This window comes from Amblyomma americanum, chromosome 11 (assembly GCF_052857255.1).
Source record: "Amblyomma americanum isolate KBUSLIRL-KWMA chromosome 11, ASM5285725v1, whole genome shotgun sequence".
NCBI classification, from domain to species: Eukaryota; Metazoa; Arthropoda; class Arachnida; order Ixodida; family Ixodidae; genus Amblyomma; species Amblyomma americanum.
Window position 1 is genome coordinate 93,983,104 of NC_135507.1, and position 62,654 is coordinate 94,045,757.

Below are 62,654 nucleotides of genomic sequence, written 5' to 3' on the forward strand. Positions count from 1 at the left end.
CAACGCCAGCGACGCGTCGCAGTTGATCAACCCGCGTCCGCCGTGCATACAAGGCATCCCCGCTTCACCTGGGACGCACAATATCTGGTGAACTCTTTCCTTTAAACTGTAGTGTTGTACGCGTGTTGAGTGTGTGTATTTCTTTGTGTTTTCGTTTCTTATTGGCTCTTTCACTTTAAATTACAAATACGGCTTCGTTTGTTTTGTTTGATCTCTTTGCCCTCTTGTTCTCTTGTTCGAACATGCACGCGATAGCGTTCCCCTTCGGCAGTTGGGGACGCGTTACCAATTCGCGACAAGGTCTATAGTGCAAGCAGCGCTCTCGGCAAGTGGGAGACGTATGGGTCTAGAATTTTCATTTCTCAGTTGAAGCATGACGTCCTGCGTGGACAGGTGTTGCCGAAAGCCGAGCATGGTGGGCGGATACAGTTGCTTGTCGTCCGTGTACCGGCTCATATTGTTCAGCTCATGTTCCATGATTTTACCGGCACAGGAGGTGAGGGATATAGATCGGAGATTCTTCAGTCGGAGGGGTTTGCCAGGTTTTGGTATAAAAAAAAATGTTGGCGTGTTTTCACTGTTGCGGAATGCGACCCTCTTTCCAGTAGCTGTTTTAATAGATTTCGCATCGAAGTTACGGACTGCTTCATTGGTTATGCCATCTGTCCCTGGGCCTGAGGTGATACATAGCTGCTGCAGGGCTGCCCAGACGTCTGCCTCGGAGATTTCCTCGTCTAGCTGGGGGTTCGTACTCCCTTGTTATTCAGGAGCGGGGGCGGGGAGAGCTTTAGCGATATATTTGTTTTTGAGAAAAGAAATGAGGTAGTCGTCAGTACCCTCGAAGTGGTGTAACAATCTGGTGACTTCCTTCGAGGTGGCAGTTTTTGAGGAGTCCGTCGAAGAAAGGGCCATGTGTTTTTCGACCCGAGATTACCATCAATAGAGTAACAAATTCGCGTCCACTTCGGATAGGCTACAACCTGAGTATGTTGTTCGATATCCTTCGCCAGTTGGGTCATGCGTTGTTTGAGCCTGCGATTATGTTTTTGCTTGCGCCAGCGGTTTTCCAAACTTCGGTGTGGCTGCCGAAGGTGGGGAATACGGCTATCTGTTTGCGGCATGACTTGCACTGCACCTGTTTGCTTCATGGCCGCTTGTAGTTCGTCTTGGTTTCGAGTGAGGGCCCATTGGAATTGAATTTTTTTTTTTTGGGGGGGGGGGGGGAGGAAACGGCGCAGTATCTGTCTCATGTAGGGATGTAAAATTTCCGGAAATTTCGGATGCCAAAAAAAACGTGGAAAAAACAGATTTTTCGTGGACGGACGGACGAACGGACGACGACGAGCCATTAAAGGCTTTCGCCTTAAAAAAGCGCGTGCTTCCCTTAAGACCGGCCATGGAAAGGTGCTCGGGTCCTTTTATGGCACCACCGCCGCCCTTATGCGGCAACCTTGGGACAGGCGGCTTTCAGTTCGTCGATGGGCGCAGCATATTTAGAAACTCTATGGGGCTGCAGGGTCTATCTTGTGCGTCTGAACCAAGTACGTGCCGCTGTCAAACTTGCTACGACTCAAAAGTTATCACAATGCGCAAGCTCTGTGCGCAGTTTTGTCACGAGCCAGCCGTTGAGACAGGAAAATTTTTAGAAGTGTTCATGACAAAAATGCATAATACTGTATGGATTAGCAGAGAAGGTGCATGAAATTTTCTACCCCTACCCAGAAGGCTAGCTGCAGGCCATCTCATAATTCCGAAGGATGTTGTCAAAAATATGGTAGCTGCTTCGTGAATTGCTACAAGCTGCATAAGCAGCTGTTGAAAACTGCAGCCTCTGTCACCAACATTGAGAGAATTCTGATGGAAGTATAGGTGGTTTAAATACCTGTGCAGGTGCAGATGCAAATCTTGATGAACAGGCGGCGAAAAAGTCGAAAAATGCTCATCACAGACAGCTTCCGCGAGGTACAAGAAAGTGAAAGGTCCTGGCACTCAAGGCAGCATTCTGAGAAGTTAGACCAAGGAACTCAAAGAGCACTGGTTGATCTCCTGCCTTTGCAGCGCCTGACAGTTCATGTCATCAGCATGCGGCGTAGCAGTGCACAGCTCGATGCTGGTAGGCTGAAACAGTTTTGTGGTTACAACATATGGTGTTCAGTGCTATAACCGACGAAGAAACGCACTGAGTAACTAAAGTGCTTGGATGGCACGAGGCACACACAAAACGTCAGAGGAGAAGCGCGCCTCGTTTATTATCGCGTCGTTCTTCTCAACATGAATGTGTGTACCTTTGTGCCTTGCAAGTATCGTGTTATTTTCGTCATGTACCAACCCGAGCTAGACCACATTCTCGTTTGTTCACGCCGGAAAAAATGAATCTACTTGCAGGTATGGGCGCGCCCCAGCCTGTCCTTACGGGAGGTGTAGCAGACGACGCGCGACATGCGTTGAAAAGTGCGACTGCAGCGCCTTTAGTTCCAGCGACGTCCATGATAGCTGCGAAACTGAAACAGAAAGCGAACAGTTCGGCCTCTGCCCCGTCGTAGCTGTTTGCCGAGGACAAGATAAACAACGCCGTTTTATTTCTGGTACGAAATTCCTCGACAGGGCGTTCGAGTCGAACTCGACAAGGGTAAGGGCGTGCGCACACCCAACTCGGCCCGAGCATATTGTAGCCTGAGGCTGTTTTTGAAAGTGTTTGTGCCTTTGATTGTGCTAGTGACAACGGTTTTTTACATGTGGCCATTTGTAGCGGACCAAACAAAATGTTGCTGATGACTAATGTATTACTGCACGAAGAAAACATTATAATGCTGCCAAAGTAGCGCTCTCGATGAGAACGTAAACACGTTAACATGACTGTTTCATGGACATGTCTGCTTGAGGCAAACAGGAGTGAGATTTGTTTTCATTATGTTCTTCACTTTCTTTTTGGAAGAAATAGCAACGCAGTTTGACTTTGTATATTGCAATTATTTTACTATGCGGCAACCTTTTGTATTTTTATGGACAAGTGTTGACGGCTGCTTGCTCAGGAGCGGCGCCACCGTCGGCAGCTCGCAGCTGGTGTCATGGCAGCAGCTGAGATGAACTTTCGGGCACACTACTACGACAAAGTCGGATTCCGCGGAATAAACGAGAACAGGTCGCTCGAAATCTTGCTCAGCGAGAAGCCCATAGACCTCAAGAAGCTCTCCAACTTCTGCCGAAAGTTTTGCCTCCCCACCGTACACCGACTGACCGTCTGGAAAGTGTTGCTAGGTGAGCCCTCGCGCAAGAAAAAGAAGACGCATCCATCTTGCTTTGTCGTCTGCTCGCTGTCGCATGCGCTGGTGTCGCGTTGCCCCATTGTCTTCGTCGCTGCGACCGTTCTTGCCGCGTCGCTGGGAGTTAGGTGTGCGCACGCCCTGACCCCTTGCCGAGTTCCTCTCGAACGCCCTGTCGAGGAATTTCGTACCAGAAATAAAACGGCGTTGTTTATCTTGTCCTCGGCAAACAGCTACGACGGGGCAGAGGCCCAGCTGTTCAAGCTTTCTGTCTTCCGGCAGGTCGTTAGTCATGACGTTATTGGTTCTCTCCGACCGGCACGTCCCATGACCCCCGTATGCTGTTTTCAATTAATTTTTTTTTTGCGTCCCTATTTCTGTTTCTCATTTTCGTGTTTTGTTGATCCGGTATACTGTATACATTGCCCATACGCTACCTATGCGGTCTCAGGGGTCGGACAAGCGCAGCTTTAATCGGCACCCCGAAGCAGAATGGTTTGCTTGTTTAGTGATTCTCTCCCGCGAAGAACGTGATACGAGACGCTCTTCCTAGAACTACATCAAGTTGCCGTGCGGCTGAATTTCCAGAACGCATGCGTTTCTATCGCGATAGCGCTGTTTACTTATCGTTCCTTTTCTCGGGATGAATCTTGCGCAACATCGAAATTGTTTCTCGGAAGCTATTGTAGGGTTGCCCGATTTATGTTTTTCAGTGTTTGACACCTGATATTAAGGCCCTGGTCCTGCAAGGCCATAGGAATGCGACCGTTAGGTTTGCAGCAGTCGTCTGCATAACATTCGGCCAACAACTGGACTGGAGCAAACTGATTGTAGATTTTTTTTTTAATGTGAATTCAGATTTGTTTCATTCTTTTAAAGCTGATAGTTCGTGGCTCTAGATACTTGCCGGGGCTGTTTGTAAATAAATCGAAAATTAAAATATCGCTCGACACCAGAGACTGACATAACGAAGTAAGAAGTTACAGCAATTTTTTAAAAGAAAAGCTGGATTTATTCGTAATGACTGATTAAAGTGCACATGGCTATAAAATAATGCCAGTAGCCCTTGCTGAAGATACTCGCAGAATAAGATGCTCATTCTTTGCAGTTTTTTTTTTTTCGATTTCAAGTAGCGTACAGGTTGCAGAAAGCTGTTTCATAACATTTTTTTCTTGGCCTCTCGCAGGTATCCTACCCACGTTTGAAGAGAACATTACAAGTTTCGAGAAGGATGAGGAGGACCAGTACAACGACCTGAGACGTGCTCTGGAAGTTATGCGAGTGGTTGGAAATAACACGCCGCAACCCGATGCAATTGTCCTGATGTATCTTGTTGGAGAAGGAATGCTGAACCTCGACATTGAGCTACAGGTAATGGCACGTTCTTAATTGGTGAACGGCACATGTTATTGCAGTGAATGCACCATGATGTTATTATATGAGAGGAATGTTCATTGTATGTAGGTAGTCTATGTACATAACTGCATATCATGATGGTGTAAGATATATTTTGCAGTGGTCAAAGAAGCTCCTTTCAGGCATAGGAAGCTCATTCTCACTTTAAAAAACTGTATCTTAAAAAAATAGGTCTGTTCATTGCAGACAGCTGTTTACTGCGTTAGAATCATCTTTGAATGAAGACATGAATGTGGTGTGATGAAAACAGTAGTAAATAGAAGTAAGTGTTTAATGTATAATAAGAACAAAAAGGAAGGTAAAAGATTTTTGCTAACCCTGGCATCTACCATCACTACAGCAGCACCTGAGCTGGGGCAGCGAAAATAAAGGATAGCAGGCAGTTCGAAGAAGTGAAATGAAAGAGGTGAGAGGACGGTAAGAAAGGATAGAGGTAGAGGTGATAAATACACTATTTACATAACAATGCATTTGTCCAAGTTGTGTGCGTGCAGAGTTAATAAAAGAAACGGTAAAACACGCGTACAACATTTTGCACACAACAGCTGGGTTGGGGCGCACAGCTGTTAATCGTCCAAGGTAGCACACGCGGAGCGTTTGGTCACTGCGCGACACTACCTGGCGCTAAACTGACGGGACATCAATGAGAACAACGCAAATCGAATAATGAGTATAGAATGCCTAGTCCAGTAGGTTTTCTTCAGTTTGGAATTATGGTACCAACGATGTCAGTTTTTGGGTGGTATGTTTTTTCTAATGGAGTCTACAGGCATGCGCAAAAATCCTAGATATACAAAGCTAATTCATTGTCGTCATCATTATCATGTCCAGTACAGGATGAATCAGTCCCACTGGTCACCAGTTAACCCGGTCCTTTGCCATTTATGATCACTTTGCCCAACAAATTTTTTATATGTCATCTTCCCACATGGCACAATCATTGTAGCCCTACGTTTTTTGCTACCCCTTAAATGGAATCTACTCTGCTACCCCTACAGGTGATTGATTGTCTGTTCTCCTAACTACATATACTGATCCAAGTCCATTTCCTTCTCTTCATTTCAGCAAGCATTTCATTAGCTGACATTTGTGTTTTAATTCACACATCTTTCATTTGGTCTCTTAGCATTACCCGTGCCATTTTCCTTTCCATAGCTTGTTGCATTGTCCTTAGGTTCAATGGCATTGGAGGTCCTGTTCATGAGAAAAACCGGCCTCCATCCATCTGTGTTGCAAAAGAGAGGTGCCCCACCTGCCATGGGGGCAGGTGGCAACCCTGCCCAACATGGCAGGTGGCAGTGAAATTAATTCCAATAAATTCAGTGCAGTTGCCACCTTCCCACCGTGGCACTGCGCATCAGCTCACTGGTCAAGAGATGGACAGCCCCCCGAAGAACTGTTCAAAAATGAGTCCTGGGCCTGCACCTACTCGGGAAGAGCGACCTGGGTCTCACAAGCAACACTGGTGGCTGTGTATGAAACAGCCACCTGCCGGGATAGTGGCGCATTGCTTAACTGCTGCACCACTATGCCAGAAGTTGTATGGGGACTCTTCGCGATCTATGAATCTGTGAAAGAGAAGGAGTACTTGCACGGGAGGGATCTGTAATGCTATTGCAATGTACTCTTAAGGGTAGGTAGTGTCGTCCAGGTTTTTGTTCAACCTCTGAGTTTTGATTGCATAATCCAGAATCATAAGCTTGCTTTTGTTGGTGTCTTTAATAAGAGATGGAATCAGGGTTGCTATCGTGGTGTCCGAAGTCCGTCCACTGATCTGAGCCACTGCGGTGGCTCTGTGCTTATAGTGGTTGGCTATAGGGGTGCTTATAGTGGAGGACGTGGGTTCGATCCCCGCCACAGCGGTCACACTTCGATGGTGGCAAAATTCTAGAGGCCCATGTACTACGCAATGTCAGTGTACGTTAAAGAACCTCAAGTGGTCAAAATTTCCGGAGCCATCCACTACAGCGTCCCTCATAGCCTGAGTCGCTTTAGGACGTTAAACCCCAATAAACCCAACCTTAGTCAGACGAAATGCCGAACATGCATGGTAGCGCTTGACTGGTGCACGTAGTGTTGTCACAGTACGTCATTACCTTCTGTGTTCTAGAACAGATTAGTTGTGCATGCATATTCTAGTTTAAGTGTCTGCTGTTTTTTAAATATGTGGCCTCACAGTGCTACTACACAGCTTGCTCTAGGATTAGGTCCTCCCTCCCATCCCCTGCTGCACAGCTCTCCTTTGTAGTGTATAGCTGCGCTTAAATTACGCTAATGAGTTGTCACTCGTTTATTACAAATTTACTATATACCTTGAGGGATTTCCCCTAAGCACATTAAACTAAATTAACTTTGCTGCAACGTGGCATCCTGCACGCAAGTGTCACCTTGCAAGCACTTGTCATGCTGAACCAAAGGGAAGTGCTGTACGTATTATCATTGTCATTGTTGTTATTGGATGCCTCTAACATATACACTTCTGGCCTGCTAGTGTTATGTGGAATTGTATATGTTTTTTTAGAAGCCCAGCAAGTTGTGCTTTGGTATAGCCTGTGGGCAGCAAGTTGGTGTCTCCTGAGCTTCTCCCGAGTTCAGCTGTGTGTGCTTTTTCATGCCAGATGTGCGACGAGGAGGTGCAGCACATCAGGAGCATTGCGTCTGTGTTCAGCAAGATTTGCAGCCGGGAGGAGGAGGCGTACTGGTTGACGCGCAACTTCTGGCAGCACCTCCAGAAGCTCGCCATTGATGCCACGGCCATGGTCAGCAGGCGGGGCCTTTTCACTTCCTCTCTGCAGACCATATCATTGTACAAATTGTGGGGCCCGTACCCTTGGCCACAATGGGTGCAGCTCAGTAAACTGATGACCATTAAGGGAGGACAAGACTAGTAGAAAAGCCGAATTTACTAAAAAAATGTTTAGTTTGTTTATTAGTGGGTATACCAACACAGCTCAGTACACACACAGTGTAATACTTCATCGGTACACGGAGTTTAACGGTGGCATTGTAGCATCACTTTTCTGAGGCTTCGTGTTTTGTTCACTCAATGCCCCTCATCTCTGTGGTATCCTAGTATGAATAGTGATGAAGTGCCTCCATTGTTTTAAATAGGTCTTGAAACATTGAGGAGTGTAGTAAATCTGCTAAATTTTTCTTTTATTGCTTCAGTATTTTCATACTTCAGTTTCTTCCTTTATTGCAAATAACTATTCAGGGCTCGAAGATAAACTAACAGCTTTATTGCTTACAACAGACCTTTTTGAGTGCACTGACTTCAAAATTCATTGTTTTGTCTAATCTAGTTAAATTTGGGATGACATTGTGAACGTGTTAATTGTTTTTAACTGAGAGAGTATAATACCACTGTCAAGCATGCCAAATGAAGTGCACTTGCGAAGAGTGTCACTTCCTAAAAGTGCACTCTTGCACAACTAAATGGCGTAACATAAGTGTACTTGCTGAAATGTGCACTCAGGTCACAGTGCGTCCACAGAACACACTTTTAGGGCGGAATGCGTGGCCTTGCCAGCAGCGACTTCGAAAGCACAGTGTGTATCTAGTGCATAAAAAGTACTTGCAAGTTTAGTTCACTTTGCTATAGCACTGTTTTCAAAAAATATGTATTTGTTGTCGCTACAAGCGAAGCAACACAACAAAGAAACGAGATCAGATGCAACTCCACTGCACGCACCCATCTTGTTTGTTGTCAGAATTTTGAGTAGTCTTTTACTTGTGCCATGAAGTCAAACAATCAATATATAAGAGTCCGTTTTGTTTTTCATCGACCTCATCAACAATTCCGCTCATTGTCTGTCACCATTTTTTTCACTACGAGTGCACTTTGCTTTCCCATTTAGCACCGCGTAGCCTGAAGTGTCACTCGAGATGGCGAAGAGCATTCCCCATAAGTGCACGTAACTTTCGTGCTTGGCGTGCATACAAAAGGCACTTTCGTATAAAAGTTCATGGAAACATATGCAGAAATAGGCAAGATGTTTCTGCTTGCCACGTCATCAATCCACAGAAAAGTTAGTTGTCTTCTCTATACGGCATGCATGTGAGCATAAGCTGCCAGCATGCTGCAGTAACAGTATAAACATCTGCAGGAATGTAACCAAATAAAATAAATACAGAACCTTGTGAACAGAAATCTGCAGCCAGAGGATGCCTCCAGCAAAGCGTGTTTGCTCATTGGAACTGGATATGAACGAAAGAGCATTCAGAAAGACTAAAGTGCAGAACAAGACGGACACGCTATGGGTCACAAAGTAAACGGCATGAAAACGGCCACTTCCGCCATTTCACGAAAGCGGTGCAAGGCCTCGGCGTCCCCTGCGCGTAGGCAGAAGCAAGTGTAGGCTTTTGACGCAGTCACGCTTGCTGCGTTGTGTTTTGCGGGTGCTGCGCTGTGTGAGACAACATGTTCAAGAAACGCCGGATAAGCATACGCTAGGAATGCGGTCTGTGTTGCTGTTGCATGACAACAGCGATTCCAGCAGCAGCTCAGACGAGGACGACAGTGCTATCCACTAGGCGATGTTCGGAAAATGAGCATCCCGTGGGACGGAAAGCCGGGGTAGCGATCGATACAGGCTAAGCGGCGACCGCGATGCAAACTGTGTGCGGCTAAAGGTAATCAAGGGACATTACATGCGGCTACTGTTGACATCAGCAGTGGTGCCTCGTAGTGGTGGCGGAAGTTACATCCCCCTTCTGCCTCCTGCGCTTCCGATCTAAAAACACGCTGACCATTCGGCTTGACTAGTCTCGCTATGCACTCAGAGCGAGAGCAGCTCCCACTCTGCCAGATCTTAATCGGATAGCGGGAGCGACCAGTCAAAGACACCATTTGTTTCTCTTTTGTCCCCATATTTCATGCCGTTTTCTTTGTGAATCATGAACCAACTAGCCCAAACTAGAGATCTCCTTGAATATATGCTATGGGTGCTCAGCTTTGCTGGGGAGACAGGTAAACAGGCCGCAGGTCAAGCAATGGATTCTGAATCGCATGTGTGGACATTCATTCACATTAGTCATGCAGAACGTGCTCATATACATGATAGCGCAAGACAACAGGGATGACAGACAAGAAGGCAGGACCATGTATATGCGAAACCAACTTGCTCAACTTTCTTTTGTTTTAAGAATGTGCTCTGAGGGACATGCATATGCTGATGCATACGCTGGGAAGCATTTTTGATGAACATGTGAGAATACATTAGCCCAACAACTTCTGGTGCCACGGTGGCTCAGTGGTAATGGGGCTCAGCTGCCGCCCCGAAAGGCACGGGTTCGATCCTGGCCTTGGCGGTCGAATTTCGATGGAGGCGAAATTCTAGAGGCCTGTGTACTGTGCGATGTCGGTGCACATTAAAGAACCCCGGGTGGTCAAAATTTCTGGAGCCCTTCGCTGTGGCGTTCCTTATAGGCTGAGTCGCCATGGGACGTTAAGCCCCAATGAACTATAAACCACATTAGCCCAACTGTCGCCAACATATTCATTGGCAAGCTCATTGCACTGTCGTGGTGGTGGAGGAGAGAAGCAGTTGCAAGATAACTGGTGCTTTCATTTCTTCATTCCAAAACAGGCCTAAAGGCCTGAAAGTTTTTTTTTGTTAGTTATCCTAGTGTACTGGTAACGCCTTGGCTGCTGTTTTCCTGCCAGAATCCTTTCCTTCCTAATCCCCTGCTCTGCCTGCCTTATCTCCTTTTCCATAGAGGTGCCTCAGACTGCTTGGTGCAGGCATAATGCTTCATTGCAGCTGGCTCACGCTCCCGGGTTAACTGGGCAGCTCATTTTTTCATTTTCTTTCTTTATTTTCTCAGAATTATCCTTGAAGGGTCCCTCAGCTAAAGAGGGTTAGAACAGCTTGACATGCTTCAGGAACCCAATCACTGCCAGGCGGCAGTACAGTTTAGTCGGATGTGTGACAGCAAAGAAATAAGCACATGACATCAACTGCAGTTTAACAGTTTGTACAATACAAGCATTAGTACAGAAGAGAGAGGAATATAACACTTCGCTTGCGACTAGGTAGAAAGATTATACAGTTCCAAAGCAAAAAAATATAGTTTACAGTTTTGCGTGGCTCGGTCAAATGCAATTTAGGTGCGCTAGCACTTCGGTTTTCATTTGAGGCTCAGTTTTCAAGGTCACTAAGGCTTCAGACAAAGGTAGGCGAAATCAGACTTGAGCTTGGCCTTAAGAGCATGATGCAGCCGCCACGATGGCTCAGTGTTTATGGCACTCGGCTGCTGGCCCGAAAGACGCGGGTTCGATTCTGGCCGAGGCGGTCGAATTTCGATGGAGGCGAAATTCCAGAAGCCCGTGTGCTGTGCGATGTCAGTGCACGTTAAAGAACCCCAGGTGGTCGAAATTTCCGGAGCCCTTCACTACGGTGTCCCTCATAGCCTGAGTCCCTTTGGGACCTTAGACCCCCATAAACCATGAACCGTATGACGCAGTAGTATTAGTGGGTTACTTCCATACATGTGGAATTGGTCATTCTGTACTTTACATTCATAGATCCCTCGGATCCTCCATAGCATTCCTGCCGCATTGGTGCTGCGGTTAAGGGGTGCACCGCTGCCGTGCGATGACAGGTGCTGCCACCGATGGGGCTAGTGAGACCCAGGTTGCTCTTCCTGAGCAACCTCAGGGTGATGGAGAGAAGCTTTGGATATACGAGAATCAGAGAAATCTGAGATTGGAGGTTTTAGTACGCTCACACTAAGATAAACATTTGTGAAATGTGGCTAAAATGTACAACCTAAAAGGCAAAAAGAAACATGGGCTAGACTATCTAAAACACAATTACCTTAACACACAAAGGGTATTTGTGGAATCTAGTTGCAGCTGTAGATGCAATCTTCTCATCTTACTCTGTATTTGGGAAAAGTAATCAAACATCTTCAGACATCAAACGGGATATCCTGTAAATTATACTACCATGTCTGAGTTTTGCAATTCTTGTGGAACCTTGGAATGATCCATGCGTCGATGGTTTGAGTATGCTTGGTGTTTGGTTCATTCATTTGTTCTGTCAACCCTTATGTTGATTCTCAAAAAATCTTGAGAAGGAAGGGCGACTCAGTGTGTGTTCCAAAAGCTGTTGCATTTTTTAACTTTTTCACTTAGAAGTGGCCTGCGATACAAACTTGATGTGGAGTTGGGGAAATAGATTGGTGTTAGGATGCTAGAAAAGGCCTGTCTTGAGTCTTGTGGGGGTACGACATAATTCTGTTAGGAAGCAATTTCTCAGCAACCACCTGAGTACAGCCTTCTGGTAGTCATACGGCTTCCTTTGTAGCCATATGACTGCACTCTGGTGGATGCTGATGAGTAATTACTCTCTAATTGAAATCTTCTCTACCTTGGGGATTTCCCCTAAATACATTAGACCATATAACACCATCTCACAGGCCTAATTCAGACCACGAGTATTAGCGACAACGCTCTGAAATCACAGCACAAAGTCATGGAGGTCATTTGTGATGGACATCTGCATGAGTTGTTTGTGCCTTCAACACTGCTGAGTGCTTTGTCCTTACTTAAGTTTTCAACTAGGTACCACGCTTGCTTTGCATAAGAACTCTTGCAGTGGTATTGCATTTTTGCTGAGGCCATTGTTGGTGAATTTCCTTTACAGGAAGCCACTTTTGCAACTAGTACAAGAATATAGCGAGCTTACCTATTTTTTATGGTAACGTGTTGGAAAACCGTAATGCGCTCTCAATCTAAACATGGCACACGCCTTTATAAGACAACTGGTGCCTGAATAATCCATGGTGGCTCTCTGGTCTCTGCCTGCAGGGCAGGCAAGTGGAGGACACGCTGGAGAAAGAAGACCATGAGCTGTTCCAGCAGCTGCTCAGAGTGAAGGCATTTCCAGTGCTGCCCCTGGAAACGTGGTTCCAACGTTGCTTTGCCGAGGTCCTCGACGAGGATGCCTTGGTCAGGTGAGGACTACTGGATAGTGACGCCGTTTAACCACCTGGCAATGGGCCTGTAACAGTCACGTGGTTATAGCTAGTCCAGTTTGGCAGGGAGTGATATGAACACATTTTGCTAACCCTTCGAAAGTCAATTTTTTTTTTAAACTTTCCCAGTGCGTCAAACTATTTTGTTGCAGATTTTGAATGTAAAAATGTGTAAAGTCTGGAAGAAATAGTAAAAAAAAAAAAATCGGGAACAGTATTTTGGTGTCAGCATGACTCGGAACTGCAAAATGTTCAATAGTATATCAGAGTGTGGTATTCCTTGAAAGACTGTCTACGCACAGCGCCTTATCGCAGTCTGCACTCATAAAACACGGAAAGGTCATTGCTGATGGTGTCAAGGGAACGAGAAGTGCATTCGACCATATCGCCGCTTTGCCGTGCATCTGAGGAACTCGAAGGAAACTCAGTAAACAAGAAGAGCGAGAATACTTCGTGAGCATCAGCGATAAACAAGCTAAGAGCAGCGGCAATAAAGATGGAAATCAACTTCCAGGGCCCTGCAAGGGAGTGCCAATAAAGATAAAAATTAAGTTTCGCGCACCTCCGTTGCGATCACGCCGCGGAATCGAAACCACGAAAGGACGTTGTCGCAGATCGCGCGACACGCTGAAGCCAGAAGTCAGTTCTGTTTATCTCCGCAAAAAGGTAGCGCAATCAAATTTCAAATGCCTAACATAAATCTTAGAAGGTAGCAGTACCTCCCAGTGAACATGCATCTACATAATGGTTCAAAATTTCAAACGGAGGGTTGAAACCGTTCCCATTTTCCATCCCTTGCAGGATGGGAAACCGCCTCCGTACATATACGGTAAAAACCCTCAAGGGGTAACACACCATGTTATCTTCTTGCGCACCGGGAACCCTACCTCAGTTGTCAGACATGTTTCCTGTGTCACCTAAAAAACGTAAAGAGTATGCATGTGCCAAGCTCCATGGCTCTCTGTGAAACAGTGAAAGAATGAAGTGGTGAATTTCAGCAGGCTCATAAGGTACATAGCCCCAACCCAAATGTTAACATCATGCTCCATATGTAAAAGTGAGTGGGTAATTAAGACTGAATACATATGAGGCCCCTCCGCAATACTGTCCCTGTGAAGTGAACATATGCCCTTTCTTAACAGAGGAAAGATATAGTAGTTTACAGCTGCAGAATGTCGACATAAATGTTGCAGACTTTTGAATACTCATCTTAACTTCCGAAGCATGCTAGCCTGAGTGGGACCCGAACTCCCAGTGCTTCACAGAAATGCCTGGGTATTGTGTGCCAGTGATTCTGTTCTGGTTCCATTCTGCTTCCATACCTTTTTTTTTTCCTTGTCATTCACTCAAGCTTAGTGATAATGAACCCATGGAATCAGTTAAATAAAGCAGGGGTAAAGGACCGAAAACATAACGTGAAAATTTAAAGGGATCGAGTTATTTTGTCATTCCAGCAATTGTTTGCAGCAAGTTCAAGTTCAAGTTCGTCTTTATTTACATCAGGAAGATGTAGGTAGGCCCGGACAGAAAGGTGAAAAAAAATTCACTTGAAGGAGTCCGGGCCCCCTTCTACATGGCAAATTACAACGAAGACAACAGAGCGTGGTTAACAATGACAAGGTAGAAACAAAAAATTAAGAGGCACTGTGAGCATATATTGTTAAAAGACAAAGAAAAGAACAAATACGCCCAAAACATGAACACTAAAGCTTTTGTACACTTTTTATAATAAGACAAACTGATTGATAGAATGAAGTACACATAATTGGAAAAAAAAATGCTTGCGTATGTTAGCACATTTATCAACAGGACTGAAAGTCACCGCTCCAAAGCGACAAGAATGTCGCATGGGCTACTTTTTTCCACAGATATGCCTCTACTCAGCAGCTTATTTAATACATGTGGAACTGCAAAGCGTAACATAGAACGTCCGTATTCTGTACGACAGAAGGGAACGCACCAGAATGACTGATTTCGAAATGCATGTGTTGGAATAGTGGCTTTCAGGCAGGATAGTTCTAGAAACTTATTCTGGTGGTAGCGTATACACTTTTTACATCTCAGTGTTAAATGATATTCATATAGGTCATGAGCTGGTGTAATGTGAAAGCGCATGAAAAATTCTTCTGTGTACGCACGGTAATCCACGTTTGCTATGTGCCGGACTGCTTTCTTTTGGAGCATGAATATTTTATTTATGTTGGCCTGTGTTGTATTGCCCCATACTAGGAAACAGTAATTTAAGTGAGGGTGGAACAGCGTGTTGTAAATTAGTATTTTTATAGACGTCGGAAGAAAATACCGAAATTTTGCTAGCATTCCTACACATTTCGCGAGGCGACATAGAACTATACTAACGTGAGCGTCCCAGACCATGCTCTTGCTGAAACATGCTCCAAGTGTTTTGGCCGTCTCTACAATTTCTATAATAGAATTCCCAATGTTAAACTGAGGCTCTGCCATGATCGCCCTATTTCTCGCGTGGAAAATAACTGCTTTTGTCTTTTTCGCGTTTAGTACCAGGGAGTTTGCTTCGCTCCAGTGTTTGAGGGCATCCAGCACGCTGTTAATGGTTGGGACTAGAAATTCGAGACTATTACCTTTAAAAAACATGCTAGTGTCATCTGCGTAAATTACATATTGAGGCTTATTACTTATATTAACAATGTCATTAATGTAAAGGATAAAAAGTAAAGGTTCCAATATACTACCCTGTGGGACGCCGGTAAAAATTTTCCGAAGAGAGGGGAGCTCATTTCCTATTTGCACACACTGAAAACGATGTTGAAGATATGATTCGATGAGGAGGAGTGGTGTGCCACGTATGCCGTAGAGGTCAAGTTTCTGTAGTAGTTTGTGGTGATTAAGGCGGTCAAAAGCCTTTGAAAAGTCAACAAAAATTCCTATGCATATTTCTTTATCTTCAAATGCTTCGAGAATTATTTCCTTTTGTGTTAGTAAAGCTGTTTCAGTGGATCTGCCTTGAACAAATCCGTATTGGGACGTAGACAGTATGTTGAATTTGCTGCTGAATTTGTATAGTCTCTTACAGATTATTTTTTCCAAACCTTTGGAGAAAACAGGCAATATAGAGATTGGTCTATAATTCGACATGTCATTCTTATCTCCGGTTTTAAAGATTACAATAACTTTTGATACCTGCATCTGTTTGGAGAAGCATCCTGTTGATAACGAGAGGTTATAGATGCAAGTAAGTACTGGAGCTACAATATCTAAAACATATTTAACAGGTGCAACTTGAATGCAATCTATATCAACCGCTTTACTATTAATAAGTGAGGAGAAAATGCTGCTAACTTCCTGTTCACTAGTTGCTTCAAGAAATATACTGTTATAATGTTTTCTAATCCCTTGCGTCTGCACCAGAGTACATGGCGCACTGCTCACAACATCCCTGAAAAATTTGTTGAACCTTTCAGCTAGTTTCAACTAAGTACTACTACCTCAAAGATTCGGCATTCTGGTAGCGAACTGGAATAGAGCACTGGGTGTTTACAGTATGTGGTATGTTAGCAACACAAATTTTATCATTCCTGGCCTTCAGGTACAAAAGTGGATCTCATGCACTTGTAATGTTCTGTTGTCATTCCACACCAGACTGTGTGCCTGTGTTTCTTCTTTGAGTGTTTTGTGCAGAGCTGCTGGTTTGCTCACTCATATTGAGAAAAAAACGAGCTAGACTATAGAACCAACAAATTCGATTCTCTCCAAAGGTCATCATTGCCAAGTGATATAGATCACTGCCAAGTTCTTGTAGGTTCTTTTTGGTTTTGACGATTGCATGTCTCCCTTGTGCAAGAAAGTTGATAACAATAATATAATTTGTTCTGAGGAAAACGAAAGGAACAATAACTGTCTCAGTCATGGTAAACACCTGAACAACGCCTTGAGGTAAGGAATTAGGTGAGAATGAAAGAAGAAAGAAAGAGGTGCCGTAGTGGAGGGCTCCAGAATAATTTCGACGACCTGGGTATCATAGTACACTAACATCTTTTACGTTTGCCTCCATCAATTGTGGCTGCCACAGCCGGGATTTCATCACACATCCTCATGGTTAGCTGCCAAATGCCATAACCACTGTACCACTGTGGCGAGTTAAGAAAGTTCTCTGTTGTGCAGAGCTGCACAACAAGGAATATCATGCACATATGGACTAGTAGGTCAGTACTGTTTCACTGAGCATGAGCTTAGAGCAGGCGCCTTCTCACAAAGTTTAGTTGATACCTCCTGGGCTGTTCGTTTCAGCCAACCTACCATGTAAACTCGTGTATGGGCCACACCTTTTTTTTTTTTTAATTCGGGTGTGAATTTCGAAGGTGAGGCCGATACACGAATGAAAAAAAAAAAGTATACCTATTTTTTTCTCAACTATCGAGTCCAAAACATGGGGTGCAGTCCATACACTGGTTAAGCCCTTACACAAGACTATACGGTAATCCCTGGTCCCTGTCGTTATCTCTCCACATTGTTGCCCAGTAGAGACAAGCAATAGCCTTAGCCCTTCAATGCCCAGTACGTGTGATGAATTCATAACACACTGCCTTCACTCTGTGTGCTCATTGCTGCATGAAGCTTGCACACAAAGTTTGTTATCAGGATGTTCTCAATAGCCAGTGCTTTCCAGTCAGAATGTTTGACATCGCTGTGAGAAAGCCATGTGAAAAGAAGAGGGGGGGGAATGCGGGAATTGCAGCCAGCATCCAACAGTCCCTCATCTCTCATTTTGTGACATTCGCAGAAAAAATAGGGAAGCATTTGTTGGATAAAAATTCATGGGACGATCTGACGTCTGATGCGAGTGCTCTGCAAAAGCAGTTGGGTTTACCCTCAATGATCACTCTGATGCTTTTATACTCTACAGAATGCTCTTACTCTGAGCACAGGTTTCACACACGAGACACAATTTTTGTGGAGGGTTAAGGTGGGTGGAGGTGGGTCAGAGGTAGTGGTGGGTAAGTGGGCAGCCCCCTAGCTGAAGGGGGGGGGGGGGGGGGGGGGGGGTTGATGGGTGGTGCTTCTGGAGATTGGAGGCTTCACATCAGCAGACGTCTTATTTTCAGGGATGTGACTATTAACGCTGCGTTCGCAGTTAAAGTTGTTTGATGTCCCTGGGCCTTCGAGTTGATTCAAGGGTTTAAATTTCGGCTTTCACACAGTCCAGACCAGCTGCAAAAAATGGACCAAATGCTAATTGTTGCTAACTGGTGCATACCAATTCATCAAATTTTAGCATCACTAGCAGAATTTTGTTATTGACTTTTTCATACTATTATCAAGTGATCACACAAATACCATATTTACTCGCATGTAACCCGTCCCTACGTATAACCTAAACCCATAACTTTGAACACCACGAAAAAAAAAAGCTCGCATATAACCCGCACGTTTAGCTGAAAAAAAAAAATGAGCACTAGAAAGATACAACTGCATACGCAGTGTTCATTTCATTTTCAGCACATTTATTCAAACTACCACCACTATTCTATTCTCAATCGTCGCCGCTCTCACTGCTGCCATCCGAGGCTTCATCGCCACTCTCAAAGATGTAGTCTTCCTCGGAACCATCCAAGCTGTTACTGATGTCACATTTTTTAAAGCTTTTACGCACCAAGTCAGCCGGTATCGCTTTCCATGCATCGATGATCCACTGGCACAGCAATGGAATATGGGGCCTTCGCAAGCGTCCCATCGGTGTGAGGGCGTAACTCATGACACCTAAACAAAGCAGGCAAACAGTGCAAACTGGGGTGTAGTACACGAAACAGCACCTGACACTGGGCTCAACAACGCTGACTGGAGAAGGCATGGGCAATTTCGTGGGGAAGTATAAACAGACTATGAATTTGGATTTGGCTATGCCTTTCGTTAGTCCCTCATCAGCTTGACAAGCGTCGATGACGATGGGGATGGCGGACTACACGGGGGAGGCTGCCACGCATTGCCGTGAAGCCGACCCTTCCCCCAAAGAAAAAAATTCGCAGATAACCCGCACCCCCACTTTTTAAACGCGTTTTTTTTTTTTCAAATTTTGGTGCAGGTTATACACGAGTAAATACGGTACTTGATTGGGTTGATTCACTATTTGATGCGTATTCAATTCGGTTGTTCCACTATTTGATTCGTGTTCAATCCAGTTTCGAAGAGGTTCTATTCGCATGCTCTACAAACTGTCAGTTCTCGAGTGCCAGGCTTTTGAGTCAACTGCACTCTAAGCATCAGATATATGAGCAACTTAAACACGCGTAGCCTCCTCACGGGTCTCTAGCCATAATGGGATTAGTGAAAATGTACAGGCCAGTAGTGCAGTAAGCAAAACCACGAAGTTCACACTCTGAGTAGTGTAAGTGCCTCTTCAGAGTTAAATACTAATCTGTATTAAGAAAGCGACTGGGACAACGTCGGCGACAAAAAGCAAGCTGACAGCGATGACAATCCGACTGCCACCTCGAAGTGTCAGAGATCGCAGGGACCTCTACTCATAGCACAGAGTTTCTTACTATTAACTAGAGGGAAAGCTGGCGGTGCTGGACTCGAGCCACCATAGGCGCTCAAAGCATCATGACTACATGGTGCGGGACAGTCGATTTTTTTCAAGAACAGAGAGTGGCGTTACTGAGATGTTCCGTTCTGTCTACTGCGCAGATGACTTTGGCGCAAACATAGTGCCAAAAGCCATAGTAGCGAAAATGCAACAGCACACGACGCCAATTAAATGGTTTTTGGTTTCCGAAGTGCCATTAACAAACCTCTCAAAATGTTGAAGGGACAATTTTTTCCAACAACATGTTTCTTTTTAAAAAAGCGCGTGTTAAGCACAAAATATTGGCTTTTGTTGTCTGCATTACTTGGCCAATAGGAGAGCAAGCCATCGCTTATTTTAGGCAAACTTTATATTTACATGCTTTTCTGCTCGTTTGTTGTAATTTATACACAGGATATTGAATGCTAGGACATTTTTGATCATTGTACAACGTTTGTTCCTTCATTATTTTTTGGCCAAAAGTTGTGGTTCTGCAGTCGGTAGCTCTCCGCCCCATCATGCTTAGAGCGCCCATGGTGGCTCAGGTGGTCCCGAGGAAGCTCCATGCAAACTCCAATAGGCGGACGCCAGCTTTCCCTCTAGTTAATAGTCAGAAATTCTATGTCTCTACTAGCAAAAATGAGGACCGAGAGTATGTCAAGCCAATCCAACTGCAGTGTAGATCCACCTCAATCCAAGATGGCCAATTTTGGCCCGCAGGCGACTGAAATTAGTCGGAGAAACCAAACTTCAGGACTTTTGAAGTCCGAAATATGCGGCGCGAATGTGTATGCGCTTCTATGGGGTGACTGACGGTGCCTCATGGAGGTCCGAAATATCCTACAGGTCCGAATTATCGGAGTCCGAATTACCCGTCGGCTACTGTAAATGGCAGCTACTTTAGAACAGTAAAGAAAATGGTGAACTACACCTTGTACACACCGGTACTCTAAGGGTAAACAACGCCTCGTAAAGTATTCAAACAGGTGCAAATCTGCAGACACAGGGAGCACCCAATGCGATTTGCACAAAATCGCCGCCATGCTGTGGCAGCACCGGGATATACTCCAAGAAGGATTAGCAAGCATGGAACCATACTGTTTGCTCCATGGCTTGAGTTGTCAGCTTGCACATGCAGACATTATCATCAGAGTTTGTCGTTAAAATATGTCCTACGAGCACTATTACACGGATGCTTGCACACTAAGGCGGCAACTCGATGAACACTTCCTTGACGTACGTGCGGAGCATCTGTGCACCCAGCACTGCGCTGTGATGGGTGGCACAGAGGGGCGTGCATCTCCATGCTCCTGGCGCTGGCTCCCTCCCCCTCTAGAGCCGACTGAAAGAATGTCAAGCCGTGAACAAAAGATGGTTAGGGATTCCAAGAAAAGTTGGGGGAACCTGGAAGAGCACCCAGCCATGGAGAAAAGTCCTGCGATTGTTGTAAACCGGACCCTGCTTCCAATGCGCGCAAGCGCCCGTGTGCAGGCGCCGGTGTCTGACGTGCACAGATATCTGTGCCTCGTTTGCGCCTGATCACGCATTGCGCCTCACACATGCGCAAACAGGCTACAGTGTACGCCCATGCACATAGGCCCTCGGCCCGTACACCTAGGATGTATCCGTCGAGTTATAGCTTAGTGACGTAGACGAGCTGCCATGTGTAACTGTGCGAATTTTGCGATACCATTGATACAGAGAGAGCATGAGAAGTGGAAGTTTCCATGCTGGGGTGAAACGCTTGCAGTACCTTGACAGCGCAGCTCTGTCGGGCACGAAGCAGATGATTTGTGTGAACTAGAAGGGCATATGTGAATACAAGGCACTGTTTGTTGAGAAACATCGCTGAGCACACATGGCTAAGGGGCACATTTCAAGCATGAAGAGTTTTGTACGTGTTTGTTTCTGTAATTGCAGCCCTCATTATGGCATGCATTTTTTGTGGTGTGGCACTTTGTTATCAGCGGAGAAGAGGGGAGGTTTGTCCCTGGAATCAGGCAGACAGGTGGGCAAATGGCAAGAGTCAAATGGAATCTGTCGAAAAGAATTCTGTCATAGCGGCCTTACATTGATTACATGCCTTCCGTCCAATGCTTATGAACAAACTGAGAGCATAAGGCGTGGTTAATTTTTAGAGAAGAGTGTGCGTGAAAAAGGCGACCTCGTTGTTCTCGCTTTCCGCCTTGGCACACAATTATAAATCTATATTCATATTTAAAGTAGCATATGGCTATTAAAATTATGAGCACCAAAAAATGCAAATATGCACAGCTTCATAGCTTGTTTTCTGCAATGTACCTTGACGTATTGACAATCACTGGGCCTTGCCTACCTATAATGTTAAAAGCTAAAAATTTTCACTCCTAGTTCTGTCATTCACCTGTGTCATTCAGTGACATTGAATTACACAATGTCATTGATCTTAAATTCGCTCCAAAGATCATGTCAACCATCTGTACCTGACTGCTTTCAGATGCCATACTGTGATTTCTTCCGTGTCTCTCTTTTATTTCTTTCTACTCTTGAGAAAAGTAGGAGTGCTTGGCTCACATGATGTTGCCACCATCAGTGAATAAGTGCAAGTTTACTGTGAAATTTTAAACAAGCACAGTTCTCTCTTGGCTGATCCTGGAAACAGTCCTCTGTAATGATCTCATATTGGATCAGTTGAGCTGCCCCTGTAGGTCATGAGAATCGCTAATACAAGGTCACGCTTAAAGGACTTAGAATTCGCCGTCGGCATCTAATACATGGCCTCTTCCAGAGCACAGACCCATCTGTGTGCAACCAATGGGCAGATGTATTCTTCGTTTCACATATGCTAATTTAATGCCCGTCTCACAACTAGAGACATCACTAACAAGGTTTGCAAAGGCTTACCAACAAGGTTAATAAAGCTTACCTAGTACACATCTTGTTCACTCAACATTTTTACAAGGCCGCCGTGGTGGCTCAGTGGTTATGGCTCTCGGCTGCTCACCCGAAAGACGTGGGTTCGATCCCGGCCGCTGCGGTTGAATTTCGGTGGAGGCAAAGTTCTAGACTCCCGTGTACTGCGTGATGTCAGTGCACATTAAAGAACCCCAGGTAGTCGAAATTTCCAGAGCCCTTCGTTATGGTGTCCCTCATAGCCTGAGTTGCTTTGGGACGTTAAACCCCCATAAATCAATCATTCACAGGAATCAATAGTAGCTGTTAAGTTAAAGTGCCATGAATTGGCCCATTTCAAAAGGCATTAAATCAAAATTTTGAGCTATCCCCCTTTTCAAGGAAGTTTTAAGAGTACAGAATGTGAACGTGGACAGAGGTGGTGTGCTTGTCACGTGTGCCACAATGTCGGAGGTGCTGCTCGTGAGGGTGTTGCTGACACCGCACTCTTTTGTGGCACCCTTGCCTGGTTTCCAGGATATGGGACAAGGTGATTGGTGGCTCGGCCAAGATCCTGCCCCACGTGGCAGCCCTGCTGCTCATGTCCCTGCGTTCCACGCTGCTCAGTGTCACCGCATTGGCCGACGTCCTCACATTGCTCGACAGGGTAAGCCTCTTTTGATCTCTTTCGCAAAGTGCATTGTCACGTATGGAGACCCAGAATGCCAAGTTATGCGCTGAGGGTCTTGGGCATTGTTTTCACATTGAAGTCATAGGAGAGGAGTGTTGGGGGCTGTGCTCATGCTTCGTACCTGGGGATAAAACCCGGGCACGAGATTAGGCTGTTGTTTATAAGCAAAGGCTTATGAAAGCACGCTTAGCCTGGCAAGATAACTCTTCTTTTTCCAAAGGATTCTTCTCCTCTTTGTGTCCTCTTCATGGCCCAATATTTGCAGTAGTGAATGATTTCTCTCTGAAACTAAATGGAATTCTATTCGTATAAATATGTATACATAAATACATGTGTGTAATAATTTTGGCCTCTTCAGTTCGTCAAACAGTTCTTTTCTTGTTATATACACTAAAATATGTTTTCCTTTTTCTTTTAGTGTGAAATCATTATTGGCTACCTAATCTGGAATATTCCGGCATGTGTGAAGCCTTTGAAGTTAGTCACATGATGCGGGAAATGATGGGAAATAAGCGAGACTGAATGTTTGGCAATGGCTATGTTGGTTTGGAGTGGGGTCATTAGTGACAGTGGAAAAGATAAAGGCCTTTAGGTGAACTGCCTTTAGGGTGAGTGCCTTCAGGACAAGTGCCTTCCTGGAAAAGGCCTTTAGGTCAGTGTCCTTTATAGTAAAGGACAATAGGTCAAATGTCTTCAGGCCAAAGGCCTTTAGTTTAAAGGTCTTTAAATCAAAGGATGCTTTCACATTCACAGCATGTAAGGACGTTGAGTGACCACCTTAACTTTTTTTTTTCTCTTACCTGTGTTTACTCAATATAAAAATTTTGTCAGCGTTGTACAATTTAGTTTGTTTTTTTTGTGCCTGTGCACTGATGAAACTCAAGTCCTTGTATTATTATGTATCTGTTATTACACTGCACAACTCTGTTTTAAAACTTGCTCTCGAGCTGCTGCCATGTGAAAGAAGGCTGCGGCTTTGTCAAGCTGTAGCTGACAGCTTTCTGTGCACCCCCTCTTCTGTATCTCTACAGGACAGAAGTAGATGAATTGGAATTTTAATTATCACAATAGCTGTTGACATCACCACAGAGCATTCATGATATGAATCAGTGACACATCATAATGGGATCTAGTCTATGGAAGTAGTATTCAAGATAGGTCTTGAGAGAAACCGTTGACAGTTGCTTGTACAGCTCAGTTGCAGGGCTTGACTGTGAGGTTTTCAAGATATGTTTTGTTATTTTAGTGTTTCTTGAGGTCAATTGTGGCTCTTCACACTTATTTCATCATGTTCAAAATGCAAAACAGCCATGAAAAATAAAAACATGGTCAGTTGTGGAAGGAGATCTTTCATTTACACTCGTAGACTGTTCTCAACAATGTTTGTAATCGGTGAAGTCCTGTAATTCATGGTACCTTCCTGCACAACAATAATTCTTATGATAATGAAATTTTTGAACCTCTGCTGCCATGAAAATTCAGACGACTCAATTTTAATGAAAGATACAGAAGCTGTGAGGTCAGGGAATCGGGAGAACTTTTCATAATGATGGCTATTGTCTATCAACACAGGTAAGACTAAGCATGCTGGCATGCCGCACATTCTGTGAAATGGTGACCTGTTACATTTTTTTTTATTGCTGTATCTACGCTACACTTTTTTTCAGTAATGAAAACTGCTGTTTGGTCATGCAGAAGTATAAAATACAGTCGTTGACCAATTTTTCGGATCTGAAGGGACCCGAAATATGGTCCGGATAATCTAACAATCCGAAAAATCCGTGAAGTACAAAAAAATCACTTTATTGAGATGAAATCGGCTTAAAATGTCACTGATATTACCTTGCGACGAATTTCTCTTGCTGGTGACGATTTGCGCCTGTATTTTCACCAAGGTTGTGCTTTCACTGTAAACGCTAGACAGTAAGCTCACCGCGCCCACGCTTCTTTGACGGACCTGGCGGGGCCATGTTGTCCACAACCCGAGTATGCACCACACCACTCATTAAACGCACGCAAAGACAAGGCACTTTTCATTCAAAGCGGCGGAACCGCCAGACGCAATCACAAAACGGCACACGGATGCAACTTCGTGAAAACTGAGCGCCACTCAGTCAACTCAGTCAGAGAAACCCAAGTGACGAAACGGCGAATGGCGAACGTATGAGACCCGCCGCGGTGGCTCAGTGGTTAGGGCGCTCGGCTACTGATCCGGAGTTCCCGGGTTCGAACCCGACCGCGGCGGCTGCGTTTTTATGGAGGCGAAACGCTAAGGTGCCCGTGTGCTGTGCGATGTGTGTGCACGTTAAAGATCCCCAGGTGGTCGAAATTACTCCAGAGACCTCCACTACGGCACCTCTTTCTTCCATTCTTCTCTCAGTCCCTTCTTTATCCCTTCCCGCCGAAGTGTGAGATAGCTCCTGCACAATTTCCTTCCCCCAACAACCAATTTTCAACGTATGGGACAACCAATAACCGCCCGCGACAACATCAGCGACAAAAGCAAGTTGACTGCGATGACAGTCCGGCTGCCACCTCGAAGTGTCAGAGATCGCAGGGACCTCTACTGGCAACAATGAGGTACCAAAAGTATGTCAAGCCAATTTAACTGCAGTGTAAATCCACCTCAATCCAAGATGGCGTCATTTGTGCCAGCGAAAAGCCGATTTTGGCCCGCAGGCGACTGAAATTAATCCGAAAAATCGAACTTTCGGACTTTTGAAGTCCGAAATATCCGTCACGAATATGTATGTGCTTCTATGGGGTGACTGATGGTGCCTCATCGAGGTCCGAAATATCCTACTAGTCCGAATTATTGGAGTCCGAATTACCCGTCGGCTACTATATATGGGAAATTCTGTTCATCATTGTGCGATTCCATTACAGTCACTTATGCCAGCTTTATTGCCGGAGGCTTTTATTCTGCCGTTCTTGTTATGTTTTGTTTTGGTTTGGTTTGCTTGCTCTGTAGCACTGTCAAAACAGGAACTGATAGTGTCATAAGTCGAAGGCATACTTATTTCACTACCAGGAAGTAAATTTTCATGCGCTTCTTGCAGGTGAAATAGTTGCATACATTAAAAGCATCTCCAATGGAAAACTGGTGCATAGGAATAGCAGAAAAGCATGGCAGTCAACGAGAGAAAGCTGGTGCATTTTTTTGCAACACGCTGTGTGATAATGATGGAATGTAGAACGAAAGATGTTATCCTCATGCAAATAGTTTACAGGTAAGTACATATAGAGAGCTGCACTAGTGGGATACAACTCAAGAATGAAGCTGCATGTGCCCCTCACAGGAGGCCCTCTAGCCAATTGCGTAAACCAACTGTCATGTCCTTGCAACTATTCCAGATAATCCATGGTTAATTCCTTTGCACCTGCCAGCACCCTTCTATGAGTAGCTGTCTTAGAAATATTTCATGAAATACGAATATTGATAATATACCATGTTTTAAGAGAAAAACCTAACTGCAAGCGAGCACTATATTTCGTTCCATAGTTTCTGCTCCATTGCTTGAAAAAGTTGTCGCAGCAGATACCAAGTGCGAGAGGTTCCGAGGTCACGCGAGTCAGTCGAGACACCAAACGGCTGTTTTCCGCTTCGTCCTGACTTGTATCTAACAATAGTCAAACTCAGAGCCAAAGGTTCGTAGGAAACATCATTATAGCTTAGTTGTGCAGGCATCTCTGTAACGTGACTGGTTACCCTGAATGAGGGCCTCTGTGCCTCCAAATGCTGCTGACGCCTCGGCCTGCACTCCCGTCTTGTGATGTTATGTACAGCAGTGCCACACGCAGCTGGGCACAAGCGGTGACACCCTCCCTGTTTGGCACTGCAAACCTTGCTGGAGTTCGAACTGTTCCTTCACAGGGCACCACGTAGAGTGATGGAGCCTTCTGTGCAAGTCATAGAACCATTGGCACCCCATAGATAAACCCACCCGATGGCATATGACTCAATGGCATATTGCGCTAATTGTCATACATGCAGAAGGTCATTCTCTACTTTACATTCCCTGGGAGACCTCTTACCCCTCCTGGCACTGTGGTGCGGCGTTTAACCGATGTGCCACTGCCCTGTGATGGCAGGTGCTCCCAGCGGTGGGCCTTGTGTGGCCCAGGTTGCTCTTTCCGAGCGACAAATCATTAATTTAAGTGCCAGCTGCCATGGTGGGTAGTTGCTCACAATCCTGTAGGCACGTCGTGATGACACCATAAGTTCACGTGACCTAGGTGGCCCACTTGCCTCCTAGGTTGCTATCTGGGAATCACGTGCCAGAGTGATGCTCATGATTCTTCGCTCACAACACCGATGCCGACAACGCTGACACCGGATTTTCTGGACAACGGGGCCTTTAACACTATCGCATTAAAGGCTACATATGTCATAATCACTATCATTATAGGTTTACTCTGAATTCTTTTTTGCATAGTCTGAACGGGACACACTGAACCTCGGCATATTGAAAGATTGAGGTCAATGTGCCAAGAGATGTGCCGAGAGAAACTTCAGGCATGTAAACTTTGGCACAGTGAGTCCACGGCCCGTGGGGACATGCTTTGAGCCACAGGATTGTGAGAGCACATGTACTCCCACTACGGGCCTTAAGAAACTTGTTTGCTTGCCAAGAAGGCCGCAGAAAGTTTGTGTGCAGAAACTTTCATTGCTAAAATTGTATCGCCCACAGATTCTTTTTGTGCCTCACAGCTTCCCGCTTTGAAACCCTGTGCACATGTCCAGCACTTTATGAGGGGCCCTTGCTCAAAGGAGCACTGAGGACAAATTGCGGTTGGCCTGTATGAATGGGGTACCACATTCTGACATAAATTAGAAAGGGCAACAGAAAAAGAAGAAAAGTGCCCTGCCCGTACCGCCATTTGCCATTTTAACACCAGAGACACTACTTTCACTAAAAGCGGAGTTGTTACAAGCTATAAATGGCAAAAAAAAAATACAGGTGTTGCCATCACCGACCAATTTTGCATGCATCAAGACAATTTTTGACGTGGATCCCTGAGTCTAGGCTACATTGCCATTCAATGTATTATACTGATTACTGATCTTAGCAATAGGCAAGTCTTTCACTATGGGAAGAACATCAGCAAATTGGCATGGACCTCCTCTAACCATTTCCAACGTCTACTGCCGGGAATAAATGGATAATTGTCACCGCTGATTACCTAACTTAACTCGCTACGCGGAGACAAAGGCGCTGCCCAGAGGTATCGCCGCCGAAGCAGCTCGGTTCTTCGTTGAGAACGTTGTCCTCAGGCATGGCGCTCATTATAACTGACCGAGGAGCTACCTTTACGACCAAGTTTTTGGAAATTGTTCTCTGCCTCAGCAGTACCAGTCATCGTAAAACAACGGCCTATCACCCTCAAACGAATGGATTGACGGAACGCCTCAATAAGACCATCGCAGACATGCTCTGTATGTACGTCGACGTGGACCACAAGAATTGGGACGAAATTCTTCCCTACGTCACGTTCAGCTACAATACGGCACAACGAGACACCACTCACATGACGCCTTTCAGCCTTCTTCATGGGCGACCAGTGGCAACTATGCTGGATGCCATGTTGCTCCCGAATGCCGACGGCGACGATGTCGATCAGGACGCCGAGGAATTCACACAGCGCGCAGAGGAAGCTCGCCAACTAGCGCGTGTGCGCATCAGAACTCAGCAGGAGTATGATGCACGACGCCACAATCTTCGCCACAGACATGCAATGTATGAACCTGGCGACGAAGTGTAGGTCTGGACACCTATTCGCCGCCGTGGGCTGTCCGAAAAACTATTACGGCGATACTTCGGGCCCTATGTCGTGCTGAGACGTTTAACCAACGTAACGTATTAGGTGGTGCCAGACGGGTTATCGACACCCAAGCAACGCCAGCAACAAGTCGACGTCGTTCATGTTGTAAGTATGAAGCCGTACTACTCGGACCGATCTTGACCTCCTACTTCCTTTTGTGACCATCGAGATGATGCTTCCTGAGGAGGGGGCAAATGCTGCATGCAAGAAGACGCCAGAGATGACAACTGGGTCTAAGAGCGGGAGGCTGGAAGAGAAAGAAGCTGAAACACGCAGGGACTCTTTCTGGTTGACCAGTAAACCGTTTTTATCTCTAAGCTCTCATCAGGGTTCTACCGAGTCGTGACAGTATTCAGAATTAGCCATGGAGTTAACTTTGACTGAGGGCTATAACTGAATAGAGCTTTCCTCACTGTTCCTTTAATATCTGCCAAGTAATGGGGTCAGCCTGAGTAGAGTATGCTAGTGCTTGCTCCAGGCAACTACCCAGAGTGCCCCTGCATTTTCATCCCTGCAGCTTGAATTGCATCTCTTAAAGGGACCCTGAACTGGTTTCATTGAGCACATTCTAGTGTAGCAGATCTGTAGAGGTGGTCTTTGTGGGTATTCAAGTCAAATTTGAAAGCTCTACATAGACCCTATAATGTACAAACAACTTTTGAAAATTGCTGCTCGCAGTAGCTCACAACCGAATAGGGTGGTACCTCACCGCCACGTCCCCCACCCTAATGACATCGGTTTTTACCTGCTATAATTAACAGCGTCACAAAAAATAGTCACATTTGTAATCCCTTGCGCATCTCGTGAAACCAAAACTAGAATTTTCTCAGCTAAATAAAAACAATTTTTTCATTAACAGTTACCATATTTACTTTTGGAGATTTCGCCAACATATCCTAAAGGACTCTACAAAGGTCATAATGCAGAATGTATACGGTACCCCCCCCCCCCCCCCCCCCCTTAAGAAAACGTTACTTTTTAAAAAAAGGTTACGTAAGTCAACGCATCACCCCCTCCCCACGTTCATGCCTGCCCCAGACCCATGTTACATAGTTCCAGCATGATCGCATGACAGCGTATACGCAGCTCGAAGCAAAAAACACAGAGCAATACAGTCGCAAAGCCAGCAGTCGGATGCAAATGAAGATACAGGGCGATAAAACGGTGCCCTCGCGTGCGGCCCGGCTCAGTAGCGGCAAACTGAACAGCCAATGGTTCGGTAGTTTCGGATTCTGGCACGACGAACGCTCCGGAGGCTACCGGAAGTTTGCACTCGCAGCCATTCATACGGGATAGCGACCGCCAGCACAAGCGAGCTGGGTAAACGACGTGCAGTTGACTTTTTCTTACTGGAAGCAATTTACAAACGAATTAGCAACCTTTTTTTGACGCCACTCACTCATCTTTCGCAAACACACGTGGCCACACTGATCTTCCCAAGCCTGCCCTACATGCACCCGTGTGTGTGCTGGTGCACTTGCAAAGCAGGGAGCACAAAATATGCGAGTAATTGTTTTTTTCCAGGTAAAAAGTTGGGGGTGCACAACTTACTTGAGTAAATATTGTACTTCTTCTTGCTCATTTTTGACTTGAGTCCTGTTACTGTTTCCTGCCATCCATGTCTATTTTGTTTGAATTTAATAATCAAAACGCTCTAGAAGCAAGGCAAAGCTACCGTAATAGTGGCCTTCAAACACAGACGCAAACAACTGCTCAGCACTTCGCTTAAAAGCTACACATCCCTTGAAGCTGAGACCACAGGACCCACAGGAAGCATGCAGAGATTTCACGCATGCCCGCACCAACCAGCTAGCCATAAATTTCTGCCACGCCATCCTCCGAGTGACAACAGCTACCACACCATTATATTTCAGTCCCTATACCTGAGGGTTTAGCAGGGAATGAGAAGGCAGACCGGAATGCTAGAGAATACACCGACAAAACCAGTTCGCCCATGCTCACACCTCTCACCTGGGTCTTCAGGGACAGACTGGAAGTTCTACAAAAAAGTGGGGCATATGTATATACTCCCACCACACAGAGCACTAAGGAGGAGCCCGTTGCCTGGACGCGACTGCAAACAGACACCTTTCTTAACTTGCACATACATTCTAAAATTTATCCGGCCACATTTTGAGATTCCTATTCCTTGTGCAACAGGACACCCACTCTATATCATCTCACATGGGAATGCCCTAGAATAAGGCCTATTGACCAAATACGCAACACAAATTAGAACCAATGGGAGGCGCATTTGTCCAGCTCGGACTTGGATGCTCGGCATAAGGTGGTGACCCGAGCCCAGGTGATAGCTCGGGCCACGGGTTCCTGGACTGAGGACTCTTCCCCGATGCTCAGGCATCATCCTCTTGTAGAATTAAAAATTAAAATTTATCCTCTCTCTCTCTCTTGGAACACATTGGCTTGTGTCATTTCAGCAATTGTCGCAGAGGTATGCTAGATGTTTTGAAGCACATTGGTATCAAACCTGGTCCACTTACACAGAAAACTTGCCTTGCATGTGATCAACAGCGTATGTGGAAATTTTTCTTTTGGTCTACTGATGCCGCTACAGACACTTGAAAAAAAAAGTGAGCTGCCACACAAGCAAACTGTGTAAAGCATAAAGCTAAGTAGGAGCTGAGCTGTACTTATGGTGGATTTTAACTGTCCTGGATGTTGGCATTTGGTTGGTTGGTTGGCCTCAAACAATGCTGGCACATACCCACTGCGGGGGACTGGCCAAGACACAGGCGGCGAATTGCTGGGAACAGGAGCGTTTAAAGGGGAAAAAAGACTAGTAATAGGGTATAGGCTGACAGATTGGGCGACACAACAAGGGTCCTGTGAACGGAGAGATCAAAGACGGCACAATGGCTTTATGTGCAAATTCGAATACAGAGCATGTAGTGTTTCAATTTTGCACTGACTTGAGAGTGGGAAGGAAAAAAAAAAACAGAATGGGAGTTGCTGCTTTGCTAGAAGGAAATTTAGCACTGCAGAACGCATACTCCTGTCTCTTCGTCCAAGCAAAGAAGCGCCATTGGAAAGAACTGCAAAGGACAGGGACAGACCCAACTGGTGGAACTGAATTTGCAATAGGCACCTCCTCAGAGAAGAGAAGCAGCGGCAGAACAGCAGGAAGTGATCTATTGTCTCAGGTTTTCCATAAAATAAGCACAGTGAGGAAACCACCAGACCAGGTCTGTGAAGGTAGAAATTTAGCAGAGGAACCTCCACTCTGTGCGAGCACCAGTCTTTGCTCCTCCAAGGATGCAGAAGATGCTGATATTCAGGAAATGATGTAAGAGCCAAGGCAGCAAGCTCCTGAAATATTGTGTAGCTGCGATACCTCACCGCAGCTGTATATGCACACGTTGGCAGGAGAGCAACAATTGGGCCGCAGAGAGAGGCCCTTGCTAAGGAGTCTGCAAACTCATTTAAGTGGGATCCCGTGTGCCCTGGTACCCAAAGCAACCATACCAAACATTGGCATTTGTAGTTATTACTAATCTTCTTTCTCGTTTTTCTCGAAAGTCGCATTTGTGCCATTCCTTCTTACGCTAGAAATCCTAGCTTTAACCCTGTAAAAGATTTTTTATTGAGACTTGGTGAACTAATTTCTTACATATTGTGGCGGGTAGAAACATGTTTACAAAAGGGGATTGCAGATATATATACAATGTAGTATAAGATGTCAACTGGCCTTTAACCAAGAGTTCCTTCAGAAACCAGGAACCCGGTACGGCATGACACAGGAGCGTTTTTTAGCGTTCGGCACGTCGTCGACTTCTTCTTCTTCAACAACACCCACACTGTGTCGTCGTCTTCTTTTGTCACCGGCCGCTGGCGCTTCCCAAGCCTCAGTTCTGTCCAACAATAGCAATAGAAGGTCAAGACGCAACATAATAAGGGCCAGTGCCTGAGTGTGCTGCGTCCTCCTCGTCAATCACACACAGGCACCATACTCCGTCGTCTTCTTTGTCCAAGCCTACGCCCATGACAATAGTGCAATGAACCTCAAGATATAAAATCATCAAATTAGGTTCCTTACTGCTGCATTTTTTTCTCAATAAGTGCCTATGAGAAAACCATTGCTTTTGGTCATTCCACTGTTACGCAATGGCAGTTGATGTTATCATAATTATTGTGGTTCATTGCACAGCTCCTGCCTTTATATGTAATTTGTGCCACTGCAGAGGCTCATTGGTTATGGCGCTCGGCTGCTAACCAAAAGACACGGGTTCGGCCCAGGCCTGGCGGTCACATTTCGATGGAGGCGAAATTCTAGAGGCCCGTGTACTCTGTGATGTCAGTGCACATTGAAGAACCCCAGGCGGTTGAAATTTTCCTGAGCCTTCCACTAGGGCGTCCCTCATAGCCTGAGTCGCTTTGGGACGGTAAATTTCATAAATCAAACCAATAGCAATTTGATTTGCGATGAACTGAATAAAGTTATGACTGCTGGTGTCAGATATATGTTTATGAGATTTTAAAAGTATTCTTTTTTTCATCTGTTTTGACATTTTGATAAGGATAAAACACCCTTTTTAAAACAGACTACTAATTTTTGTTTTTCCAGAAAAGTTGCCTCTTAAGTTAAAATGTTCTCGAAAGTTGCCCTTTAAAGGCCTAGGCGAGGTTAGGCAGGACACCTCATATCAACGCGAGAGCGTTAAGGAGCTCGTGAGGCAGTAAAGCCGGTGCCGGCTTCATCGTGTTGTTAGTGTGGGAAAAATCCAAGAGCACCAGCGGCGGAGGCCTTGCGCAACTGGAGATAATGGCAGCTTTCCTCTTATTGCAGAAGCCACCGGGAGCGCCTTGAGTGAGTGAGTGTGATGTCGTTTGTCATTGAGGAAGCAGAGTCGAAAGTGCCCACTGAGAACGGGGGCCACTGGGAGCAGTGCAGAGTGACGCTGTCATGTGGATGGTATAAAGAGTGGGCACTGTTGCATTTCACTCTTAAAGGTACACTAAAGAGGATTCTGAACTCGTCTTTCTACTTTGGGAACTCTTATCAACACGTTCCAGGCATTCTTAGAATCTTCAAATTATTGCCCTCTGCGGCTGATTGCCCTAATTAAATCGGATTAAACATTCCAGCTCCCGCCTTTTGTTTTTGGAACTCTACGCGGTAGGTAGGAGGAGTCAACCAACGCGTCAGCCAGTCCCGTGGCGGCTTGCCGCTCTGCCGTCGGCGGAGTGATGCGTAGATCAGAGAGTCGACGTGTATTTTTATTTCCGTGGACCTAATTTGCGGCTATATTGTCTGTGACTGAAACTGTTTATTCACAGAAACCTAAACAAAATAAAGAGAAAGCGAAGCCAGCACTGGACCACCTGAAATGCACTCCACGTGTTGGTCGACTCCACCTACCTACTGCATTGAATTAAAAAAAAGCCAGGAGTTGGGACGTTTAATACAATCTAATTAGGGCAATCAGCCACACAGGACAGTATTTCACAGTTTCTAAGAATTTTGGAATGTGTAGATCGGGTACCCGCGGTAAAATGGTGAGTTCAGATTCCTCTTTAGTGCACCTTTAAAGAGGAGCTTAAGCATCTTCCAAGTTTGTTTTTTTCTGCACTTGGCAGTGCATGGCTTTGGTGCTTGTTGCTATGGCCGTAATGGCATGAGTGGTACACACAGTCTCCACATTGGTTGCATGACAATGCGTTATCTTTGCAGCGTCTTGAATAATAGAACGAGGAAATCTCAGTTGAAAGGTCGCTGCCACAAATTTGACACCTTCAAGTGGGAAGGGCTTAACAACACACGCTGAACAGTGGGAAGCACTGCTTACCAATTCCTGATTACCAACACACCGTACCAATATCTCATTGGTGTAATAAGTGCAGATCAGAGTCAGTACTAGTAGTGTCCATTTCTTTATTGCTTCTGCTACTTTTGGGGGCACAGATTTTCCTGTAATAAGCAGCATGATTGCTACTGAGAGCATGCAAAGCATTTTCTTCCGTTTGTTCGTTGCCATATTTCTCAGTTGCAAAGCAATGAGGACAGGCATTGCCCTTCCCACTGCTTCCCAGTTCACAGAAATAATTTTTCTGTTTATCCGTAACGTGACACTTTTTCCCTTTTGTAAACATATGATATTGGAAACAGGGTTTGCTTTTATGTCTGCAGATCAAGTAACTGAACTATAAACGTTGCCACTGCGTCAATAGTCGGCAGCATGTCCGCACGACATTCGTCATTGCTTTTCTACAGCTCGCTCAGTCACGGTACACGCTGAAAGCAAGAGGCGTGTATGCTTTTGTTAGTGTTCAAGCTTGCTGCAGCGTTCAGCCACACTTTAAAAAGCCTGTACTTTTCTTCGTACTGTTCCAGGTTCCCAAGGAGGTGTCAGAAGCCGTGGTCAACAGGGCATTGGAGTGACCCTTCTGTGGCATGCATGGAGTCTAGGACAGCTTTTCAAGCAAACACAGATCTGTGTGGCTAAGGTGCTTCTTAGCAGCCGTGTGGCATCTGCTTGTGTGTGCATTGTTGTGTGTGTGTGTGTGTGTGTGTATGTACATATGTCGAACACTCGGTGTCATGTGGTGTGTAAGAGTGTGAATGTGAAAAGGTTGTGCTCATGATTTTCATTGTGCAAGTTAGGTTTAGTAACGAATTAAAGAAATGATTGAACACGTGCTGGCGGTCTGACGTTTTCCTGGTGTGCCATTGTGTTCAGTTACTGATCACGATGCGTCTGCAGTCACATTTTCAGCTTCTTGCAAGTTGGACGTAGACACCAACACCCATGCAGAGGTTTGGAGCATGTTAAGAAACATCAGGTAACTGAAGCTGACAGTTTTGGTACCCCTCATTGACCATCACCACCAGCTATTAGGATTATGTTAACTATGGGACAAAACATCTCCTCCATGATTTCTAATTGGCCCTGCTCTGAGCCAGTCACACTCGCCTTTTTGCAGGAACCTTCAAAATCCAGGGTTTAACAGAAACCAGTCTGTTTGCGAATGTTCACAGTGGGAAAGTATCCAGCGCCGATCAATCTTGTTACAATAAAAGATGTTTTGGGCCCCGCTACTGGAGCCTTGTTCGCGATGAAGGGATGGAAGCGAGGGTTGATTATATAGGCTTCATGATGCGACGTAAGCAGCAGGCATATATCAGGGGTAGATTGCCTTCATTGTGATTGAGCGCATGTGCCGATGTCTGAATATGAAGGGACTCCAAGTAAAGCCTTGTCGTCCTGTTCTTATCTTTTCTGATTATCTCCCATCCCAGTCGATGCCATAGCCCGATTTAATTTCATTCACCCACCTGACTTTCTGCTGCCCCTGCTGCGCTTGCCCTTTTTGGGAATCCAGCCCATTACCCTTAACTGCCACTGGTTATCTAGCCTCTGCATTACGTGCCCTGCCCAAGCCCATTTCTTCTTGATTTCGACTAGGATGTCATTGACTGCTGTTCCCTGGCCCACTCTGCCCTCTTCCCGACTCTTAATGTTGCCTGTCAAGTTCCTTCCCAGAGCTTGTTGCACTGTTCTCACCTTAATTTCAACCTTTCTGTTAGCGTCCCCATTTTGGCCTCACGGGTGACTACTGGCAAGATTTATTTCCCGCCACGCCAAGTGCCATGCCAGGCTGAACACTTGTGTATGAAAACTTGTGTGCACCATCGTGTGTTAATCATGTCACAAAAACCATCTTGTTGGACATTGGCCCTTGGTTGCCAAGCTGAACTCTGCATTGCTGCAGAATGCTAGACTGAGAGGTTAGAACCACGAAGCAGGAAAACTCGTTTCGTTGATGGATTTTCCCTGTTCTCCATAATCAGTTATTGCAATGTGCAATTACCAAGAGGTAAACCGTGTAAAGGAGGGACTGAGGTTGTAAAGCTATTTTTATTTTTCTGCAAAACATATTGAAACTGTCGTCTTATTCAGTTTTTTTTTGTGCTGAATTAAAATATGTAATCAGTTTTTCACTACACTATATAGTTCTCGAGATATTGTACATTTGCATAACTGCTTGCAAAGACAACAGAAATCAAAGCTCGTCAGGAAATTGTTACTAAAATGCCACTAGCCAGTATAAAATGCGTAGTGCTGGAAGTACTCTTAGAATCAAGCCAATATTAGTTATTTTACAACTCATTGAAGTTCAGTGTAAATAGGACTCTCTAACTATTAGAGTGCACAAAATAATCTAGAAATCTGCTCTCAACATTGCAAGCATTAAAATTTATAGAGGTTAGGTATAAATTGGAATTGACCTTAAAATTTGATCCAACACATGAAAGTAGAAGATTGGCTATAGATTTCGAAAATTCTACTTCCAAAACACCGATCTTTTTCACAACTTCTTGTCCTTTGAAGTTACACCAGTGCAGCATTCCGAGCCTGGCCCGCTGAAGCGTGTCGAGAGCCACACACAATCTTTTCCGACAAATATGAGATTCTGTGGTGAGTATTTGTCAAAGAACAAAGAACCAATTTCGTAACTCAAATGTCCATGACCAATAATTCCACTTTCTCATCTGCATCAAGAACACTACCGTTTATAGGAATGTATAATGTGGCAAGTACTATAGTGAATTTTTGTTCCAGGCCAAGCCACATTATTTACCGCACGAACTGGTGGTGTTGAAAGAGTGCAACATGCTTTATTGGAATGCCCAGAACTGCTCAACTGCCAGTGACATTTACAGCAGCGACAAGCTTCAAGCTTCATTTTCTTTATTTGCAGCATTGACAGCATTACATCTGCTGCCTGACTGAAAAACTTATTTTGTCGTGGTTATATAGCCCCCAGAGGGTGGAGCCCTTTGTCCGGGCCCCGTTAGCTGTTGCAATCCGGCTTGCCCGGTCAATCAGTCTCCGCTCGTCGTCCAAGTCTGTGCTGGAAAGAGCGGCTTCCCATTAGGAGGGGGAGGGATTCGGTATGGGACGCTGGTGGAGGGTTTGGGGCATTCCCACGTGTAATTATTGAAAAAGGTTTGGGTGTCCTCTGCAGGATGGGCATCACTCTGGGTATCTGGTAGGGCAGAAGGTGTTAGTTTGAAGCTGGCACCATTTGGCAGCTTCTACACGGGCTAGCTTTGCGTGTGATGGAGGGAGTGTTTTACAGGATGGCGCTATGGCGCTGTAGCATGTCGACATACATAAGTGAAATACATCTGCTGCCTGGAATGAAAAAGTAGAACGGCGTTTTTGTGCCTTTAGCCCCCAGTGTCCAATCGGGAAACAGTTGCAGTAATAGAACCACCTCACTGCCGTCAGTAAAAAAAAAAAAAAATTATGCAGACAAGCAGCACCATCAAGTAAAGTGCTGGCATTTTCTGTGACCACAACTAGTTAAACCGCTGTTCAGTTTAACAAGGAAAAGGAGGACGTGAATATCATCCTGGGAAAGGAAGTAGAGCACAAGTCACTAGTCGTCATCCTATCCTTGAATCAAAAATTGCGTAATACACTGTGAGCTTTTCCAAGGCAAAACATGCCAGTCACGCCCATATTTCTGCCAACCTCTAGTGTCCGTCTTTAACATTGTTCACTTTGAATGAATGCAATATGCTACATTACACAGTGTCGCCGCGGTGGCTGAGTGGTTATGGCACTCGGCTGCTGGCCCGAAAGACGCGGGTTCGATCCCGGCCGCAGCTGCCGAATTTCGATGGAGGTAAAATTCTAGAGGCCCATGTACTGTGCGATGTCAGTGCACGTTAAAGAACCCCAGGTGGTCGAAATTTCCAGTGCCCTCCACTGCGGCGTCCCTCACAGCCTGAGTTGCTTTGGGACGTTAAATCCTCATAAACTAAACATTACGCAGTGACAAGCAACCTGGGGTTAAAGGGATGGGAGATTGGGGGATGGGCGATGCGGGTATAAGAGGAAGACTGCATAAAAGTTGTAAATGCTTAATTAAGGGGCTAGGAAACTAGTCTGTTTGGAGAAGACACTGATTTTTGGAGACTATGGCTTGTTGGCCACGAGTTCATGCACAGCAGAGCCTTATGCTAGTGGCACAATATTGGCACTGTATAACCCCCCCCCCATTAAGGAATGGCCCCACGGGGGACATTTAAGGTAATAGCCTGACCTGACCTGGCCTGTCTTCAGCAATTTTTAGTGCGCTAGCACTCATATAGTGGCCATTCCCCGCATTTAGCAATTGTGTGTCTGTCTGAAGCCGGTTTTGTGGCAGGCTGCTCACCTGGCTGGTGGGCAACCTGCCCACCATGTCAGGTGGCAGCTCACTTGCAGGCTGGTCGGAAAGAGCAACCTGGATCGCAACCCAAGTCCCACTGATGGCAGCAAATGCCATAGAAGAGCAGCAGCGCATCTTAACTTGACCACTGCACCAGGAATGGTAGGAAGACTTCCAGGGATCTATGAATGGAGAGAATGGCAGATTCCGCATATATGGGCAGTAACCCGTTATCGGTATCCGAGCAACTGCCATCCGGGAACACTGGATATGAACACCAGAACTAAAGGAAAACCGAACTGCTAGCGCTATTAATTCGCATTTGGCTGAACTACTCAAATTGACCATTTATTATTTTTTTTTAGCAAAGCATGAGGCAATAGCGTATTTTAGCAAATGAAGCTATTCAATTCATTTAGAATATACCGTTGGAGTGTTGTGGCAGGGTAATACCATTTTTATTTATTTTTAAACACTCAAAGTAATGAATTTTAGAGCACAGTGATAAAGGCATGCATACACAAGGCTCCCAGAAATTCACCAGTTTCAGTAGTTTGATTTTTTTATGTTCAATATAAATTACGACACATGGCGTTTCTCCTTTTTCAACGCTTATTCTTGCAAACTGCTATCAATGCCTGTCACAGGCTAAAAGGTTGAGAGGGTCAAACAGTGCACCCCCAGCAATTTCCCTGATGATTGCATGCACACGATCACAGGTTCATTGCTGGTGGACAGTCAAAACTAAGTCAGCGGGGGTGTGCTAATGTCCATTCTTCTAAGCTGAGAACAAGTATGTCCATAAAAGCTGCTGCATTCCACCAAAGGAAATGCATCTACTGCGAAGGGATTAACTGTTACTCTTCAGTCGCTCTCAACGGCACCGCTGGCAACACATCGACGTCGAAGTTCTGCACATAGTCCTTGGCGTACTTCGGGTTAGCATAGACTAGAAGGCGCTTGTCCTTGTGCTGCTCCAAACCGAGCTCGAGCCTCAGCAGCTCCCAGGGTACGTCGAGTGCATGCCGTTCGGCCCATAGATAGACCTCACCTCGCTGCTTAGAACCTTTGACAGGAACCTGAGGGTGTAAAAGGTCTCACATTAAAAAGCAATTCCGCCATTCTGACTCAGAGATCCGGTCACAGCCCCCTCCCATCAAAAAATGGAGGACAGCAGTTACTACTAAGCTTCATGCCACAAACATGGTTATCCGATCTTATGGAGGCCAAACTCATCATGCCACTTCCACGTGATCGCAACAGTGACTGGTTAGTGGTCGGCACTTTTCGGACTGGCCACCAGCCAATCACAAGCCCACCGTGAGTAGGATGAAGCACGCATTTTTCAGCATGCATATATTCTCGCTTAAGTTATGAGGTACGCCGCCACCTGAATAAGTTGCTAATCGGCGAGTAATCTCAATTGGTTGTGGCGAGTCTGTTTTAAACACTTTGGTGGACACACAAGGTACCGATCGAATGTAAAAACATTTTGCTGTTATGGTTTTACGATTCAAATTCCAGAGGTAAACTTGCAAGGCAGCTCGCACAAATATACTGAAGTCAAAACGTTTTTTTTGTTATTGGTGTGCACACAATCCACTAAAACGAGCTCACTGCCAATAACAATGCGAGCCAGTTTCAAACATTCGATGATAGGCGTCCTTTTCGCTTCATTCGAGTAGTTAGACATTTTGAGAGCGAAATTGAAGGAAAAGGGAAAAGAAAAATTGGCAGCGGCCTAGCTCGGCTATGCCAGGACGCGTAGCGAAAGCTAAGGCATAGCTTGGTTAGCCTTGGTTAATCTTGATTGCAAGTCCAGACGCGGAGGTGGCGCCGTGGTTGGTCACGTGGTACGGTGGGACTGCGAGTTTGTGGCCAATGTAGCTTTCGCTACAAAAACATCAGTTAACGCGGGAAGTATAGGCTAGGTGGCGCAAGCTGCTGCCCGATGCAAAGGGTAAAGCCATTATCATCCATCCATTTATCCATTCCAGCGCCATGTCGCGCATTTGCAAGCGTACTTTAACAAAATTGCGACTTAATACATCCGCAGTTTACGATAATGCTTTCAAACAAGTCGTGTTTCTGGAGCTACGGCCACAAGGTGATTACTTTCATCCGTGCCCGGTGTGGTCGCGTCGACGTGCTCGCCGAGTCGCCGATGTCGATCCGGAGCTCCTTGACCGGCTCGCCCAAGAGCTGCATGGCAGCGGAGTTGCCACGCAGCGTCTTCATGGCCTTCTTATAATAATCCAGGTCACTCATCTTGTTTCCAAGGTAGTGCTTGAACCAGAAACTGGTGCACACGATCCCAATGCCGGCCACTCCGGCGGCTTGGACCAGACGGTCCAAGCTCGGCATCCGAGGCATGGTGGCAGGAACCGCGCTTTACGGCCCTAACGTGCTAGCATACGCCGAAAAAGTACACAGCGAAGCTATTCCGCTTCAAATAAGCTCGACCCGACTATCCGAGCACATTTCTCCGGTCTTGAATCGCCTAAAAATGAACGCAGTAAAGCAGAATAGCAGCAGTACTACTGCATAAATCACCACGCGAGCTCAACTTGGATTGACTTGGCTCGGCTCGTCCAATAGTTGAAATGCCTTATCGATGGCGATAGCCCTACTGTGCTGCTATGTTTGGTTTCCGTTTTCTTTCTGTTGTGTTGCAGCAGGTTAGTAGGGCGCGACACTAATGCGTCCGCTTGCAAGCAAAACAACTCAAGCGGATGACATGAAAGGGTCGCACAGCTTTTCAGTGTTGCTGTGCACGTCGTGAGCAATCGTTTCACAGCGGCGATCAATGCAACATTTATCTTCAAAATTCTTAAGCCTGAAGTGGAGCTGCTTGTTTCCGAATAATTCACGAAAAAAACAACTACAGCTTCATTAGGCTCAACAGCATGCACTTTTTTTTTTCGAGAGGGGAGGGGGGACGCGCTTTTCATATAGTCTTGGCATATGTCCAGTGCTTTTGGAGTGAGTTGGAGTACTCCTTATTAATGCCCAATAGTTCGGATGGGGTCAGATTTCAATAGCAACCTCAAAAACATTATTCGCACCATGGCGCGTAGCTACTGCGCCGCGCAAAGTTATTTAATATTAGCTTTCAATGAATGGTCACAATACCGCCACGGTCGAGCTTCGCTGTTCGGAGCGTTGTATGCAGGGCGCAGCATTCGTGCATGGGTGCTCAGAACACCCCATAATGACAAGCTCATGGGAATCCTTGCGGTTGTGCACAAAACTCAAGGTCCTTAACGGCATTGAAAGACTTCTACAGCTGCGTAATTGAAGCTGACACGGTGTGCAGAGGGCTTTCCAAGTGAATTTGCATTCACTTTTTGCATTCGCTATTTCATTCGCTATTTCGCAAACTTTTTAACCAACGGCTTATGTGCACTCGCTGTATGAGTCTATAACAGTGTGTCTGGTAAAGTTCCTGAAGCTAGCACAGAATGCAGCTGTCCTCGCAGTTCCCTTTGGAAGCTCATTTGCCGCGGCCGTTTTCCTCGCTTATTTATCGTTTATTGTATCCCTTCGTTTTGCGCAACTGTAGCACCTCGAGCTTCTTCCAGGATCCGAAGTCTGAATAGTCGTCAGGTCCTCTGTTTTTGTTTGCGCCGACTGTCGAGCGGTCGAGGCTCCGGGCAGACCTTCGACCTCGCCCTGTCGCTGTTCCCACCGTTTTCCCTGTCGTCTGCTCGCTTTGACCCGTCCGCTCCTCGGTACGCGGTAGCCATGGCAACCGCCCGGGTCGCGCCGGGCGATCACGTGTTGACCTAGTCGCGAGGAGCCCAGAAAGCTAGAAGGCAAAAAATAAATACACGCAGAAATAAAAGGCAACTTCCTTCTGCTCTCGAAGCTCGCGCGCCCGCTCCGAGACCGCCAACTGCGCGTCCCAGACCTGTCACCTTGCGTTTTTCGCACCTGAAAAGGCACGCGCCTCCGAACCTTTTGGACCGGTCCAATGTTCGTTTCTCGTTTTTCTTTGCCTATTTTTCTTCGTAAATGCAGCTTCGAATTTCCGTCTAAGACGCGAGCTGCTGAAGCGAGTAACAGCAGTTTCAGCAGCCAGCGTCGTCTGCTCCAAAGCCGCGAAGAGCCTCGGAAACGTTGTTGCCATGGCGACGAGTTTGAATGAGCCAATAGACGCGAGACAAAGGTACACGTGACGCGACGGGTGGCCAATCGCAGCTGCGATAGCTGACCAAAACAAGAGTCAGCGTGTCGTCTGCTGCCAGCTGCGGCCGAAGGAAGAGTTTGAGCACGATTTAGATTTCTCAAATTGATTCCGTCTCGTAACCTAGATTCCCGGAGGAAGCGCGCTTCCCCGCACGTCCTTTTCTTTTTCCTCTCTTTAATTTGACGCTTTCGCATGCGGCTAAGATTCGTCATCTGCTGATGACAACCAAGCATGCATTACTACAAACATGGCTACTAATTATTATTGCAGTTCAAGCTGCCCTGAGACAGTAATCGATTGCTTTGCGATAGATTGTCCTTGCACCGCTGAGTCTCAGGCCGCGATGTCACCCACGTCCCTGAGCCCATAGGAGCACATACACAAAATAAGCGCGCTACAGAAAACAGCACTTGTTCCGTGCAAAGTTGTGCGAGCACTGTTTAAGACTGTCTCGTTGCTTAAGGGCTAAGATCTGCTATGCCTTATTCACTGTCATGCGCGTGTAATAAATCAAATTGGGTCAGATTCGGTACCCATGCAGACCGCACGCTCGCGCATATGAGGAAAGGTCGTTGCACCGGAGGCATTTCTTTGCAAATGCGCTTCAACCATTCATCTTGGCTTTGGAGCTTGCCTACATCTACTGCATTTTATTGAGGTCGGCATAGCACTTACTGACAAACAGTTTTTTCTTTATAATTTTTTTTGCACAAGTAGAACGCGAAAAATTCAGCAGATATTCAAACAAACAAGTACAAAAAAAATAACCTATTCGTTACTCGTTTACCTCCCCACCTCGTGATGTGGAGGGCATATGCGACACAACGAATTCGGCTGCTCGCAACCCCCCCCCCCCCCCCCCCTTTTTCCTTGGCTATTTTCCCGGGCACACAATCGACACACTTGGTCGCTGCGCCGGGGTGACTGATATACGGTGCTTTGTTCGCGACCCGTACGACGTCGTTGCGTAGACGAGGAAAATGCCTGAGCTCGCGGTCACTCCTTGAGCACTACATACACACACACACACACACACACACACACACACACACACACACACACACACACACACACACACACACACACACACACACACACACACACACACACACACACACACACACACACACACACACACACACACACACACACACACACACACACACACACACACACACACACACACACACACACACACACACACACACACACATCTACCTTCCCTTGGTATGCGGCACCATTGGGACCCCCATCTCTACGGATCTTGAAAGCGTCCACCTGAGGTTTTCCCCTTCACGTGCGTGTGTGCGTGCGTGCATTGTGAAAAAATGCAACATTCACCTAGCAAGCGGCTAAATTCGCGTGAAGCCGTCACGGAAGAGCTTTCGCTTCGCTATTGTTCGCTTTGCTGTTCGTCGATATCATACCGCGCGGCCAGTGTGGCTTAGGCCCATACGAACCAGTCCCGTACTTTCCTGCCGTCGGGTTGAAATCAAATCAGAGAAGTGCTTCAACATCTCGTGCAAAGTAGATTTGTACGAAATATTTTAACCGACAGCCCACTAGACTAGAAGCCGGTCCAGTATGAAGCAAGGCTCCTGGGCATCTAGGAACGTGCATACCAACGCCTCAACAGAGCTCAATACCGCAGGATAACATCCTGTTCTGATTCGATATAAAAAGTGATTTGCAAGGTGGCTAAAATTTCTGTCAAGCTTTAATTCTACTGGCAGTGCATTCTAAACTTTGGTTCCTACGAATTCGATTAACCTCTCACCTTAATTAGCGTGTTATAGATCTGTTTATTTTTTTCGTTGCAAAGACCGCAAAAAAAAAATATCAATGCCTTTGAAAGCTACTGCGCCACGCGCGGAGGCAGATAGGCTCCAATGTTTATTTATGCCCGTCTTGCAGTCCGCGCAGCTTCTTTAAAACAGGGAGACGGGGCGCCTCATGTGTATCGGCTTGCAACGAGATGAGGCATGCTGAAAGGTCGCACCAGAATAAAAGACAATGCACAATATATAGCATTGGCAGTTAGAGATTCAGCATGATTGGCAGAACTCCCTTTTTGGTTTTGCATTGCCGTATATGCGCATGCCCTTTTATTTCGACTGCTACAAATAATGGCTCGAGAAAAAGCGTATAAAGTGAATAGAGGACAATGCTGTATGCCTGGCTTATCCTCATCATTTGTATAGGTGCTCACAAAAGGTTTTGGAACACGGAAGCCATGGAAAGGTCAGATTTCCTCGCTGCCTGGCATTTAGAGGTATCATTTGCAGGTGGTGCCAGGCAGTGCAGAGCGCACTTTCTAATTCGTGGTTTCACGCTTAGACTGCGCAGTATTTGTGTGCGCGTGTGCGCGCGTGTGTTCCGGAAGCTTTTGTGGGCGCCTGTATACTTTTTGTGCCCAGAGACAAACGACAGAGGGAAACGCGTGTACGACTTTGAGCAGTGCGATATGTTTCAGTCATACTTGAAACCGAACTGACATTCTTGTCCCTTAGGTTATAGCGTCAGCTTATTGGCTGAAAGTAATAGAGGCCTATAAATACGTAAACCTGCCTATCGGATTACTCGCGGCGAAATCCTGCCTGCTTTATTCAGAAAAAAAACACCTGTACGAAAAAAACTAAAAAATCACCTAGGATGAATTTCTTCTTCACTAAATTTGTGTTGCTAGCGCAGCACGGGAAAAAATGACGAAAAATGAGTCGTCGTTCTCTCATTTACGATCGCTATACAAGGTAGAGAAAAGCAGTTATTTTTTCTATTCCACGTTGTTCGGTATTTTGTCTTTTCGTTGAGTCATTTAAACATGCACTGACGGGGAAACGCAGGCGATAAACGTTGCCAACGAGTGCAATCTCACCAGAACAGTAAATTACACCGAATGAAAAACATCCGCACCACATCGCGCCTTCCCAAAGTGAGGGTACCAAGCGCACGCCCGTGCATGCCTGTGCCGAGCGGCCACCGGGTCACGCCGGCTGGGGCCCGGGCTCCTCCTCGGTAGGGGAGGGGAATCGGGAAACCGGGAAAGAGAGAGGGGGAATCCCCGGGACTTTCCCCGACGCCGCCGCTGATGACCCACAAGTCGAAGGCGTCCCTTGGGAAAGGGGGCGGAAGGGTGAGGGAAGGGAGCACCGTGCAATGCCAGTGCTCACGAACGGAGGACGCTGTGTTGCACCTCGTCAGTGCAAGCATGGAGCGGCGCAAACAGTACGGGACATGGCAACTGGCAAGTCACGAAATCTGCGATCACTTAGAAAAGGTGCTTCACCTATAGCAGAAGATGCAGGCAATCTCACCCTAGTCCTTACGTGAGTAGTCTGCAGTGTCTTCGAATAGGTCAGCACCGCATCCCGTCAACAGGCGTGACAGTGTGTCCAAACTTCCCCAAGCGGTAAAAAGCCGCTGTGAGGCCAGCGTAAAAGGAAAAACCCGTTTTCGTGCAAAGAGCCTGCCCACTTAGGTGTCGAGGATGACAGCTACTACTACCCCCCCACTGCGAAAACTGAGCTCGACCCTCGGCGCAGTACCACTATCTTGTAGATAGCCTCTGTTTGAGCGCACTAGCCCTGAATAATGAAGGCGAAGTTAGAATGGGCGTTATCAGCACAAAGAACTGTAGCAATGCTGATGAGAAATTGGAGGAAGATTTTCACAGGCACTGAGCCCGAGATAATCCGAAATAGTGAAGCGTTTTACAAGCGTAAGGAAAGATGCAGGGCAAGGGATCCCCATTGCCTCAGGGGATAAACGCCTCTCCCTGTAAGGTTTTCCTTTTCAGATGTGGATGAGTAGGCTGGAAATCATTTTTCTGCGCGTCATCGAAACGTGAAGAACAGTGTTAAGGAAGAACAGAACACGGTGCGAAACGAGGAAAGTTATTATCAACTACTTCACGAGAGTAAATCATGATGCTGGGTGATTCGGTTCTGCGTACTTAATTTGTGCGTGTGCAAGAGTCTTAAGACGAATTCGCAAGGAACTACGTTCACATGAAGCTTCTACTCACCTTCCCAAATAAAATGATTCATCATTCACTGTGCCCGTCTGTGACTCGAATTCGCGCTGGACAGCGCACTTCAGAACATGCGGAAACAGCAACGCAGCAGCAGTCGAACCCGCGGCCACTGAGGTGCGCGGCCATCGGGTCACCAGGGAGCAGCGATCCCCGAGTTCCTCGGAGAGCGGGCGAGAGAAATCAGGAGAAACCGGGAGGAAGCAGCAGAAGGGAAGGGAAAGGGGAATCCCCGGGACTTTCCCCGCCGCCGACTCACAAGTCGCTGTCCCGCCCCAGTTCGTTCGCCTCCTCAAATGGGGAGAGAGGAGCGCCTCCTTCCCCCAAATCGACCTCCTTTCACTGGGTTCCGCGTGTGACGCTACGCGGACAGCGGCGAGAATAGGGAGCGCGCCGTCCCCCGAACGGAATGACCTCGGCTTCTGTGGGACGCTGCTGCCCAATGAAGCGAGGTCCAGATGGCATTTAAACAACGGCATTGAGCGTGGGCAAGATGTCGTGGTATTTAGACAACATGAATACTCATTTGGTCATTATCATCAGATTACGTCCACTGCAGAACTGGCATCTCTCTCTGACACGATATCAACCGAATCCTCAGCTAGTCGGACAAACACACACACTTTCTATTAGGACATGAAATTGATTATGGGGTTACTTTTCACTATGCCGCCTGCGTGTCTGCGCCAATTGTCCGTGCATTGCTTTCTCCGTAGATCGTTTTTTTTTTTCAATTTCGGGCACTTGCCATAAAGGCATGACTTGGTTTCGCAGTATGCTAAAAGAAATCATTGCTTTTGCATAGCGCGATGCGCCCTCAGCTACCGAGATCTGCTTGCGCGGGGACGTCTGCTCAGCACCAGGTGTGCACCCGCTCCTATTGCCTCGGAGCCATTTGGGCATGCGCAGTTTGGGCCTAGTGGTTGAATGTGGTAGTGGAGCACGGATCGCGCTATGCTAAAACTGTATTTTGGCCGTCCATGTGTCCGTACTTCCGCGGACGGACCTGGATACCAACGACCTGCGGTCCTGGAAAACAATAAACAGCATCTGCACCTTCACAAGTGTGCACTGTGCCGGCATAGCAAAAAGTGTACGGGATTGGCGGAGGAAAATTTATTTCTGCCTTGCCTGACTATAGCTATAGTCACCTGGTATTTGTTCCTGCAGATGGAGTAGGCATGTCCCCTTATGTTTCTCTAGAAACGCGGAGTGACACAGGTGAGCGAAGCCAACTCAATGCTTTTGATGGTGTTGTGGTGCAGGTGATCGAGGTGAAAATGTTTAATTGGCATTCTGGGAGAGGAGTTAATATGGTTGGGGTCTCTATTCCGGAACTCCATCGAATGTCGCTGCTGCCCATTCTCTCGTGAGGAGTTGCTCCTGATCCCCCTGGTTTGAGCTGGATAGAGCCGCCTCCCACCCTTCAGTCAATGGCTTAACTATTACAGACCCGCGCCTTGTGATGTAGGTCCTCCTTCTCCCTGCAGGACTGGAATTCTTTACGCAAAGATGTATAGCGTCCATGGCGCGTAATCTAAACAGATGATTAAACGTCTGTGCTTGTAGTCGCCTAAGGTGAGGAAGAAGAGGAGCAGGAGAAACAGTTATTGGAACCAACGGTATATTATTGATCTCGTTCGATTGGTCGAGTGGGTGGCTTCCTCGTTCAAGGACTCCACTGGCCATGGCTGTTCGACGAACTTCCTGGACGAGAGCTTCGTGTCCCGCCAGGGTATCGCCGGACAGCTCTAGCTCCCACCGCTCAAATGGCGTGCTTGGCGTCTTCTTTTTTTTTAACGCCATAGCGTTAAAGGCCCCATTACAAAGAAAATCCGGCGCCGTCCTTGTCGGCGTTGTGAGAAAAATGCATGGGCATGGCTCAGGCGTGTGGCCCCAGACAGCAACCTAGAAAGCAGGTGGGACACCTAGGTCCCGTGACCTTGCGGCGTCGTCACAACGTGCCCACCGAATAGTGAGCAAACTGCCCACCGTGGCAGGTGGCAGCTAAATTAAAGGGGCTCTCAAAGAAGCACTAATTAAGTTGTGGTATGCCGGGGTTGTTAAAGCACGCCGCTTCACGAATATTGTTCCGCAAGAATTTTTTTTTAATGCGCTCTCTACAAGCTGAGTTATCTGTAGCCAAAATTTGAATTAGCGCGTCTGCGCGCCCTTCCCTCTCCTCTCGTCACTTTTTGCAAGGTGGAATGTCGGCGGTCCTCCGCCGGCCCCACCTCCGGTATAGCGGATTACCCGCCGGAGCTAAGCGGCTTGTTGGCCGCGTCCACGGTGGCTGCCCGACGTATGAACGAATCTAGCCAATAGCCACCTGGCAACTGGTATACGCTGAAGCGAGCGACGGAAGAGGGTGCGAGCATGAAAGAGTCGCCGGGAAGGGCTCGCCAACTTTGACGCATGATTGTGGGTCCCCTGCTGCGTGCTGAAGTGTGTCATTTGGCTCAGGTTTTCCTGACAACACAATGCAGTGATTGAGCGAGTTGATGTGCTCTCCTCGGAAGGTGTTTCAAGACCATTTAATGTTTGGTCGCTCGGGAAAATCAACCTGGTCCTCACTGCTGGTGCTGGTGCAACCTGGTGCATCGCTTAAACACTGCACCACTGCGCCAGGAAAAATATGAGAGCTCCCATGGATTTATGTATGTAGAGAAGGACCAATTCTGCATATATGGGAATTAATCTATATATGCCCGTAACCCATGTAGACAGAATTAACCCATATACGGTAGCCGTAACCTACCGTAAGTAATATCCATATCAGTTTTTAAAATTTCGAAAACACTTACCCTCGGCGCTGTGGCCCAACAAATTTTGGCTTCGTGGCGCCAAAACACATGCCCTTTCGAGAAGCTTGCAGGCAAAGCAACCTCTAGAGTGCACGTAATTCGCCGAAATAGCTCAAATTTGTTGGGCCACGGCACCGAGGGTAACCACGTTTTCGAAACTGTAAAAAACTGATTTGGATATTACTTACGCCGCTCAGTAATTTTGTAGCCTAAGAGTAATAAATAAAAAATTAACTATTCAGTATTACTTAACCAGCCTGCCAGTAAGCGCGGCTTAGCTGTATTCCGATGTACTACTCCGATTACAATGCTATGGCGAAAAAAAAAAACCGCTCTTCTAACTCAAAAAGCTTATTTTAAAAAAAAAACATTGTGTAAAGCCTTAAGTGAAACACTGTGCATATCCTACACCGAATAGCTGGTCGATGGTCGATATTCACAAACTCAAAAGCAGCTCTACAAACGCCCTCAAGCACGCTAGGGAAAACCAATGGCACATTGTATACCTACATCACTTTGTTAGCGTCGCAGGCCACTCTACACTATTACAATAGATGCTAGCACACTTTGGTATTTTGGGGAACGAAAAGGCATACGAAGCGCGCCGCAGCTCAGAAATTTCAAGAAGGCTTCCGTCACAAAATCTGCCAATTCCCTAGCTAATACTTAAAAATGTACGCTTTGAAGACAGGGATAAGCTCTGAAGTTTTGCATCTGATTGCGCATTTCTTCGTTCTATTTACCCGCATCTAAAGTATACACTTCTGCACAGACTTCCTCGCCGCCTGGAATCTGAGTACCATAGTCTGCGACTGCATACGCTCTGTTCACAGCACAGGCAGCTGCAATGCGTAGGCTAAGCGAACAGCCCTCATTGCGAAAATGTGCTTCAGTTGAAAGAGCACCCGCCGCGGTGGTTCAGTGGTTAGGGCGCCCGACTACTGATCCGGAGTTCCCGGGTTCGAACCCGACCACGGCGGCTGCGTTTCGATGGAGGCGAAACGCTAAGGCGCCCGTGTGCTGTGCGATGTCAGTGCACGTTAAAGATCCCCAGGTGGTCGAAATTATTCCGGAGCCCTCCACTACGGCACCTATTCTTCCTTTCTTCTATCACTCCCTCCTTTATCCCTTCCCTTAGGGCGCGGTTCAGGTGTCCACTGATATATGAGACAGATACTGCGCCATTTCCTTTCCCCCAAAACCAATTATTATTATTATTTTGTTCGAATGTTCAGCTTACGCAGACGAGCGAGCAGACAACGAGCACAACGTGGAGACCATTACTCAAGTGCCACTGCACTTTTTTTTCCTCTCTGGAGGATATCGGACTGATTGACCAATAGAACATTCTTGTAGCCCCTTCCCCCCTCTCGCCTGATAAGTATTCACACTGCGCTGTGCTTTCTGGCAATCTTCGAGACACTGGATTTTTTCACTAACCTTACATTCCCCTTACATTATCACATTGCATTCCCCTTCGAGGTGTACACGCACCCCAGTTCAATGACCGCACATTTTTTTAGTTATTTCTGTTTTGCTTTTCTGTACACTTCTCTTGAGTTTCTTTCTCTCAGAACAACCTCTCCTAAACACAGAGTACCATGTCAGCGCTTTTCACATGCTGACTGAAATCTCTGGTCTTCATTAAACACAGGTTGCACCGAACGTTAGAACGATGTAATAAAAAAAATATGGAAGCTGCAGTAATGTTTTATGTTATATTGGTATGTTACATTTCTTCTTTCACGCCCTCCTTTATCCCTTCCCTTACGGCGCGGTTCAGGTGTCCAAAGATATGAGAGACAGATACTGCGCCATTTCCTTTCCCCCAAAACCAATTATTATTATTATTTTGTTCGAATGTTCAGCTTACGCAGACGAGCGAGCAGACAACGAGCACAACGTGGAGACCATTACTCAAGTGCCACTGCACTTTTTTTTCCTCTCTGGAGGATATCGGACTGATTGACCAATAGAACATTCTTGTAGCCCCTTCCCCCCTCTCGCCTGATAAGTATTCACACTGCGCTGTGCTTTCTGGCAATCTTCGAGACACTGGATTTTTTCACTAACCTTACATTCCCCTTACATTATCACATTGCATTCCCCTTCGAGGTGTACACGCACCCCAGTTCAATGACCGCACATTTTTTTAGTTATTTCTGTTTTGCTTTTCTGTACACTTCTCTTGAGTTTCTTTCTCTCAGAACAACCTCTCCTAAACACAGAGTACCATGTCAGCGCTTTTCACATGCTGACTGAAATCTCTGGTCTTCATTAAACACAGGTTGCACCGAACGTTAGAACGATGTAATAAAAAAAATATGGAAGCTGCAGTAATATTTTATGTTATATTGGTATGTTACATTTCTTCTTTCACGCCCTCCTTTATCCCTTCCCTTACGGCGCGGTTCAGGTGTCCAAAGATATGAGAGACAGATATTGCGCCATTTCCTTTCCCCAAAAACCAATTATTATTATTATTATTATTATTATTATTATTATTATTATTATTATTATTATTATTATTAATGTTAAAAAAGCATATAACTCTATATGTTGTATCTAAAACATTTGTTCAACGTTCCAAGTAAACGTTGTTTTAATCTGTATTCTAAACTTCATAATAATGTTAGAATCATAGCTATAAAACAATATTGCAGATATACCACGTTCTGAGAAGGCGACCAATTTAGAGGGATCGTTTGTAAGACCAGCCGGCAGCAATAAAAATTATACTGCAGGGAGACCATTCATTCAACCAGCCGCCGCGGTGGCTCAGTGGTTATGGCGTTCGGCTGCTCACCCGAAAGACGCGGGTTCGATCCCGGCCGCGGCGGTCGAGTTTCGATGGAGGCGAAATTCTAGAGGCCCGTGTACTGTGCGACGTCAGTGCACGTTAGAGAACCCCAGGTGGTCTAAATTTCCGGAGCCCTCCACTACAGCGTCCCTCATAGCCTGAGTCGCTTTGGGACGTTAAACACCAATAAATCAAACCATTCCTTCAACGTAGTGCACCTCATTTATGTTTTAAGCGTTTTCTAAGACACCGGCAGATCTGCGCATTGACAGAAGGGAAGCCAGCAAGTGTGGCGCGACATTGGACTTCTCAGAGAGAGGGGGGGGGGGAGAGAAAGAGAGAGAGAGAGGAGTTCCCTCGGAATGAATGATGTTCGAGCCAAGTATCTACGACATGAGGAGGTTGAGGAGGTCACTACTGCGGCGATGTGACAGGTGGCGTGGTATAGATTTCGGACGCGAAGCGCTCTTTTTAGCCTTCGTTGTGGTTCTTCGGTCGAGTTCACATGACGGAGAATTAGTTAGGCTACAGGAGCGTTGCGAAGTAGGTAGGCATGAAGCAGACAGACGAGCAGGCTGGCGGAAACAATAGCACAGGGACCGGGAATAATAGGGGACAGTTTTCAGTATCGCGGATATGCGGAAAGGAATAGTTTACGGACCAGGGATGCATTCTTCCGCAAACACGAGAACAAACAGCGATCGTGGGAGAGCCCCAGACAGATAGGCTAAAAATGAAATAGGCTTCATAGCGTGCGCATTACCTCATCCAGGTGTTATGCAAGAAGTGCTAGGCAAGGTGAGGCGTAACGACCGTAGGATGGTGAAGTCTATAGAATTAGCCAAGAATTGAATAGGTAACGGGCAAAAGCAGTGAGGTAGTGAGGTGAGCGCACGTAAACAATTTAGCGGTAAAAGGGAAAATACAGAAGTTTGTGATCTCGCATGAAGACAGGCTTTCGCTTTAACCGAGGATGACGGTCTTAGAGCAGACGCGGTAAAAGGCAACCTCGTATCATCACGAAGGCAGGGTATACCTAAGCACGGTAGTGATAAGTTCTCCAAGGAGGCAGATGATCTCATTAGGAAACATCAGATCACGAAGGTCTCCAGCCCTATAAGAGAGAAAACAGAACAGGCAAGTTTGTCAAAACTAAGAAGCTCAAAGTAAGCTACACACGGAGGTGTATTAAGGATCGAGCATGCCCTAAAGGACAGAGGTAGCCTAAAAGGCGGTGAAGAGCAAATTCCAAATTGGCAAAAATGAGAAGAATTCTCGAAGAGACGAGGAGGGCAATGGCATTAGCAAGCTCTATAGCATTGTTGAGGTAGCAGAGAAATTCTAAACATATTTGCATAGTAGTCGCAAAAACCACAACCCTAATTATAAAGGCAGTGGTGCCCAGGGAATTGATATTCTGGTGATAACGGAAAAGCAAGTAGGAGAAGCCTTACAAGCAATACGAACGAAAAAAAAAAGACAGACGATTACGATAGTCGATAACGCGAATTTTGAGCGCAGCTCTTGACACGACACCTTCCGCCACTGACAGGTGACGCACCTTCTACTTACCACTAAGGTCACCTGCCACTGGCAGGTGACAGGAACGGCCGGTGAATAGCTGCGCTCTAAAAGTAGCATGTGATAATCAAGTAAATGCAGACCTACTGAAGCACGGTGAATATTGTGTGCTAAAAATCTTGCCAAACCTGCATACGCAACGCCTCACGATCTAGATCATACCGGAAGCGTGGAAGAACTCCAACATTGTATTAATCCTAAATAAAAAGAATGTCAAGGAATTGAAATCAAACAGCAATCAGATTACTGTCCACTGGTTATAGGATATTTGCCAATGTATTCGCTAGTATAATTAGATCAACCTTAGACTTCAATCGACCAAAGGACTAGGCTGGGTTTAGGGCAGACTACTCGGCAATATAGGCCACATTCGCACCATCAATCAAATGATAGGGAAGTGCGCAGAATGTAACCAACCCTTGCATATAACCTTCGTAGGCTTCAAGAAAGCATTTGATCCAGACGAAATATCAGCAGTTATCCACACACACTGAGTAGCCAGAGTGTAAACAAGGCATATGTAAAGGTGCGACGAAATATCCAAAGAGCTGCACAGCAAGCGCAGTACACCGCAGGGAAAGTAATCTCTCACGATCTCTTACACCGCATGTTTACGCGGTGTATTCAGAGAACTATAGCTTGGGAAGAGTCAGAGGTAAAAGTTAATGAAGAATACCTTAATAATCTCCACTTTACTAATGTCATTTCTTTGCTGAGTAACTCAGGGGACGAATTGCGAAGCACGACCGAGGGCATGCACAGCCAAATCAGGAGAGTAGGTATAAAATTATCATGAAGAAAAATACAGTACGTTCAAGGGCCTCATAAGAGGTCAACGCTTTACGATAGGCAGGGATGCGTTGTAAAGGGAGGCCTTTGTCCTTCAGTGAACGCAGCTGACTAATGATTATGATGATGCTCATTTCGAATGGGGCAGAGTATCCTGACACCGGGGGAAGCTACGGGTCAAGGAATGGTCCTGCAATAGTCGTAAGCACAAATTAGCCCGTATGGTAATAAAAGGGGGATAAGTTGTCCTCTCCCGTCTGGGGGCAAGAAGTCCCGCGATATAGATTTCGATCTCTAAGTATAGGGAATGCTTACTGTTGATAACGGAGGCATATTCCCACCTGGAAGCACAGTAACTTGATGCATTTGCCAGTGGAAGGAGTCTTTTAAGCGCAGCACCGTACATCTTCAGTTTTGCAATTAGGGGAGATTAAAACTTCAATTAAACTCATGGGAACTGCAAGAGCCTCGCAGGTCTTGAGGAGAGAATCTGTATCCTTTGCCAGCCGTAATTATTCCATATTTTTAGTGGTGGAATTTTATCCCAGGCCTTGAGCAACGTACCCTGCCCCTATTAACGAGTGCGGTAGAGGACCGTTTACTCCTCTTTGCTTCATCATCATCATCATCACCAACAGCCTGACTACGCCCACAGCACGGCAAAGGCCTCTCCCGTGTCTCTCAAATTAACCCTGTCCTTTGCCAGCTGCGCCCACCTTTTGCCTTTAAACTTCTTAATCTCATTCGCCCACCTAACCTTCTGCCGCCCCGCTTGCCTCTTCTTGGAGTCCGCTCCGTTACACTTAAGGACCAGCGGTTATCTTGCCTTCGCATTACATGCCCTGCCCAAGCCCATTTCTTCCTCTTGGTTTCGACTAGGATGTCATTTACCCGCGTTTGTTCCCTCACCCACTCTGCCCGCTTCCGGTCTCTTAATGTTATGCACCTATCATTTTTCTTTCCATGGCTCGCTGCGTTGTCCTAAACTTAAGCTCAATACTTTTCGTTAGCCTCCCGCTTCTGCCCCGCATGCGAATACCGGTAAGATAAAGCTGTTGTACACTTTTCTCTTGAGGGAAATTGGTAACCAGCTATTCATGATCTCAAAGAACTTGGAAAATGAGCTCCACCCCATTCTTATTCAAGTTATCTCCCTCTTATGATCCGGATCAGCTGTCACTACCTGCACTAAGTAGACGTACTACTTTACCACTTGCAGCACTTCGCTACCAATCAGTGTGAACTGATGTTCCCTTGCTAGACTGTTGAACATTACCTTGGTTTGCTGCATGTTAAATTTTAGACTAAGCAATCTGCTCTGCCTGTCTAACTCATTGATCATGCTTTGCTGTTCACCTCCTGAGTGACTCAGCAAGGCAATGCCATCAGCAAATCGCTGATTATTTAGGTATTCTCCATTTACTCTTATTCCCAACTGTTTCCAATCCAGGCCTCGGAATACCTCATGTAAGCAGGCGGTGAATAGCAGTGGCGAGATCGTGTCTCCCTGCCTGACGCCCTTTCTTATTGGAATTTTATTGCTGACTTTATGGAGGACTATAGTAGCTGTGCAGTTGCTATATTTTAGACTAAGCAATCTGCTCTGCCTGTCTAACTCATTGATCATGCTTTGCTGTTCACCTCCTGAGTGACTCAGCAAGGCAATGCCATCAGCAAATCGCTGATTATTTAGGTATTCTCCATTTACTCTTATTCCCAACTGTTTCCAATCCAGGCCTCGGAATACCTCATGTAAGCAGGCGGTGAATAGCAGTGGCGAGATCGTGTCTCCCTGTCTGACGCCCTTTCTTATTGGAATTTTATTGCTGACTTTATGGAGGACTATAGTAGCTGTGCAGTTGCTATATTTTAGACTAAGCAATCTGCTCTGCCTGTCTAACTCATTGACCATGATTTGCAGTTCACCTCCTGAGTGACTCAGCAAGGCAATGTCGTCAGCGGATCGCAGATTATTTAGTTATTCTCCATTAACTCTTATCCCCAACTGTTCCCAATTGAGGCCTCGGAATACCTCGTGCTTAGACTATAGCATGGCTGGAGGGGGAAATTCAGTGTATTGGTGCCCTGTGCTGGTTCTCGACCCGTTCTCGGTGTGTTTTGAACAGGGCTGTTTCATTTGAGCTTGCGGTTATGCGCCTGCATTGGGACACCGAGGTCTGTATTCGTGCAGTTCCCAAGCGTTTTATTCACCTTCCTTGAATGGTGGTCACACTTTCGTGCGGTAGGGCGCACAATGCGCGTCACTCTTGCGTACACTAGTCGAGCGATGCGCTAGACAAGCAATGAAATGGAGGGAAACAATATATGACGCCATACGTAATGGGTTAATTCCCGCATATGCGGAAGGTCATTCTCTGCTTTACATTCATATATTGCCGGAAAAAAAAATTCAGGGGGCACTTTGTGGACCTAAAGTGCGGTGACGCGAAAGCCTATACCTCGGTGTTGCTGTTTGTGTCACTGATGTGTGGTTGAGATGTTAATTAAGTACACAATTGTTTGTCAGTCTTAAATGCTGGAGACACTGGAGGGCGTTTTGGAGGCATCCGTCTGATTCAACGCCTTTCCGCAAACACACTCCAGCGTCCTAGACAAGGAGAACTGCATATGCGTTGGCAGGAAGCAGCGTAGTCGTTAGCATGCTCGGCTGAGGAACCAAATGATGGTGGTTCCAATCCAATCGTGCACTAAGATTCTTTTTATCCAGTTGAAAAGCTGCTTATGCTGCAACTATACCATTGTCGCATCATGCCCCCGGATTCCCCACTTAGTTAATTTGTAAGCTTTAAGTGAGTAACTCGCATTCAGCAGCAAGCTAGCTATGCCTTGCAAGCTAAAAGTACTGACCTTTTCCGGTTAAAACCGAATTTTGTAAAGCGAATTCGGCGTACTTTTATCGGTTTTTTTTTTTCGGTTTAAACCCAAGAGTCCAACCCCTATGTATAGGATAGAGACTTTGGCGGGGAAGGTACCTAATTTTGGCGAGCTTCTTTCTAGTGTAAATGCGGGGTAGACGACGGGTTCTATACAGCCCTCTTTGAGACTTATTACAGCGGACAGAAGTTTTTTCGGAAGAAGCACTCAGTCGGAAGTCGCCTGTCTAGCCGATGGTCAGCGGCTAGACGGGCCACAGGCGACCGGCTCGCGTCGCCTTCGTCGCTCACGTCGCCTTCTCTGGAGTTATTGCAGCAATCATCGGGAAAAATTCCGTACTTACGGCGTCTCCGCACAGTGATGCTGACCTGGGGGTAGGTGGCGGTGGCGACCCTGGTGGTGCTCGACTTCCTGGACTGGCCGCAGCGACTCTATAATCTCTCCGAGGGCCGCTGTAACCGCAGCAGGCTCAGGTCGCCAGCCAAACGTCACCATACCCAGCTCTTGCTGATGTCGCGTGGATTTCTGCCACGGCATTTCCCGCCGCCTGTAGTCACCGTCCTTGTACCAGCTGCATGCATGCGGTGTGCCGTGCCTCAGTGTGCCATCTACCATCCCTTGCATGTGCCCCTACATTGCCACTCGGAAATCAGTCTCCTCTTGATCTGATCAGTTCGTTGCGAGTCCTCCTCTGCCTCTCCCCCGTTCTCCGACCCCTGGTTCCGAGCAGTGCTCCTTTTAAAGGGCAGCAGAATTCCGAGTCTTTAAGCCTGGACTCCATGTACGCGAAAACTCACGCGAACGCGAAGGCGACGGCGGCGGCGACGGTTGGCGTTCGCTCCGTCGCTTGTGGGCAACCTCCATGCAAGCGAAGGCGGCAGGCGACGCGAACCCGCGACGTGCGCAGCGGACTCCGTGCTTTGCGCACTCAAGCTTATAGAAACACGCCCGTAACCTCTCTCTCCCTTAAAATTTTGTGAGTGTGCCTCATAGTCGGGGCCAAAGGAATATTTCCTCTACGGCAGCGGTGTAGCGGCAGTGGAGATAGCCAAAGGCGTGCTTGCGGAGACGAAGTCACATCACGGGTTCACGGGGGAGGTGTGCTTTCGTTCGGTGCCTGTGCACTCCGGCTTAGTAAAAACACTCCTATAAACTGTCACCGCAGTTTGATTGTAAGTGAGCAAACTATAATTTACCAGTGAGAATGCGCGCCGCGAGTGTTTCTGCACAGTTGGAGCGCAGCGGCACGGTGGATCGAGCGCCGGTACCCGCGGCTCGACACGCATCTCTCCCTGCAGTACGCCCGCTCGCGTGGCCCGCTCCAAATTCTGTTAGCCCTCCGCACCCAACAAGTAGATTGTTTTAATTATTTAAATCGTGCGGGTCTGCCTCTCAGCTACAAAACCAAATATTTTCTCGACGGTGGCGATGACCAAGACGACGGGCGGGTTTCGTGAGATGTACCCGTGAGAAACCGTACACAAACCGGAAACGGCTTTGGGGGGCTCTGGTTGGCCAGTCGCGTGGGGGACTTCCGGGCGACGAGCGAAATTTTCTGTGGGTGCAGATCCGAGCGACACGGCAAGCGACACATGCATTTTGCTTCGCGCGACGGCGTCGCTCGTCGCTTGCCGCCGTCGCCTTCGCGTTCGCGTGAGTTTTCGCGTACATGGAGTCCAGGCTTTATGCTCCTGTATTGTCACAATACTTGTCCTCTCTTGTTCGCGTGCATTGCTACGGTATGATTTGCTTCTGTTATCAGGCAAGTACAGAATCCACTTTTCCATATTCGTCTGGTTAACCTCCCTTTCTTTCCTCCTCCTCCTCCTCCTCCTCCACTTTTCCATTGCTAAGTTCGTTGCTCGCCTGTCTTCTCGCCTCCCGGATAGGCAGAGAAGACGCGCAGCCTTTGTGTACATTCTACCGGAACTGGACTGAGAGTGTAAACGCACGTCATTGAAGCCGCAATGTTGGAACACCGAGCAGGGTCACGTCCAACGTCTAAACATTTTCTTGCACGCTTGTCGCTGAACTGTTCTGCTTTCCTGTTTCAGCCCATTCGTGAATAACTTAGCCGCTCATAGAGAAGCTATTACGGAGTGACGGAAATCCTCGGTGTGCCACACAGGCTGTGCAAAGAGATGGGAAAAGTCGCTGTCTGCTTGTCTCGCGATATTACAGACACGGGCATACGTGTGTTAGCGAGACTGGAATAAAAGGTGTAGACCGTCTGGAGATTTTCCGCGGTTGGGATCTTAGTTGCTTGTGTAGTAATGCTGTTTTATTCAGAAATCACTATTCCGATATGGGTAAACCCCGAGCACGATCTCGGTGTCTGTATGCCTGCTGTGTTTGCGGGTTTGTGTCAAGTGAAATAGAAATAAATCAAATAAATACCAGCAACTGGTACTCGAACCCGCGGCGGCGCGAACAGTTCAGCTTCGCTGGCCACTGCGCGAGAGCATTAGGGTATCGCCGCAGCCGAACATGCCTCGTGCTATTATTACCTGCAGCGCACTCTTGCGCTGTGCATTGCACGTTGCCCTTTTCATCGATTAATACTAGTGCCAAACTAAAATTCGCGTTTTGAGCTATGTGACCATAGTGACACAGAGGTGTGCGCTGTATGCCTCGCCGTTGACAACAATGCTGCAGAAACGCCGCACTCGAGCATAGGCAGGCCGCCGGCGTACGCTGGGTAAAGTGGCATTGGCGATGAAAAAGTTGAAGATGCCCATAACTGGCTCCCTGGGTCAGTGGACACCTCAATCGTGCGTTTAGGTATACATACCTAGGCGGTGGTGTCCACCGGCGAAAAACTGTTCAGTATGTCGCACTTAGCAATGGAAAGCCGCCTGCCAATTTTTTTTTTTCTGCAGCATCATTCTCTTTCATCAGGTGCTGGCGATATGCTTTTATTTTGCAGTTTTTCTCCTCCACTGCATCGTTCAATGCATACAGCTCAGATGCTGCTAGTGCAGTTTGCTGGGGATGCTTTATTGGACGCAACAGTGAGTATTGGTTTGGTGTTGTTTGCTTTCATTTATGCGGAACAACGGCAGTGGACGCCCACATCAAGCGCTGGAAATCCCAATGCAGACGTCTTCTATGCTACCTGCATTCCTAGAGAAATGGAATTGCTGTTGCTCATTTCTGCACTTTTTTACGGCGTCTGGATGAGGTGCTGCTGTAGCCTATTTTTGGACGTTTTCTGACGACGCCTATAAAAACACACATTCTGCACCGTCTTGTGATCCGAACATTAGACGAGCTATATATGGCCGATTTAAGGTGTTTGGAGCTAGAGCCGGGTTTTCACTGCACATTTTCTAGCCGTTTTGTGCCGTTCCGAATAGCTGCCTTGAGGACGCCTTCTATCTCATTTTGGGCTACCTGGGCATCACTACTGTTGAAATGCATACTGGGCACAAAACGGGCCGTGGCTCCTAAATACAGCTGCACGAATTCTGAACGTCGCCATGTGGAAAAATCTCGCGCGTCAGCAGCAAGATCAACGTTCGTGTGGAAATCAGGTTGCGCATGAAAAGTGTAACTTTGCAGAACTTTACTTGTACTTTATAAAATATGAATGCATGCATATATTGGGAAGGGAAGGCTTAGCCCTGTGGTAGGGGAACGGGTCATTATAAAATATAATGGAAAAATTGTGTTCAGGTAGCCTGGCTAATTACGCTTTTTGTTTCTAAGTGGGCGCGTATACCCTAGGTTCCCGAGTTTGAAGAAATCGCAGTTTTCACATACGCCATTTCAGTAAGCATTTCAGTAAGCGGAGCTCAGAATGCTTTGGTAATGCAAAAAAGTCTCTCTTTTTTTGTGCGTAGCACCTGGCTTAAGCATTGTAGCATCAGTTAAATTGTTCTAGAAGCGATTCCTTTCTGTACACTTGTGACAGCGGTAATAGTACTGCGTTCTGCATGGCGAGGCGGCCTTCGCGTGCATATGCGTGCATTGCACCGAGTTCATGTTTGGGACACATTCCTGACCCTGCAGTATCCTGTGTACGCGATCCAAACTAAAATAAATGCGCGCAGCACGGCAGAGCGAACCGCTTGTCACATAAACCGGCGCTTCGGTGCTGCGCGCGCCGTCTACCAAACACAGGGGAGGCGGCGCCGCTTAATGTGAAATGGGCGGCGAGGCCGACGCCTACTATGCACAGCAACAGCGCCCACTAAGCGGCGCGCATTTCCGCGAGCATTGACCTACTTTTCGGGGAGCGTAAGATTTACTATGCTCCCTACCTCTTCTCTTCCCCACCCCAGCTCTCCCCCTCGTCGCTCGCAACCGGCGGGAGCATCAAGTCAGGGACGCTCTCTCTGTCAGATTTTATTTTCCTTTAGCCCTTCCCTCTCCCTCTCTATTTAATAAAGCGCCGCTGATGCCGCCACCGACTTAACATTGCAACCGTAGCGGAGCAAAATCGGACGGATGGCCTGTCGATTAATTTTGCATACAGCGGTTGAGTTTCACTGCCATTCCTTTCCAGTGTTTCGCAGAAGTTTCTGCAAACGCTTCGTAACGAAAAGGATGCACGCCTCTGCTGTTAGTACGAAGCTGTTGCGTGCTCGCTCGTTTTTTTTCTTTTTCGAAGTGCTTTCCCGTCTCGCGCAGGTTCTGTTATTTGCCGCTATTGCTCGCGCCGGTAAGGGGAGACCGGGGAAAGGGAGAGCGACCGTGTGACCTAGTGGTTGGCGCTGCGGGGAGTGAGGGAGGGGCGAGGCCATCTAGGGTCTGCGGACCCCGGGCAAGCCCGGGGCCCGGGACTCAGCCCGGACCTTGGT

General features: G+C 46.6%; 2 protein-coding genes across 2 annotated transcripts; one reads left to right on the top strand and one right to left on the bottom strand.

Moving 5' to 3' along the window:
- The first annotated feature begins 3,015 nt into the window (after positions 1 to 3,015).
- On the top strand, positions 3,016 to 35,240 carry LOC144110268 (TBC1 domain family member 7-like). The gene is made up of 6 exons (XM_077643111.1): positions 3,016 to 3,258; positions 4,450 to 4,634; positions 7,298 to 7,438; positions 12,493 to 12,638; positions 22,609 to 22,738; positions 34,935 to 35,240. Exons 1-6 carry the CDS (start codon positions 3,069 to 3,071, stop codon positions 34,980 to 34,982), a joined length of 840 nt encoding a protein of 279 aa, XP_077499237.1. The 5' UTR covers positions 3,016 to 3,068; the 3' UTR covers positions 34,983 to 35,240.
- A 3,851-nt stretch (positions 35,241 to 39,091) lies between these two features.
- On the bottom strand, positions 39,092 to 41,333 carry LOC144110269 (uncharacterized). Its single transcript, XM_077643112.1, has 2 exons — positions 40,880 to 41,333; positions 39,092 to 39,843 (listed from the first exon to the last, which is right to left on the bottom strand). Exons 1-2 carry the CDS (start codon positions 41,135 to 41,137, stop codon positions 39,622 to 39,624), a joined length of 480 nt encoding a protein of 159 aa, XP_077499238.1. The 5' UTR covers positions 41,138 to 41,333; the 3' UTR covers positions 39,092 to 39,621.
- Between the last annotated feature and the right edge of the window lie 21,321 nt (positions 41,334 to 62,654).

Coding starts and splice junctions, on each gene's coding strand:
- LOC144110269 (XM_077643112.1), bottom strand. CDS start 41,137: ATGCCTCGGATGCCGAGCTTGGACCGTCTGGTCCAAGCCGCCGGAGTG. Junction 39,844..40,879: donor CACACCGGGCACGGATGAAA/GTAATCACCTTG, acceptor TTACACCCTCAG/GTTCCTGTCAAAGGTTCTAA.
- LOC144110268 (XM_077643111.1), top strand. CDS start 3,069: ATGGCAGCAGCTGAGATGAACTTTCGGGCACACTACTACGACAAAGTC. Junction 4,635..7,297: donor ACCTCGACATTGAGCTACAG/GTAATGGCACGT, acceptor TTTTCATGCCAG/ATGTGCGACGAGGAGGTGCA. Junction 22,739..34,934: donor TCCTCACATTGCTCGACAGG/GTAAGCCTCTTT, acceptor GTACTGTTCCAG/GTTCCCAAGGAGGTGTCAGA.